We start from the raw sequence: 72,089 nt of genomic DNA on the forward strand, positions 1-72,089 counted from the left end.
TTTTCCAGGCAAGAATACTGAATAGGGTTGCCATTTTCTACTTCAGTACATCTTCCTAACCTAGGGATTGAACCTGCATTTCTTACATCTCCTGCATTGACAGGTGGAATCTTTACCACCATTCCACCTGGGAAGCCCTAGGAAAATAGATAAATAATGGTAATTATATAAAAGGCAATGTTATTCAGTCATTTACACAGTTCTTAAAAAGTCAGAGATGTGAAGAAATGTTCATAATCTAATACTTGGCAAAATAAAGCATGTATATGGAATAAAAAGTGTTATAATAAATCACATATTATTAATACACAGTATATATAACATATATTATGTATTATATACATTATATATTTGTTATATTATTAACATATATGAGGACTTCTCACGTGGTTCAATGGTAAAGAATTTGCCTGCAAATGCAGAGACCACAGGAGATGCAGAGACCACCCCTGGGTGGGGAAGATCCACTGGAGGAGGAAATGGAAACCCATTCCAGTATTCTTGCTGGGACAATCCAATGGACAGAGAAGACTGGCAGGCTACAGACCGTGGGATTGCAAAGAGTTGAAAATTACATATGTGAATCATATTATAAATATGTACTATATTAATTACAAATTATACATATATGTGTGTATATACACACATACATGCATACATATGGGGCTTCCCTGGTGGCCCTAGTGGTAAAGAACCTGCCTGGCAATGCAAGAGACATAAGAGACAAAGGTTCAATCCCTGGGTCAGGTAGATTCCCCTGGAGGAGGGTATGACAACCTACTCCAGTATTCTTGCCTGGAGAATCCCATAACAGAGGAGTCTGGCAGTCTATGGTCCATAGGGTCAGAAAGAGACACGACTAAAGCAACTTAGCAACACACACAGAGAGATATGTATATATGCTTGTGTGTTCACTCTTCAGGAAAATGTACCAGAACAACATTCTTGATTGTTACTTTTAATGAATATTAATCAGTACAGTGAAAGAACACATGCTATATATGGAAGAAATTTAAACTTAAAATAATGACATCCTGATGTGCACACTGTGTATCCTTGTAGCATACTTTCATCAGATTTTTTAAAGTCAATACTCAGTTACATTTCCTCTGGGTTCAGTGTGAGATTAGCTATATTTGCCACCGTGTGAGAAATGTCAGAAGAGTGAAAGAAAATTGAAAGAAAGACAAGCACTAGAGTATTAGTTTATTATACTGTGCTACTAAATGACAGTTATTATCAGTTCAGTTAAGTCACTCCGTTGTGTCCGAATCTTTGCAATTCCATGGACTGCAGCCAGGCTTCCCTGTTCGTCACCATCTCCTGAAGCTTGCTTAACTCATATACATCGAGTCAGTGATGCCATCCAACCATCTCATCCTCTGTTGTCCCCTTCTCCTCCTGCCTTCAGTCTTTCCAAGCATCAGTGTCTTTTCCAATGAGTCAGCTCTATGCATCAGGTGGCTAAAGTAATAGAGCTTCAGCTTCAGCATCAGTCCTTCCAATGAATATCAGGATTGATATCCTTTAGGATAGACTGGTTTGATCTCCTTGAAATACAAGGGACTCCCAAGATTCTTCTCCAACACCACAGTTCAAAAACATGTATTCTTGTGGCACTCAGCTTTCTTTATGGTCCAACTCTCACATCCATACATGACTACTGGAAAAACCATAGCTTTGACTTGACAGACCTTTGTCAGCAAAGTAATATCTCTGCTTTTTAATATGCTGTCTAGGTTAGTCATAGCTGTTCTTCCAAGAAGCATGTGTCTTTTAATTTCATGGCTTCAAGTCACATCTGCAGTGATTTTGGAGCCCAAGAAAACAGAGTCTGTCACTGTTTTCATTGTTTTCCCATCTATTTGCCACGAAGTGATGGGACTGGATGCCATGATCTTTGTTTTTTGAATGTTGAGTTTTAAACCAGTCTTTTCACTCTCCTCTTTCACTTTCATCAAGAGGCTCTTTAGTTCTTCTTCACTTTCGACCATAAGGGTGATATCATCTGCATATCTGAGGTTATTGATATTTCTCCCAGCAATCTTGATTCCAGCTTGTGCTTCATCCAACCCAGCAGTTAGCATGATGTACTCTGCGTACAGTTAAATAGGCAGGGTGACAGTTTACAGCCTTGATGTACTTCTTTCCCTATTTGAAGTCAGTCCACTGTTCCATGTCCAGTTCTAACTGTTGCTTCTTGACCTGCATACAGATTTCTCAGGAGGTAAGTAAGGTGGACTGGTATTCCCAGCTCTTTAAGAATTTTTCAGTTTGTTGTAATCCACACAGTCAAAGGCTTTGGCATAGTCAATAAAGCAAAAGTAGATGTTTTTCTGGAACTCTCAGTTTTTCTATGATCCAAGAGATGCTGGCAATTTGATCTCTGCTTCCTCTGCCTTTTCTAAATCCAGCTTGAACATCTGGAAGTTCACAGTTCAATTACTGTTGAAGTCTAGCTTGGAGAATTTTGAGCATTACTACTGTGTGAGATGAGTACAATTGTGCGGTAGTTTGAGCATTCTTTGGCATTGCCTTTCTTTGAGATTGGAATGAAAACTGACCTTTTCCAGTTCTGTGGCCACTGCTGAGTTTTCCAAATTTGCTGGTGTGTTGAATGCATCACCTTAACAGCAGCATCTTTTTGGATTTGAAATAGTTCAACTGGAATTCCATTACCTCACTAGCCTTATTCATAGTGATGCTTCTTAAAGCCCACTTGACTTTGCATTCCAGGATGGCTGGCTCTAGGTGAGTGATCCCACCATTGTGGTTATATGGGTCATGAAGATCTTATTTGTTTAGTTCTGTGTGTTATTGCCACCTGTTCTTAATATCTTTTGCTTCTGTTAGGTTCATACCATTTCTATCCTTTATTGTGCCCATCTTTGCATTTTCTAGAAGAGATCTCTAGTCTTTCCCATTCTATTGTTTTCCTCTCTTTCTCTGATCACTGAGGAAGGCTTTCCTATCTCTCCTAGCTATTCTTTGGAATTCTGCATTCAGATGGGTATATCTTTATTTTCTCCTTTGTCTTTCACTTCTCTTTTCTCAGCTATTTGTGAGGCCTCCTCAGACAACCAATTTGCCTTTTTGCATTTCTTTTTCTTAGGGATGGTTTTGATCACTACCTCCTGTATAATGTCATGACCCTCCATCCATAGTTCTTCAGACGCTCTATCAGATCTAATCCCTGGTATCTATTTCTCACTTCCACTGTATAATCATAAGGGATTTGATTTAGGTCATACCTGAATGGTCTAGTGGTTTTCCCTACTTTCTTCAATTTAAGTCTGAATTTTGCAATAAGGATTTGGAGAAGACTCTTGAGAGTCCCTTGGACAGCAAGAGGATCCAACCAGTCCATCCTAAAGAAAAGCCGTCCTGAATAATCATTGGAAGGACTGAGGCTGAAGTTGAAACTCCAATACTTCGGCTACCTGATGTGAAGAACTGACTCATTTGAAAAGACCCTGATGTGGGGAAAGATTGAAGGTCAGAGGAAAAGGGGACGACAGAGGATGAGATGGTTGGATGGCATCACCAACTAAATGGACATGAGTTTGAATAAACTCCAGGAGTTGGTGATGGACAGGGAGGCCTGGCATGCTGCAGTCCATGGGATCACAAAGTGTTGGACATAACTGAGCAACTGAACTGACTGACTTTGCAATAAGTACTTCATGATCTGAGCCACAGTCAGCTCCCAGTCTTGTTTTTGCTGACTATATAGAGCTTCTCCATCTTCAGCTGCAAAGAATATAATCAGTCTGATTTTGGTATTGACCATCTGGTGATGCCCATATATACAGTCTTCTTTTGTCTTGTTGTTTGCTATGACCAGTGTGTTCTCTTGGCAACTCTGTTAGCCTTTGCCCTGCTTCATTTTGTACTCTAAGGCCAAATTTTCCTGTCACTCCAGGTATTTTCACTTCCTACTTTTGCATTCCAGTCCCCTATGGTGAAAAGGACATCTTTTTTTGGTGTTAGTTCTAGAAGGTCTTTTACTTCATCATAGAACTGTTCAGCTCAGCTTCTTCGGCATTAGTGGTTGGGGCATAGACTTGAATTACTGTGATATTGAATGGTTTCCTTTGAAATGAACAGAGATTATTCTGTCATTTTTGAGATTGCATCCAAGTACCGCATTTCAGAATTTTTTGTTGACTATGAGGGCTACTCCATTTCTTCTAAGGGATTCTTGCCTACAGTGGTAGATATAATGGTCGTCTGAGTTAAATCTATCCATTCCAGTCCATTTTAGTTCACTGATTCCTAAAATGTTGATGTTCACTCTTACCATCTCCTGTTTGACCACTTCCAATTTACCTTGATTCATGGACTTAACAGTCCAGGTTCCCATGCATTATTGTTCTTTACAGCATCAGGCTTTACTTCCATCACCAGTCACATCCACAACTGGGTGTTGTTTTCGCTTTGGCTCTGTCTCTTCTTTCTTTCTGTAGTTATTTCTCCGCTCTTCTCCAGTAGCATATTGGGCACCTGCCAACCTGAGGAGTTCATCTTTCAGTGTTCTATCTTTTTGCCTTTTCATACTGTTCATGGGGTTCTCAAGGCAAGAATTCTAAAGTGGTTTTCCATTCGCTTCTCCAGTGGACAATATTTTGTCAGAACTCTCCACCATGACCCATCCATCTTGAGTGGCTCTACACTGTACGTCTCATAGTTTCACTAAGTTAGACAAGGCTGTGATCCATGTGTTCAGTTTGGTTAGTTTTCTGTGATTGTGGTTTTCCTTCTGTCTTCCCTCCAATGGATAAGGATGAGAGGCTTATGGAAGCTTCCTTATGGGAGAGACTGACTGTGGGGGAAACTGGGTCTTGTTCTGGTGGGTGGGGCCATAGTCAGTAAATCTTTAAACTAATTTTCTGTTGATGGGTGGGGCTGTGTTCCCTCCCTGTTGTTTGGCCTGAGGCCAAACTATGGTAGGGTTAATGAAGGTAAGGGGGACCTCCCTCAAAAGGACTTGTGCACACACTTGTATTCAGTGCTCCTGACCCCGCAGCAGGCTGCTGTCAAGCCACACCTCCACTGGAGACTCCTGGATACTCACAGGCAAATCTGGCTCCATCTCATGTGGGGACACTACTCCTTTCACCTGGCTTCTGGTGCACACAAGGTTTTATTTGTGCCCTCCATAAGTCTGTTTCACCAGTCCTGTGGAAGTTCTGTAATCAAATTCCACTGGCCCCCAAAGTCAAATTCCCTAGGTGGGGGTGAGGGGGGAGGGTTCTTAGTCCCTTTGCCAGATCCCCAGGTTGGGAAATCTGTTGTGGGTCCTAGAACTTTCTTAACAGTGCGAGAATTTCTTTGGTATAATTGTTCTTCAGTTTGTGGGTCGTCTGCTTGGCGGCTCTATGGTGGGGCTAATGGCAACCTCCTCCAAGAGAGCTTATGCCACATGCTGCATGACCCACATCTGCTGCAGCCAGAGCCTCTGTCCTCACAGCAGGCCACTGCTGACCCATGCCTCTGCAGGAGACACTCAAACATTCAAAGGCAGATCTGGCTCAGTCTCTGCAGGGTCTCTGGGTCTTGGTGCTCACAAGGTTTTGTCTGAGCTCTCCGAGTCTCATATTGCCATTTATCCCCAACATTGCCAGACTTATGAGGATTAGGAAGATTGTTTCTTTGTCAGTAAAATGAGAATGGAAAATTTTACTTTGTAAATTAAGTCAAAAAATTAAATGGGAGTTGCATGTAAAATTAGGACATATGCATATAAATATGTAAAGAGAATAAGATAAAGAATGAGAGAAAGTATATGTATGCTGCTTGGAACAAACTCTGTATCAAAATCCAACTATTATTCTCAGAAGCCAGACAGTTTAATACTTTCGAGGCTGTGTGGTGTGGGCTTTAATCCCAGCTCTGTGATTTGACAGCTGTGTTGTCTACAGCAAAATGATTTATACTTTTTAAGCCTTACTTTTAAAAACTATATAATTGGATTTATGTAAATTTTACAATATGTCAATCTAGGGCTGTGTTCTTAGGTGGTAAATGAATCCACTATTCTTGCCTGGAAAATTCCATGGACAGAGGAGCCTGGAGGGCTACAGTCCCTGGAGTCTCAAAGAATCAGATGCCACTGAGCATGCATGCATGTTGTCTACAGAAAATGTTTTCTACTTTTTAAGCCTGACTCTTTAAAAACTGTATCATTGAATTTATTTAAAATTTATAATAGGCTAACCTAGGGATGTGTACTGAGGTGATAAATGTATAAAGATACAAAGAGAAAAAAGATTTATCATAAAATCATGTTAGTGTTAACCTTTAAGGAAAGAGAAGGAGGTGTGAATGACAAGAGATGATGGGCCCTCGAAGAGCAGAAACCTACTTAATGAACTGGTTTGTGCTTATATAGCTGTTCTATTTTATAATTCAAAGATTTTTTCTCTTTGACTTGGTTTTTAAATGTTTGATTATGATGTGTCTCCCATGGACTCCTTTAAATTTAATCAGTGTGAAATTCACTGATCTTCTTGAATCTGTAAGTATACTTTTTCACCAAATTTTGAAAGTTTTCAGGCATTATTTTTTAAAATACACTTTTGAACCATGTTCTTTACCATCTTTTACTAGAATTCTGGTAACATAAATGTTAGATATTTTAGTGTTTTCCTACAAGTCCCTGAGACTCTATGTATCTCTTTGCATTGAAGTGTAGCTGATTTACAATATTAGTTTCAGATGTACAAAATAGATTTTCATACTGTATTTTCATAGATTATACTCCATTTAAAGTTAGTACAAATTAACAGCTATAATTCCCTGTGTTGTATAGTATATTCTTGTAGCTTATCTGTATTATATGTAGTAGTTTGTATCTCTTCATCCCATACCCCTATTTTCCTCCCTGCCTCTGGTATGTACTAGTTTGCTTTCTGTATCTGTGAATCTGTTTCTGTTTTGTCATATACATTTGTTTGTCTTATTTTTTTAGATTCTACATAAAAATTGTAACATGCAATATTTTTCTTTTTCTACCTGACTTATTTCATTAAGTATAATATCTTCTAGTCCATCTACATTGTTGCAGATGGCAGAATTTCATTCATTTTTATGTCAGAGTAGTATTCCACTGTGTGCATACACATAGATACAACATCTTCTTTATCCATTCACCTGTGGATGAACACTTAACTTCCATATTGTGGGTACTAAAAAAATGCTTCTGTGAGCAGAGAGATGCATGCATCTGAAACGTTGTTGCTGAACCATGAAAAACACCGGGATTCTTGGCCTCTGGAGGAGAGGAATTCAATCTGGGGCCAGTAATGATGCTTGATTGCTCAGAGCTTTTGTGTAATAAAGTTTTACAAAAGTATAAAAGAGATAGAGAAAGCTTCTGACATAGACATCAGAAGTCGGTAGAAAGAGTGCCCCCCTGCTAGTCTTTAGTGGGATGTTATATAACTACTACTGCTGATTCACTTCAGTGGTGTCTGACTCTGTGCAACCCCATAGATGGCAGCCCACGAGGCTCCCCCATCCCTGGGATTCTCCAGGCAAGAACGCTGGAGTGGGTTGCCATTTCCTTCTCCAATATAGCTACTAGTGGTCTGCTAATTAGAGAAAGGAAATGTCTCAAAACTTAGAGAATGGCACCAGGCCCCTCACCCACAACATGCATTTTGAGATAACATTGGCACCAAGTGAATCATCTCAGGCCATAAAATGATTGACCTGAATCTTGAAGAATGGCAGAGTTAGAAGCAAATATATAGCTTCATTAACATAGATTAGAAGAACAATGTATGAGTAAGATATACTGGTTTGTCAAATCTGTTCTAAGGCTTTAGCTGGAACCAACGTGAAGACAGAGTCAGGGATAAATACATAGTACATTAACATAGCTTAAGACAAACATCCAAGTACTGCATTTCGGACTCTTTTGTTGACCACGATGGCTACTCCATTTCTTCTGAGGGATTCCTGCCCGCAGTAGTAGATATAATGGTCATCTGAGTTAAATTCACCCATTCCAGTCCATTTTAGTTCTCTGATTCCTAGAATGTCAACATTCACTCTTGCCATCTCCTGTTTGACCACTTCCAATTTGCCTTGCTTCATGGACCTGACATTCCAGGTTCCTATACAATCTTGCTCTTTACAGCATTGGACCTTGCTTCTATCACCAGTTACATCCACAGCTGGGTATTCTTTTTGCTTTGGCTCCATCCCTTCATTCTTTCTGGAGTTATTTCTCCACTGATCTCCTGTAGTATTTTGGGCACCTACCAACCTGGGGAGTTCCTCTTTCAGTATCCTATCATTTTGCCTTTTCATACTGTTCATGGGGTTCTCAAGGCAAGAATACTGAAGTGGTTTGCCATTCCCTTCTCCAGTGGACCACATTCTGTCAGACCTCTCCACCATGACCCGTCTGTCTTGGGTGGCCCCACATGGCATGGCTTAGTTTCATTGAGCTAGACAAGGCTGTGGTCCATGTGATCAGATTGGCTAGTTTTCTGTGATTATGGTTTCAGTGTGTCTGCCCTCTGATGCCCTCTCGCAACACCTACCGTCTCACTTGGGTTTCTCTTACCTTGGACGTGGTGTATCTCTTCACAGCTGCTCCAGCAAAGCGCAGCTGCTGTTCCTTACCTTGGAAGAGTCTCCCCCTCCTGACCTTGAACATGGAGTAGCTCCTCTCCGCTCTCCTGCACCCGCACAGCCGCCACTCCTTGGATGTGGGGTTGCTCTTCTGGGCCACAGACCCTGACCTCAGACATGGGGTAGCTCCTCTCGGCCACCAAGAGGATCACAGTGATCCAAGCCTATGCTCCAACCAGTAATGCTGAAGAATCTAAAGTTGAACAATTCTATGAAGACCTGCAAGACCTTTTAGAACTAACACACCAAAAGATGTCCTTTTCATTATAGGGGACTGCAATGCAAAAGTAGGAAGTCAAGAAACACATGGAGTAACAGGCAAATTTGGCTTTGGAATATGGAATGAAGCAGGCCAAAGGCTAATAGAGTTTTGCCAAGAGAACACACTGGTCATAGCAAACACCCTCTTAAAACAACACAAGAGAAGACTCTACACATGGACATCACCAGATGGTCAACACCAAAATCAGATTGATTATATTCTTTGCAGCCAAAGATGGAGAAGCTCTATACAGTCAGCAAAAACAAGACCAGGAGCTGACTGTGGCTCAGATCATGAATTCCTTATTGCCAAATTCAGACTTAAATTGAAGAAAGTAGGGAAAACCACTAGACCACTCAAGTATGACCTAAATCAAATCCCCTATGATTATACAGTGGAAGTGAGAAATAGATTTAAGGGACTAGATCTGATAGACAGAGTACCTGATGATCTATGGACAGAGGTTTGTGACATTGTACAGGAGACAGGGATCAAGACCATCCCCATGGAAAAGAAATGCAAAAAAGCAAAATGGCTGTCTGAGGAGGCCTTACAAATAGCTGTGAAAAGAAGAGAAGTGAAAAGCAAAGGAGAAAAGGAAAGATATATCCATCTGAATGCAGAGTTCCAAAGAATAGCAAGGAGAGATAAGAAAGCCTTCCTCAGCATCAATGCAAAAAAATAGAGGAAAACAACAGAATGGGAAAGATGAGATCTCTTCAAGAAAATTGGAGATACCAAGGGAACATTTCATGCAAAGATGGGCTCAATAAAGGACAGAAATGGTATGGACCTAACAGAAACAGAAGATATTAAGAAGAGCTGGCAAGAATACACAGAAGAACTGTACAAAAAAGAGCTTCACGACCCAGATAATCATGATGGTGTGATCATTCACCTAGAGCCAGACATCCTAGAATGTGAAGTCAAGTGGGCCTTAGAAAGCATCACTACGAACAAAGCTAGTGGAGGTGATGGAATTCCAGTTGAGCTATTTCAAACCCTGAAAGATGATGCTGTGAAAGTGCTGCACTCAATATGCCAGCAAATTTGGAAAACTCAGCAGTGGCCACCGGACTGGAAAAGGTCAGTTTTTATTCCAATCCCAAAGAAAGGCAACGCCAAAGAATGCTCAAACTACCTCACAATTGCACTCATCTCACACGCTAATAAAGTAATGCTCAAAATTCTCCAAGCCAGGCTTCAGCAATACGTGATCCGTAAACTTCCAGATGTTCAAGCTGGTTTTAGAAAAGGCAGAGGAACCAGAGACCAAATTGCCAACATCCACTGGATCATTGAAAAAGAGTTCCAGAAAAACATCTATTTATTCTTTATTGACTATGCCAAAGCCTTTGACTATGTGGATCACAATAAACTGTGGAAAATTCTGAAAGAGATGAGAATCCCAGACCACCTGACCTGCCTCTTGAGAAACCTGTATGCAGGTCAGGAAGCAACAGTTAGAACTGGACATGGAACAACAGACTGGTTCCAAATAGGATAAGAAGTGTGTCAAGGCTGTATATTGTCACCCTACTTGTTTAACTTCTATGCAGAGTACATCATGAGAAACTCTGGGCTGGAAGAAGCACAAGCTGGAATCAAGATTACTAGGAGAAATATCAATAACCTCAGATAAGCAGATGACACCACCTTTATGGCAGAAAGTGAAGAGGAACTAAAAAGCCTCTTGATGAAAGTGAAAGAGGAGAGTGAAAAAGTTGGCTTAAAACTCAACATTCAGAAAATGAAGATCATGGCATCTGGTCCCATCACTTCAGGGGAAATAGATGGAGAAACTGGAAACAGTGTCAGACTTTATTTTTTGGGCTCCAAAATCACTGCAGATGGTGACTGCAGTCATGAAATTAAAAGACGCTTACTCCTTGGAAGGAAAGTTATGACCAACCTAGATAGCATATTGAAAAGCAGAGACATTACTTTGCCAACAAAGGTCCGTCTAGTCAAGGCTATGGTTTTTCCAGTAGTCATGTATGGATGTGAGAGTTGGACTGTGAAGAAAGCTGAGTGACGAAGACTTGATGCTTTTGAACTGTGGTGTTGGAGAAGACTCTTGAGAGTCCCTTGGACTACAAGAAATCCAACCAGTCCATTCTAAAGGAAGTTGGTCCTGGGTGTTCATTGGAAGGAATGATGCTAAAGCTGAAACTCCAATACTTTGGCCACCTCATGCGAAGAGTTGACTCATTGGAAAAGACCCTGGTGCTGGGAGGGATTGGCGGCAGGAGGAGAAGGGGATGACAGAGGATGAGATGGCTGGATGGCATCACCGACATGACGCACGTGAGTTTGGGTGAACTCCGGGAGTTGGTGATGGACAGGGAGGCCTGGCGTGCTGCAGTTCATGGGGTCGCAAAGAGTCGGACACAACTGAGCGACTGAACTGAACTGAACTGATCTGAAGACAAACATTTCCATAAGAAAAATGCATTGGTTAGCTCAAGGTTTGAGAACAGCTAGGTTCTGGTGGACCCAGGTGTCATTATGGCAACACAGTATTTTAAGAGAAACCTCTTTTTAAATTTGTATAGAGAAAGGGAAAAAATATAACACTAGTTGTTTCCTCCTGCTACTTAAGAGAGAGATAAAAAATATCTGACACTTGCAGCCTATTTCCTCCATTTGGAGACTCCTGGCCTTCCTGCCTGTTACCTCTCACATCTTTTCAAATTAGTTTTCTATTTTTTGAGTATATACTCAAGACTGGAATTGCTGGATTATATGGTAATTTTTTTTGTCTTTTGAGGAATCTCCATACTGTTTTACATACAAGCTGCAGCAATTTACATTCTCACCAGTAGTGTACAAGGGTTCTCTTTTCTCAGTATCCTCACTAACATTTTTTTTTCATAGATTTTTGGCTAATAGCCATTCTAACAGGTGTAAGGTGATACCCCCTTTTTGTTTTGACTTGCATTTCTTTAATAATTAGAAATGATGAGCATTTTTTCATTTGCTCGCTAGCTGTCTGTATGTCTTCTTGGTAAAAACGTTTATTCAGATCTTCTGCCCAGTTTTTAATTGGGTTATTTTTTTTTATATTGAGATGTATGAGCTGTTTATATATTTTGTATATCAACCCCTTGTCGATCATATATTTTGCAGATATTTTCTTTCATGAAAGATTGTCTTTTTGTTTTGTCAATGGTTTCTTTTGCTGTACAAAAAGATTTTATATTTAATTAGGTCTCGTTTGTTTATTTTTGCTTTTATTTCTTTTGCCTTAGGAGACATATCCCCAAAAATGTCGCTGCAATTTATGTTAGGACGTGTTCTGCATATGTTCTCTTCTAGGAGTTTTATGGATTCAGATCTTACATTTAGGTCTTTAATCCATTTAGGGTTTATTTTAGTATATGGTGAGTGTAGACACTTTAACATTTATTTTAGGGTAGGTTTAGTATTGATGAATTAGTATTCTTTCAGTTTTTTCTTGTCTGAGTTCTTTTCCTCTCCTTTGATTCTAAATTATAATCTTGCTGGGTAGGGTATCCTAGGTTGCAGGGTTTTCCCTTTCAGTGCTTTGAAGATGTCCTGGCACTCCCTACTTGTATGCAAGCTTTCTACAGAGAAATTGGCTGATATCTTTATGGGGCCTCCTTTGCATATGACTCTGTTTTTCTCTTGCTGCCTTTAGAATTCTCTTTTCTTTCACTTTTTCCATTTTAATTGTTATGTCTTGGTATGTCTGTTTTGTTTCCTCTTGCTTGGGACCCACTGTTCCTCCTATAACTGGACATCTATTTCTTTCTTCAGGTTTGGAAATTTTTCAGTTATAATTTCATCAGATACATTTTCAACATTTTTATCCCCTTCTCCCTCTCTCTTCTCATTTTGGAACCCCAATAATGTCAATGTTGCTATGCTTGATATTATTCCAAAAATATCTTAAACTTTTTTTTTTTAATTTGCTTTTCTGTTGCTGCTCTGTTTGGGTGCTTTCCATCGTTCTATCTTCCACACCACTTATGCATTCTTCCAGATCACTTAGTCTGCCGTTCATCCTTTCTAGTGTGTTTTTATTTCAGTTATTGCATATTTCATTTTCAACTGGCTCTTTATTTACCTTTCTGGGTCCTTATAAAATTCTCACTGTGTTCATTATTCCTTTCCGTTATTCATTTAGCTTTATTACTACTATTTTGAATTATCTATCTTGTAAATTGTTTATTTCTGTTTCATTACTTATTTTTTTAAGGTCTTCTCTTTCAGTTGAAACTAGTGCCTTTGCCTTCTCATTCTGTTTTAGCTTTTTTTATCTCTATAAATTTAGGTGAAACAGTTACCTCTTGTGGTCCTGAAGAATTGTTCTTATGTGGGACTATCACTGTAAAGAGTGTTTGTACCCAGTGCCTTTGATTGGAGAGCTGGATTGGATGTAGACACAAGTTATTTCTTTCCTCAGGGTGTTTTGGCAGCTCTCACCTTGGTAGGAGGCAGGGATAGAGCTGGAGGGTCTGTTGCTGTGGCTGAGTGTGACGTGGGGCTTCCTTTCTGTTCTATCCCTATCAGCTGTGGAGGAAGATCCAACCTGCTGGAGCAGAAACACTGAGCATTGAGTCTGGGCTGCTCTTTTCCCTTTCAGTGTGTACTTTCCCATCTCCTGGCACCTTTGCTGCTGAGGGAAGCAGTGCTAAAGCAAGAAGGGCCTTTGCAGGCTTTTGGCTCATGGCAGGACTTTGACTCATGCAGCTCATGGCTGCAGTGGGTTGGTCACAGAAAGAGGTCCAAGCTGCCTCCAATGTGCCCCTGTACAAATGTCAGCTATTGTTGCCCTTGCCCTGCTCAGACACAGCCTCAGGTTCAAGTCTTCTTTGGTCCACATGGATGATTGCCCACTCTCCCCAGCCTCTACCACCCTGGCTTTGTTGTGGAGCCACAATGCAGGGCAGGCTGGGCCACATGAGCTCTTTGGTATGTAACTGAGGTGCTGGCTGTGGTGGACAGGCTGTGGTCAGAGTTCTAGGCTGCTTTCTTATGCACTACCTGAGCATATGCCAACAACAGCTGCTCCTGCCGCACGTTGCAGAGGTCCAAGTCACCTCTGCATCCCATGGTGGGGCTCTCCCCATGCTCACGAAAACCACAGGGAAACAGCTGAGTTGTGTTGTTGAGTAAACGGAATTGGAACATCCCCTTGACTCAGGATGTGGTGCACAAAGAGGCCATGGAAGTTTGCAGCCGTTGGTGCAGTCTTCAGTCTGCTCTCTCCTCTCTGCCTTACTGGCAAGTCAGTGTATATGCTTTCCTCACAAGGAGAGTCTTGGCTCCCCACAGTCCTCCTGTTAGTCCCACTGGCCCTCTAGCCAGCCAAAGGGGCTTAAGTTTGCTTTTATTATTATTTTTTTTAATCTGTATAGGTCTGAGAACTGTGGTAATGATTAAATGTGATAATACATATATATGCTCATATGTATGACTAGAGATCACTTCAAGAAAATTAGAGCTATCAGGGGAACATTTCATGCAAAAATAGGCACAATAACGGACAGAAATGATAGGGACCTGAAAGAACTAGAAACGATTAAAAAGAGGTGGCAAGAATACACATAAGAACAGTACAAAAAAGGTCTCAATGACCCAGTTAATCACAATGATGTGCTCACTCACCTAGAGCCAGACATCCTGGAATGTGAAGTCAAGTGAGTCTTAGGAAGCATTAATATGAACAAAGCTAGTGGAGGTGATGGAATTCTAGCTGAGCTATTTAAAATTCTATAAGATGATACTGTGAAAGCATCAATATGTCAGCAGATTTGGAAAACTCAGGAGTGGAAAAGATCAGTTTTCATTCCAATCCCAAAGAAGGACAATGCCAAAGAATATTCAAACTACCATACAATGGTGTTCATTTCACATGCTAGCAAGGGGATTCTCAAAATCCTTCAAGATAGTCCAGCAGTACGTGAACTGAGAACTTTCAGATGTACAACCTGGGTTTCAAAGAGGCAGAGGAACCAGAAATCGAATTGGCAACATTCATTGGATCATAGTAAAAGCAAGGGAGTTCCTGAAAAACATCTACTTCTGCTTTTTTGACTACACTAAAGCCTTTGATGGTGTGGATCACAACAAACTGTGGAAAATTCTTAAAGAGATGGGAGTACCATATCACCTTACCTGTCTCCTGAGAAACCTGTATGCAGTCAAGAAGCAACAGTTAGAACTGAACATGTAACTACTGACTGGTTGAAGGTTGGGAAAGAGTACAGCAAGGCTATATATTGTCAGCCTGCTTATTTAAATTATCTTCAGAGTATATCACATGCAGTGCTGGACTGGATGAATCACAAGCTGAAATCATAATTGCCAGAAGAAATATCAGTAACCTCAGATATGCAGATGAAACCACTCAAATGGCAGAAAGTGAAGAGGAACTAAAGATGAGGGTGAAAGAAGAGAGTGAAAAGCTGGCTTGAAACTCAACATTAAAATAAAAATTAAGATCATGGCATCCAGTCCCATCAGTTCATGGCAAATAGATGGGGAAAAAGTGGAAGTAGTGACAGATTTGATTTTCTTGGGCTCCAAAATCACAGTGGATGGTGACTACAGCCATGAAATTAAAGACGCTTGCTCCTTAGAAGGAAAGCTATGACAAACCTAGACATCATATTAAAAAGCAGAGACATCGCTTTTCCAACAAAGGTCCATTTAGTCAAACTTATGGTTTTTCCAGTAGTCATGTATGGATGTTAGAGTTGAACCATAAAGAAGGCTGAGCTCCAAAGAATTGATGTTTTCAAGTTGTGGTGCTGGAGAAGACTCTTGAGAGTCCCTTGGACTGCAAGGAGATCAAACCAGTCCATCCTAAAGGAGACCAGTCCTGAATATTCTTTGGAAGGACTGATGCTGAAGCTCCAATACTTTGGCCACCTGATGTGAAGAGCCAACTCATTGGAAGAGACCCTAATACTGGGAAAGGCTGAAGGCAAAAGGAGAAGGGGGCGGTGGCGGATGACATAGATAGATAGCATCACCGATTCAGTGGACAAGAATTTGAGCAAACACTGGAAGATACTGGAGCACAGAGGAGCCTGGTGTGCTGCAGTTCCTGGGGTTGCAAAGAGAGACAAGATTTAGCAACTGAACAACAACAACGATGACTAGAGAGCAGGATTATAATGAGGACATGATCAAGTCATGGGATGTTTTGTGAAAAAAATGTTTCACCATATAAAAAATACAATTATTGTCTCAGAAATCAAAATTTATAAACCTGATGCCTTACTTATAGATGTTAGTGGCGTTATATTAAAATGTTAATATCATATTTTAAAAATAAGCATGTTTAAATTTAAGTAAATAATTTAACTTGGTTAGGTTAGTGAAGTCTGATGGAGTTTAGTAGTGGTAGTACAGGATCAAGTAAGGGAGAGCAGAGATAGGAAACATCTCAGAATTTATCTTTCTCTGAGTTATGGAATAAATAGCTTCTTTTATTTACACTTTTTATTCTGTGATTTTTTTTATTTTCAAGAATATTTTAATAACCATCTATTGCTATTATAACAAAAAAGACAGTTAAAATTATCTCATGTTTTGAAGTATATATCTGCTGCTGCTGCTGCTAAGTCTCTTCAGTCGTGTCCAACTCTGTGCGACCCCAGAGACAGCAGTCCACCAGGCTCCCCCGTCCCTGGGATTCTCCAGACAAGAACACTGGAGTGGGTTGCCATTTCCTTCTCCAATGCATGATAGTGAAAAGTAAAAATGAAGTCACTCAGTCATGTCCAACTCTTAGAGACCCCGTGGACTGTAGCCCACCAGGCTCCTCCGTCCATGGGATTTTCCAGGCAAGAGTACTGGAGTGGGGTGCCATTGCCTTCTCCGGAAGTATATATCTAGGTAAGGTAAATATTTATAAGCCTCAGATGGCAGGTGATGGGTCAACTGAGTATGCCTTTGTGATCACTAGCATGCCTGAGTTTGATCCCTTGCATCACCTCTTATTCTCAACTCATCACCTCCTAACACTCTTGACAGAGTAGTTTTTCTTAGAGTAAACCAGAGGCCTTAGTGAGGTGATGAGCAGTGTGATAGGTTGAATGCCCCCCAACATACATGGTTCTTAAGAGATTGTCTAAAAGATGTAAGTCCGTATCCTAAATCCTGGAACCTGTGAATGTGACGTTTTTTGGAAAGAAGGTCTTTGCATATGAGATTAAGTTAAAGATTTCAAGGCAAGATAATCCTAGATTTCCTAAAATTCCAGTGACAAGCATTCTTATAAAAGACAAAAGAGAAGAAATCACAGACAATAAAAGACCATGTGAAGATGAAGGCAGAGAGAATACCTAAAGCTAGAGGAGGCTGAAACTGACAAGGTTTCTCCCTTAGAGTCTGTGGAGAACAGCCCTGCCAATGGCTAGGTTTCTGACTTCTGGTCTCCAGACTGTGAGAAAATGAGTTTCTGTTGTTTTAAGCCACCTAGTTTGTAGTCATTTGTTACAATAGCCTGGGGGAAACTAACACAGGCTGCCAGGAAATTAACTCCTTGAAATAACTTCTCTAAAGCAATCCCCTATCTCCTTTGTCCTTTTCTTTATTTTAAAGTGGTTGTCTCCTTACAGCTCCTCCTCTCTGATCCGCAGTGCCCCCTTATTCCACATGCTTTCCTTTGTTTCTCAGTCTTGGAATGGTGGGCACTGTCAGGGGGGGCTTTGGGTACTTTGGCCAAGAATGCTGTTATGCTACATATCTGGATTCCTTCTGGGCACTGTGTAATATCCTATATATTCATTAAAATTTTCCTCATACTAGTAAATGAGGTTACTGAAATTAAAAATGTATATCAAATGTTATGGTAGATATGTATTTTCTCAGTTAAAAGATAATAAACATATATGTACTATCACGGGGAAAAAGGGACAGCCAAATCTTTTAACAAATAGAAGAAATCTTTGCACTGAAAGATCAGGGCCACTGCTTTAAAAATCAACCCGGGCACGTTTTACCCAATGTTGAACGAATCATTCTCTTCTGTTACCAGCACAGAAACAGCCTCACACTAATATTCAGATTTATCATTAATTATAGCATTGAAAAATGTGTGGATAAAGGAATGAACTTCAAAACTCTATGATTTCTCATGAGAGAGTGTCACATAAGTGTTTAGGTCCCAGGGATTACCAAAGTGAATGCATGCTGACAGTTCATGGATTTGAACATTTTTTTAATTGATCAATACAAGAGACTATAGTATTACTGCCTATCGGACCACTTTTTAGCTTAGGGAATTTGTAACTAGCTATTTAATCTCTTTCAGCCTCAGTTTCCTAGCCTGTGATATGGGCTAGTTTTATTGACTGTGAAGAGGACTCAGTGAGATTATGTATATTAAAGTTCCATCAGAGAGCTCTGTACACAATGGATATAAAAAATGTAACTCCCCTTGTCCCTTTATTTCCAGTATTAATTGCAATCTTGATTTGGTGACTGCACCACTGAAGTAACTTCAAGAGAACTGCTAATTCTTCCATGCCAAACGTTGAGAGTTATCTCTTGGCTTATTTCAGCTCTTGGACAGGAAATTTAATATCTGAAAGGGGCTTCTTTCTTTACTGGGTCTTACGAGCATATCCAGAAACAAATTAAAGTGTTTGTTGGCTCATTAACAGGTAAGATCTGACTTTAAGCATATCCTTAGCAATTCTAGTGATCGAAAATGGATCCCTTTTTTTGTTTACTAAATAAACATATGTATTTGAAATTACACAAGCAACTCAGTTTGAGATGAAATAATTGCCTAAACTTGAGGCCAGTGGGATGATGGGGGAGCACATTTTCTGATTTGAATCAATCAGTTTCCAGGGCCAATTATATATTTATGGCCTTCTTTTCAGTGAGACAAAACTGGTCTGTTTATTTGGTTTGCTTAAGTAATTAGTTGTAAAATTAAGTTGGGATTTTTTTTTTTAAGCCTCTGGTAGTTATTCTTTATGGGTCTGGGCCATGAACAAAAATATTTCTTTAAGTTTTTTATTGGAGAATTGCTTTCTTCAGGTGAACTCTGGCAAACACTGTTAAAATGTATGGAGCTGAAATGCTAGGAAGTATAGAAAAGGGAAGGAAATTACCTCAGTTTGGTAGAAGGCACAATGTTGCCTTCTTTAATAAAATGCATCCTCTGTCCCGACTAGCACAATGCAACCCAACTGAGCATTTCATTGTGTTCTGTCACTTAACCCTGCCAGCCAGAGAAGGCGGCTGACACAGTGTACCTGAGGTTACAAAGAGCCTATGTGTCCACACTGGTTTTCACATTCCTCAGAGGGTTCGAGGGGAGAGCTGCTTTGTTATTTTTCTCAAGTCCTGTCACAAACGGTCTTTGACAGGCGCCCAGAAGGTCTGAGCAAAAACTGCTGGAGCTGGTTGGCGCCAGAAGTGCCACATGCCCACGGGGGTGGGGGCAGGGCCGCAGAAAGTGATTCTGTATGAAGGCATCCAGTGAGGACAGTCCCCTGTCGCTGGCAGAGACACTCACTTTTCAGGGGACCAGCAAACGTCCGTGACTGGAAGAGTACGGAGGTTCCGACAGGGAGGAGGGCAACGCATGGGGCACAAGAACAGGTCTCAGAAGCCTCTTGACGCTTCAGCTTCCAGCCGAGGGCTACAGTGGCTTCCGCAATGTTCCAGCCAATCAAGTGGGAGGTTTTCGTTATGAGAGAACATTTTTCTAAGCGCACTTCCGTGCATTTCCTAGAAAATTCCAAAAGAACTTTTTAATTTACTGGGTGCAGTGATAAGTAATGTCACACCTATTTCAGCTATCATGCTTGGTATGCGCAGCAGGTTTTTCTTGTCTGTAAAACCAAGACAGACAAGACTCCTGTAATGATAACCATGCACCTGTGCATTTGTGCATTTTATGACTAGTGCAATTCATGTAATTTTTGATTAAGAGCTAACTTGTTAAATAAAATTCCTTAAACATAGTCCACAATTATTAAGCTGTGTTTTACATGCTTTCTTTTTAAATATAAAAGTAACCTTCATGTTTCTTGAACTCTGTTTCAGTCCTAGAAGATTGTTAAGAGAAACCAAATCTATACCAGCCTCTGATAAAGTGATTCAGGCAGCATATACTCACTGAGTCTCTTCATATGAGTCTCCATTCTTGCCAGTCTGTTCCCAGGGTCATTGGCATATGGCAAGAATTCCTGAAGGTCACATGCACCCATCCAGGCATGAGAACACAGGCAGTTCTTTTCCTTATCAGGGAACGTGTGTCACTTCTATGCATCTCTTCATAGAGATTACAGTCTTCAGAGAGTAAAATATTTACTTGTTTATTATTATTGAGAATTTCCTCAATTATTGTTGAGAAGTCATAAGACATATATACAAAGAAGGGGTTGTCATGAGAAAAACTCTAATGAGAGTCCCTGAAAATCTGACAAAAGAAAATATCTGACAGTGAAAGTGATTAATGGAGCTTGAAACAGAGGCCAGTTAAATACATTTCTTCTCATTTCTCAAGAGAATTAGTAATGAGGCCAGTGACTTTCTCCAGTTCCTCAAATAGTGAAATTTTACCCAGTCAATCATTGACTTCTCTCCTAGTCAAAACAGAATAGAATGCAGCTATTCAAATTCTTGTTACAAGTGCTCCATTAGGTCTTACAAGGCAATCCAGAAAAGGATAATATACTCCTGCCATGCATGTAACAGCAGAGTCATGAGAGCAGAACTAATGGATGAACAAACAGACCTCCTTTCACTCATTTGGAAAATCTGCTTTATGACACTTAGTGAAGTTTGATACAACATAAAGGATACAGAGATGATACCTCTGCATCCATCTGAATCTATATCAATGTATTATGGAAAAAAAAAACCAGTAGTCAGAATGGGCCTGAAAACATGGGTAGGATTTGAGAATTAGAGCTGATAAGAAGGAAGTCAGAGAAATGAGAACAGTGTAAACAAAAAAGCTATGGTGGATAAGGCAGGAATTTAGAAGTGAGCTTTGCCTTCAACTCCTGATTTTGTCAATCAGCATCTGTGCAAGACTGAGCAAGTCACCTGGCCACTTTGAACTTACTTTGTATAAGCTGCAAAGCAGATAATAACGCTATCTCAATAGGGTTACCTGAGGGTTAAATGAGATAACTTGCATGATGCTCTGATTTGGAGATGACATATACCATGCTCAGCTCCTCCTCATAGCACTCATGTCAGGCATAGCTTCTTCCCCCATCTCTGACCCCCTCTCCTACACTAAACTCCTGTCTTTATGACTCAGTCTAGAGCTTCCTACTGTCCCTCAGATCACTCTCAAGTCATCCTACCTTGGGACATTTGCATTCTCTTCTGCCTGGGATCCTCCTACCCAGATCTTTAGGTTTCTTGCTCCCTCACTTCAAGTAAGCTTCAATTTAAACTTGATCTCTTTAGAGGCAACTTGCCTGATGCTTTGTTGAAAACACCTCACTGATTACTGTCTGAAATTGCATCCTGTATTAATTTGTTTTCTCATTGTCCTCTCTCCATAGAATGTGGGTATTTGTTGATCTTGTTCATCACTGTATCCCCAAACCCTTAGAACAGTGTCTGATGTATCTTGGGTACTGGGTAAATATTTACTGAATGTTATTATTAGTAATGAATGAATAAAATGAATAAAAGCATTTTGAAAAAAGCAATATAAAATTTGCCAAGCACTTGCTAAGTCCTAGGTAGAGAAAGATTCTAAACCAGAATGAAAAAACAGTTTGCCCTAGATGGGTAAAGAAAACAAAAGTGGAAGAAATCATCATATGCTGTTTCTGTTTTGTTTTCTGATTGGAAGTTAATCTTCTAGAGTGTAACTACAGGAGGAGTACAGAAAAGCCATAAAACAGGCAGAGGAGCCTCTGAGAGCTTCAGCATGGAATGGATGGGAAGGCCCTGGAGGAGGCCCCACAAGCTGGTGATCAAGCTGTCCACAGCACTGCTGGAGGTCCTCATGACAGATCCCACTGAAGCCACACGTGCCACATCTCTGCTGACTGCCTGGTGATGGCACATCCGTGGGTGACAGGATGGGATGTGAGCCTTTCACGCCTTCTGTTTTCCTCATGCCTCCAGCTGGGCTCTTTGGGAGGGTGTGTGTGTGTGTGTGTGTGTGTGTGTTTCTTTTCCTTGGCTCACAAGTCACATCAGTCCGCTCTTGGTACTTGGCAACCCAGCACGCTTCCTCCCACTAACGACAAGCCCGTCTGCAAAACAGAACAACATCTTTGAGATGGGGTGTTTATCTGGGCAGCACATAGCCTCTGCAGCCCACAGGGGCCCCTCCTTCAAAGGCATTGCTGAATGGGACTCACCTGATGAAAGCCCGAACTGTGTATGCTTGACTTGATTTACGGGTAACAGCCAGCTCATTAGGCGCACTGGCCTGAGGAAGCCAGTCGGCTGTGGGGACAAATGTTTGTGCAGCTCTGTGGTGCCCACAGGGTTGTTTGCTTGGGGGCTGGAGCACAAAGGGGGCAGTGATAAGGGGCCCTGGAATCCATGCCTGGCTCAGGGAGTGCAAACTGCCCAGGAGATTGATATCTAGGGTGCAAAGGCTAAAAAAATTAGATTAATTTAGCTCAGCTGTACTCGCTGAAGGATTGGGTTGCAGCTGGTGCTGAAACATTAGTGATCAACCCTCAGAGATCAGGGGGCAAGTCTCAAGTTGGAAGGAAGGGGGTAAGATGGATTGCCTCTCAGTATGCCTACTCCCCAGGAAAAGGATACCCTACAAAGGCAGCCCAGCATTACAGATAGTCCTTTGGAACACCACTGAGAAAGTAAGTAGTGTGTTCTTCGGGCTGTGGTGTTGGAAATTAGGGCAAACTGCTTTAAAAATACTCTCAATTTGATCTCTTCCTTGGGCTTCCCTGGTGGTTCAACTGGTAAAGATCTGTTGGCAATGCCGGAGACTTGGATTCGATCCCTGGGTTGGGAAGATACCCTGAAGAAGGGAAAGGCTACCCACTCCAGTATTCTGGCCTGGAGAACTCCATGGACTATTCCATGGGATCACAAAGAGTTGGGCATGACTGAGTGACTTTCACTTTTCAGGAAATAAGACTGAACAGTAATTAATATTTTGAGGTAAACTGAAAAACAGGTAGACTCTCTAAGATTTAGTATATTGTTATAAAATTTAATTTACAATATCCCTGAGTTTATAATGATTATTTCTGTGGCCCTGATTCTTTGTCTTCCAAATTCTTCTCCTTAGAAATTACCTTTACCTTTAAGCTTGACTACAAAGAGTCTTCGCTCTTGCAGTTCTGTTCCTAAGTGGAAAGTCTAATAGACTTCAAATTTCACATTACATATAAGAAAGAAAACATTTTTCCTACCATAAACCCAATGCTCTGGGCTATGTTCCAAGGGAACAAATCTTGAACATACTCTTTAGTTAGTTATCAACTCTTCTCACCTCTTTTGGTAAGGCTGTTTTTAAAAGCTACCATTTATTGAATACCCATTACATTCCAGGCACTGTGCAAATAAATGCTTTAAATGAGAATGATTATCCCAATTATTGCATGTGGTTTAAAAGTAATAAATTATGCCATTTCCTTTCTCTAAAGGCTCCATGTTTAGATGACAAATTTTATGCTTGTGTCTTGGTCAAGCAGTCATGTCTGACTCTTTGTGACCCCACGGACTATATTGTAGCCCTTAAGGCTCCTCTGTCCATGGAATTCTTCAGGCAAAAATACTGGAGTGGGTTGCCATTTCCTTCTCCAGGGGATCTTCCTGGACCAGGGATCAAACACAGGTCTCCCACATTGCAGGCAGATTCTTTACCATCTGAGCCACCAGGGAAGCCCCTATGCTTGTCCTATATACAATTAATTCAGAGATTAGAACATGTCTGTGTCTTTAACTCAGTGCTCAGCCAGTGGTGATAGAAGGACCTCTGTTAAGACCCAGGTTATGATACTGACCATGGACAAAGGAAGGAGCAAAAGCTAGGCCCTCTCCTCACAATGTTTTCCTTTCAGATGATGAATGCCATTTTAGGAATAGGTTGAAGCTGATATAAAAGAGATCATGAGCTTTTAAAACAGAGAACTGTAAACAGTGTACCTCAAAAAAAGGCAGGGTCTTTTGGGGAATGCCCTGTGGTGTAGAGGAATAAAGACTAATCTGGAAACTAGAAGACCCAGATCCTAGCTCATTCGTGGATTAGTCCCATGAGCCAATGCAGTTCACTTCTTCCTTAATTGTTCCCCATTCGCAAAATGTAGACATCAAATGAGATGATATATAGAAAATTTCACTGAAAATTATGAAGCCTTAAACCCATGAAGAAGTTATTCCCCATAGTTCCACAGCTCAGAAAGATTGTGACATTTTCAAAATCCCACATCTAGTGGATAGAGAAGGATAAACCAGCACTCATGTCTCGCAAGCACCAACTCAGTGTCTCCTCTGTCACAGTCCCCGTCCCTGCATGACTGGTAACACTCCAGATCCTTAATGGAATTCAGAGTGAAATCAAGGAATAGCCACAAGCCACTATTTAAATAAAGCCACAAAATCAAACATTTACAGATGGCAAAATTAATATTCTTGGCTCAAGTTCAGTGGCAAGTATAAGAGTGCACAACCAGACTGCTTTGACATAGAAATTCATGAGATGACGGTCCAGGGATAAGAGCAGGTACATTACCTCTCAGAGTAGAGGAATCTCATTTAAGTGGCCCCAAATTCAACCAGCACAGAAATATAAGAAGGAAGAATTCTGCCCAGAGACCACGAGTAATAGCAAAAAATGAAGCCATTAATAACCTTCAAGCAAGCTGTACCAATAGAGTTGTAGAGAGAAACCAGACTTTAGGACAGGAATTGTAAATTCAAATGCCTGCAAGAAGGGGAAATTGCATAAGTGAACTAAATAGGCTGGGGGTAAGAGACATCAAAGAGTGTTTAAACTGTGGTGAATTAGAAAGAATATGCCATATCAATACTCGGATTTTGCTAACTGCAGCCATCTCAGAATGGATGACCACTGTAATTTGGTCTTACAATTTTTCAAGAAAAGACAGAAATTATTAGCATTTTTGTGTGAATCCCACAATTTTTTTAATGCTTACAGTAAATTAAAATTATCTTCAAACCAAACAAAACATGAATCTCATTTTGTAAACTTTGCATCATTTTGTGAACTTTGCTCTTAAAGTAGGAGAGGAAATAGAAGAGTGTTAGAATTAAAAGCAAGCAATAGAGCATGGATTATCAAAGTTTGGAGTTGGGTGGGACAGGAATGAGGATGGAAAGTTCTAGGAGGAGTAGCAAAGCCAAATCTAGGTTGATTTTCCCTAGCCATCCACGTCCAACTGTGACAATGAGGAAGCTACCTTAATTTCAACTATATGGCTCACTTTTGCACTTAAGAGATCTGGCCAGTGAGCACAGCTGGTCAGAAAAGCCAAGAGTTGACACTGGGTATGACAATACTATAAAAAATATTGTTTTCTGCTTCTCAGCATGGCCTTGCATGTTTCTATTTATGTAAATCTTTCACTGAATAAAAAGACTGGCCAGCATGTCCCTGACCAAACTTAAATATTGCTGTTATTACTTGGTTAAATCACTTAAGAAACAAAACCAATACTCAGGGCTCTAATTTTATGACTCATGTTTTATGCTTTCACGTTTGCAACTGAACCAAGTAGTATACTATAATCACATTTTCTTTTTTATAATTTTTCTTCCTGGAAGTAATTAGCTGCCTCTATTTTAGTAGTTTTGTTTTAATGGCCCTATTACTAATTGATTCCCAAACTTATGTTAGAGCTCTTAAAACTCCTCTTGTATGGCATAGTGACTCTGGGTCTGCTGGGCAACTGTGATCCTAGGGGTTCACTGGGGGAAATCAACCTGGCCTTGGCTGCAATAGTCCTGAAACTTTCCATCTTCATTCTTTCCCTACCCAACTCCAAACATTGGAGGCTGGGAGTTTCTTTTGCTTTTTCCAACGTTGGACCTCTAAGGTTACATGTCTATTTTTTTTTTTTTTTTGCCTTAACTCTTATAATAATGGAGTAGAACTTCTTCCTGAGAAAAGGTATAGCGTTGTCAGTATTTTCAATTTTTGTATTGGAAATGTATTAATTTTCTTAATTTGATTGAAGGTTTGTATATATATGGAAATCATTTCCCTTCAGACTTTGAAGGTATTACTTTCAGTTCAGTTCAGTTCATTTCAGTCGTGCTCTCATGTCCAACACTTTGTGACCCCATGGACTGCAGCATGTGAGGCCTCCTTGTCTATCACCAACTCCTGGAGTGTACTCATATTCATGTCCATCGAGATGGTGATGCCATCCAACCATCTCATCCTCTGTCATCCCCTTCTCCTCCTGCATTCAATCTTTCTCCGCATCAGGGTCTTTTCCAATGAGTCAGTTCTTCACATGAGGTAGCCAAAATATTGGAGTTTCAGCTTCAGCCTCAGTCCTTCCAATGAATATTCAGGACTGATTTCCTTTAGGATGGACTGGTTGGATCTCCCTGCAGTCCAAGGGACTCTCAAGAGTCTTCTCCAACACTACAGTTCAAAAGCATCAGTTCTTCAGGCTCAGCTTTCTTTACAGTCCAACTCTCACATCCATACATGACTACTGGAAAAACCATAGCTTTAACTAGACAGACCTTTGCTGCAAAGTAATGTCTCTGCCTTTTAATATGCTATTTAGGTTGGGCATAACTTTTCTTCCAAGGAGTGAGCATCTTTTAATTTCATGGCTGCAGTCACCATCTGCAGTGATTTTGGAGCCCTAAAAAATAAAGTCTGACACTGTTTCCACTGTTTCCCCATCTATTTCCCATGAAGTGATGGGACCAGATGCCATGATCTTAGTTTTCTGAAAGTTGAGTTTTAAGCCAACTTTTTCACTCTCCTCTTTCACTTTCATCAAGAGGTTCTTTAGTTCTTCTTTGCTTTCTGCCATGAGGGTGGTGTCATCTGCATATCTGAGGTTATTGATATTTCTTCTGGCAATCTTGATTCTAGCTTGTGCTTCATTCAGCCCAGCCTTTCTCATGATGTACTCTGCATAGAAGTTAAATAAGAAGGGTGACAGTTTACAGCCTTGACGTACTCCTTCCCTGATTTAGAACCAGTCTGTTGTTCCATGACCAGTTCTAACTGTTTCTTCCTGACCTGCATACAGATTTCTCAAGAGGCAGGTCAGGTCATCTGGCATTCCCATCTCTTTCAGATTTTTCCAGTTTGTCATGATCCACACAGTCAAAGGCTTTGGCATAGTCAATAAAACAGAAATAGATGCATTACTTTAGTTTCATTTAACTCCTGGTGCTGCTTTGAGAATTCTGTGCCATACTGATCCTGTCCTCTTTATTTGAGGTGCTTTATTTTCCTGGGAGAAAATACATATTTTTTTATTGTTGTTTAGTTGCTAAGTCATGTCCAACTCTTTTGAGGCCCCATGGACTGTAGCCCACCAGGCTCCTCTGTTCATGGGATTCTCCAGGCAAGAATATTGGAGTGGATTGTCATTTCCTCCTCTGAGGAATCTTCCTGACCCAGGGATCAAACCCACATCACCCGTATTGGCAGGTGGATTCTTTACCACTGAGCCATGTTCTAAAATTTCTAACTTTTAATTCATAAAGGCTGACCCACATCATAAATCTTGTTTCAATTTTGAAGATTGGCAAAAATAGCAAACCAAATTTGTCACTTATTTTACTATGGATTGCAAAAAAAATTTTTTGAGTTGGTTACAAAACTAAGAATCTCATGTTAGCATAACTGTTTGTCTCTTTATGAAACTCCTTTCAGTCAGTTTTAAAATTATTTTTAAATTATTTCTTTTATTTTGTGCTCTTTTCAAAAAATTCTAATTTATGGATTTCCTGTACTCTATCTTCTATTAGTATATCTTCCATTGAAGTATTCATTTCTACTATTAATTCTTCACTTCCAAAAGCTCTTTATTCTTTGAATTATATATATTATGTATTATATATATTGCACATACACACATACCCATTTTTAAAATATGTATATAAGGCATAATATACATTATATAGTGTCAGTTGTATTAAATACCTAAGAAAGATTATTAATATATATTAATTATATAATTAATATACTAGTATAAAATAGCATATAAATGTGTAATATATAATTTAGAAAGGTAAAGGATAGATACATAGATTGATTATACTAAATAGAAATGTATATACCTACAGCTCAGTGTTTACTCTGGACTGTTCTTCTCCATCAAAGAATATCATATTTTGGTCCACTTACACCATTTCATGTACTGTCACCAAGGAGCCATTTTTGGTGGGTTCAGTCCTTTTCAACAGGGAAATGATATGCTTATTCATTGAAGTTGCTTTTCCTTACATTTGGAATATGAAGAATTCTAGAGGGTTTTTTTCCAGTCACTAGCACTGTTTCTATGAATAAGGGCAGAGCTTCACTCTACTCTAATGTTCTATACCTCATGAGAATTTTGTTCCTGTCCTTAGCTACCATTGTTTTTGTTATGAAAGTAGATTACATGAAAACTGCAAATTTTGGACACCTTGTTTTGCTTTGATTGTTTTGACTTGGTTTTAGGGTATTAAGGTTAGAAATTTCCATCAGAAAACTTAAATCTACTACCTTAACCTATAGCCTCATGGTGCAAGTGCAACTGATCATATTCTAATTACCATTTTTGCAAGATTTAAAAATATATTAAAATAATTGCTATGAGTAAAGAATATTGATGATTTTATTTTAGTTTTTCCTTTCATTTTATCAGTTTAACCATAGGAAAAGCTTATGCATTAGACTTTGTGGAGATCAAGTTGGGTTTAATCCCTGGGTCAGGAAGATACCCTGGGGAAGGAAATGGCAACCCACTGCAGTATTCTTGCCAGGAGAATTCCAGGGACAGAGGAGCCCGACAGGCTACTGTCCACTGGGTCACAAAGAGTCAGACATGACTGAGCGACTCTCACTCACTCAATTGTGAAGACCTAAGATCAATATTAATAATTAGTGTGAGGTAATGTAGCAAACACTTTTAAGGGATTGAATCTATTCATATCTATTATATATAAAGTGTACACAAAAATAAAGTGAAATCTTCAATCTGTCTTGTTTCTTATAAAAAGAAAAAAACCCATAAACTATAAAGATTCTTTAGGAAAGAAAATCTTTAAAGGCTAGACAAATGCTTTATTCCTAAACTAGACTATATCATTCCTGTTTAGTGGTTCATAAATATGGGCTGCCCTGATAGCTCAGCTGGTAAAGAATCTGTCTGCAATGCAGGAGATCCAGTTCGATTCCTGGGTCAGGAAGATCTGCTGGAAAAGGGATAGGCTACCAACTCCAGTATTCTTGGGCTTCCCTTGTGGCTCAGCTGGCAAAGAATCGATTTGCAATGCGGGAGACCTGGGTTCAATCCCTGGGTTGGAAAGATCCCCTGGAGAAGGGAACAGCTACCCACTCCAGTATTCTGGCCTAGAGAATTCCATGGACTATATAGACTATATCATAAACTAGACTATATCATTCCTGTCTGCTGCTGCTGCTAAGTCACTTCAGTCGTGTCCGACTCTCTGTGACCCCATAGACGGCAGCCCACCAGGCTCCCCCGTCCCTGGGATTCTCCAGGCAAGAACACTGGAGTGGGTTGCCATTTCCTTCTCCAATGCATGAAAGTGAAAAGTGCAAGTGAAGTCACTCAGTCATGTCTGACTCTCTGCGACCCCATGGACTGCAGCCTACCAGGCTACTCCATCCATGGGATTTTCCAGGCAAGAGTACTGGAGTGGGGTGCCATTGCCTTCTCCTCATTCCTGTCTAGTGGTTTATAAATAAACTGAAATGGAACTATGTTTTGGATTAAACTGACCAATAATTAAATATTATTTCTTCGTGTTTTTTTTACGAGGAGTTTAATCAGAAATCATGACTTCACATAAAGAAGAATAAGAAAATTTTAAATTGCTTGTAGCAGGCAGTCTAAATGAAATCTTTAAAAAATGCTGCACCTTTAGAAGTAACCAGAAGTTCTCTCTGAATAACTCTATTGACTTCTGCTATTTACATTGGCTTTTAAATGTTGGCTTCCATTCTTTCAAAATAATGAAGACAAATATAAAATATTATAGTCAAAAGGTAATTTTATTAATTATGGTATTAGCTTATCAAGACTGAATCAAGAAATCTTTTGCCCTAAAATGGTATTTTTAAAATTACAAAACAAATAAAAGCTTTTCATTTTCAGAAGTTTTCATAGAACATAAGAGTTCCAGGGTTGAAATCATGTATAGCTAAATTACCAACTCAATACTTAAATTTCTTAGTGCAAACTAATTGGAGATAATTTTCCAAATTCTTGGTAAAATTAATATCTTCCAGAAAGCATATACCTACAGGCAGTCACAGAAAATATATTTATAAATATATATTGCCTTGAGTAAGTATCCTTCTAGAATGATTGTGCTTTTGTGCATTTTATGATTCATAGTGGCTTGATTTAAATATTTGAATGTCAAGGCTGCTCTATCTCTGACTTCCAGACTCCAGCCTGCATTACATCTCTATCAGGAGTCTGCTGTTTCTCACTGATGGGGGTAAACAAATGAACAAAAATAAAAGATCATTTTGTAAACATTCAAGTGAACTTCAAATCATTTCTCACTGGCTTTCCAGAGGAAATCATATTGAATTAATTTAGATTTATAGCTGATACTTTTAAATATATCTCTGGAAGTAGGTGAGAAATACTTTCTAACACCAACACGTAGAGACAAAAAAATTGGGTTTTTGAAAGAAGAGAAAAAAGGCAACTGAGCAAGTACTGCTCTGTTCCTAAGAGAAAGGACTACTCTGACAGTCTCAAAATTAAGCTTCTTGAAAGGAGTGAGGACCACAAGGAAATTTACTATATATATGGTGCATTTTAATATGCATTGATGCCCTGTGGCTTTCCCCTACTGTGGGCTACTTTCTTTGTGCAGAGTTTATTGTACTCCCCTTCACAACAAGGAGAACAATTCAGAAAGCTTTTCAGAATCAGTGTTAAGTGTGATCTTTATTTCATGCTGAAGCAGCCATAATTTCTTTAAGGCTATGTTTTCCAAGTTAAAGCTTATGTAAAAGGGACACAAGTATTTGATTCAAATTATTATATGTGAAGTCCCTTTGCTGATAATATTCAGAAATGCATTTAATAAATAAAGTGAAATCAAATGTTTTTTTTACAGTATTACTATCAGGAAAAAAATAGCTTGAATATGACTTGAATGAATAGTTTTATAATCTGTAAATGTTACCAAATTTATTTTGCTTCATTTTAATTGAAATATAGTTCACTTACAATATTAATTTCAGGTATATTCTAGAATTTAACATTTGCATACATTATGAAATGATCATCACACTAAGTCTAATAACTTACAAAGTTATTGCAGTATTATTGACCATATTTCTTATGTTTTATATTATATCACTGAGGCTTATTCATTATATAACTGGAGGTTTTTACATAATCACCGTTACCTATTTCCCCTACCCTTTTATCTCCCTCCCTTTTGGCAACCACTCATTTGTTCTCTGTATCTGTGAGTCTGTTTTCATTTTGTTTTGTTTGTTTGGTTTACATATATAAGTGAAATCATACAGTCTTTGTCTTTCTCTAACTTAATGCATTTAACATAATGCTTTCTAGATCTGTCTATGTTGTCACAAATGGCAAAATTTTCTTTTTAATGGTAGGATAATATTCCATTCTGTTGTGTGTATGTGTGTGTGTTTATACATACACATACCACATCTTCTTTATCCATTCCTCTATTGATGGACACTTAGATTGTTTCCATATCTTCAGTCGCTCAGTTGTATCCAACTCTTTACAGACTCTTTCCATATCCTGGCTATTGTAAATAATGCTACCAAGGACATTGGAGTGCACATATCTTTTTGAATTAGTGTTTTTCTTTGAGTAAATTCCCAGAAGTAAAATTGCTGAATCATATGGCAGTTCTATTATCAAAATTTGAGGAATCTCCACACTATTTTTCACAGTGGCTGTACCAATTTACAATCCCACCAACAGCGTACAAGTGTTCCCTCTTCTCTGCATCCTTGCCAGCACTTACAATTTTGTTGTCTGTTTGATGATAGTCATTTTGACAAGTGTAGGTGGTACCTCATGGTGATTTTTGATTTGCTTTACCTTGATGATTAATGATGTTGAGTGTCTTTCATTAGTCTGTTGATCATCTGTGTGTCTTCTTGGGAAAAATAACTATTCAGGCCCCCAGTTTTTAACTGGGTTCTTTATTATTTTAAGTTGAGTTATATGAGTTCTTTGTATATTTTGGATATTAACCACTTAGTGGATATATCTTTTAAAGATATCTTCTCCCATTCAGTAGGGGCTCTTTTTGTTTTGTTGATAGTTTCCTTTGCTGTGCAAGAAGCTATTTAGTTTAATGTAGTCCCATTTGTTTATTTTGCTTTTTTCTCCCTTGCTTTAGGAGACACATTGGTAAGACTGATGTCAGACAACGAACTGCCTATTTCCTTCTAGAATTTTTATGAATTCAGGATTTACATTTAAGAATTTAATCCATTTTGAATTTATTATTGTATATGGTGTGAGAAAGTAGTCCAGTCTGATTATTTTGTATATTACTGTCCAGTTTTCCCAACAATACTTTTTCACTATATAATCTTGCCTCTTTTGTCATAGATTAATTGAACACATGGGTTTATTTATGGGATTTCTATTTGCTTACATTGACCTATGTGTCTGCTTTTGTGCCAGTATCATACTGTTTTGATTATTGTAGCTTTATATTAATAGCATAGTTTGAAATCAGGGAGTTCAATACCTCCAGCTTTGTTTTCTTTCTCAAGATTATTTTGGCTCTTTAAGGTCTTTGTGTTTTCATATAAAATTTAGAATTATTTGCTCTAGTTCTGTGAGAAATGTCACTGGCCCTTTCATAGGTATTGCATTGAATCTGTAGATTGCCTTGGGTAGTATGATCATTTTAATTGTATTAATTCTTCCAATCCATGAACACAGTATATCTTTTCATTTGTTTTGTTGTCTTGAATTTCTTTCATCAGTGCTTAAAGTTTGCCAACTATAGATCTTTTACCTCCTTGGTTAGGTTTATCCCTCAGTATTTTATTCATTTTCATGCAATTGGAACTGAGATTGTTTTCTTAACTTCTCTTTCTGATAGTATATTGCTATAAATGCAACAGATTTTTGTACATCAATTTTATATCCTGCAACTTTACTAAAACTGATGAGCTATAGTTGTTTTATGGTGGCATCTTTTGGATTTTCTGCATATAGCATCATGCCATCTACAAACAATGGTAGTTTTACTTCTTTCAGCTATTATTTCTAAAAATAAGTTTTGTTTTTTCTTTCTTCATTTCCTAGGACCCCTATAATGTGAATGTTAGCACATTTGATATTGATCCAGGGATCTCTTAAACTATTCTCCTATTTTAAATTATTTTTTTCTGTTCAGCTTAGGTGATTTCTACTACTCTGTTTTCCAGGTCACTGATCCATTGCTCTGTATTATCTAATCTACTGTTGCTTCTTTCTAGTGTATTGTTTTTATTTCTAACTGTTAAAATTCTCACTGTGTTTATTCTCCCACAAATATCACAAAGGTGTTTGTAAAGCATCTTTATGATCATTAAGCATCTTTATCAAGTAGATTGCTTATCTCTTCTTTGTTTAATTCTTTTTCTGGAATTTTGTCTTATTCTTTCATTTGGAACATATTTCTCTGTCTCTTCATTTTGCCTAACTCAGTTTTATTTCTATGTTTTGGATAGGTTCTATGTATTGGTTATGTTTCCTAAGCTTGAGAAAGTGGTCTTATGTAGGAGATGTCTTTTGTGGCCCAACAGCATACTCCCCTTTGTTCACCAGAGCTATATGCTTTATGGGTGCCTCATATCTTGGATGCATGGGCCTTTCTGGAGTGGTGGGCCAACTACTGTAGGCACCCTGGTAGGCAGGGCTGGACCCTCTCCCATTTGGCTGCCAAGCCCTGCCTTGTGCAATGGCTGCTGTCCTGCTTGTAGGTGAGGCCAGATCTGGCATGGCTGACTGTGCAGCCTGGCAGGTCTCAGAACTGGTGTTGGCCCACTGGTGAGTGAGGCTGGGTCCCAGGATAGCTGGCTGCCTGGCCCAGGGGATCCAAGGACTGGTACTGACCCACCGCTGAGTGGGTCCACCTTTGGCACTAAAAGGCTAGAGAGACAATTCCAAAATGGTGCTTGCCAGCATCGATGTCCTTTGGTAGAACAACTTCTAAAACTGCCTGCCAGCAGTGTCTATGTCCCTACAGGGCATCCCAGTTGCCTCCTGCCTCCATGGAAGGTTCTCCAAAGTCAGCCAATGGGTCTGATGTAGGCTCCTTTCAAAGTACTGACTCTGCACTGGGATTTGTAGCATGTGAGATTTTGCTTCTGTCCTCTAAGGGTGGAGTTTCCATTTCCTATAGTCCTCCAGCTCTCCTGTACACAAACCACACTGGCCTTCAAAGTCTGAAATTCTAGAAGCTCTGTGCAGGACTCCTATGCTGGGGAGTCTCATGTGGAGCTCAGACCCCTAACTCTTTGATGAGAACCTCTACAACTGTGATTATCCTCTCAGTTTTGGGTCGCCTACTGAGGGGTATAGACCCTGACTTACTGTGTCTCTGCCCCACTTGTCCATCTCATTGTGGTCCTTCTTTTTATCTTTGGTTGTGGAAAATCTTTTCTGCTAGTCTTCAGATCATTCTCATAGAGAGTTGCTCTGTAAATAGTTGTAATTTTGCTGTGTCTGTGGAGTTTAGGGTCTCTCTACTCTACCACTTTGGCCACACCTCAGGAACATTAAATGTGTATTGCTATACACTTCTTTTTCTCTGTTTCTTTGTTTAATTCCCTGTACATATTTAAGTTGTTTTACTAAGTTACAGGTTGATCTTTCCTTATCAACTGACCATTACTATTATTGTCTCTTCATAGATATAGTATTTCACTGGGAAATGGGAGCAAGTATAACAGTCATGTGACTAGTTCATTTTTGAAGACGGTATTAAAACCTAGAGTTAAATTTGATTTGGTTAATAATACTTCTCTCTTTGATGAATAGCTATTTTTATCATTCTTAATTTTCTTATCTATTAGTTAGGTCTTTTCAGTGATAACTTATGTACCCTTGTGACTTATAATGATTTGCCTTCACCTAGGTAATATATCTGGAGAAGGCAATGGCACCCCACTCCAGTACTCTTGCCTGGAAAATCCCATGAATGGAGGAGCCTGGTAGGCTGCAGTCCATGGGATCACTCAGAGTTGGACACGACTGAGTGACTTCACTTTCACTTTTCACTTTCATGCATTGGAGAAGGAAATGGCAACCCACTCCAGTGTTCTTGCCTGGAGAATCCCAGGGACGGGGGAGCCTGGTAGGCTGCCGTCTCAGGGTTCGCACAGAGTCAGACATGACTGAAGCGACTTAGCAGCAGCAGCAGGTAATATATCAGAGAAGACAATGGCACCCCACTCCAGTACTCTTGCCTGGAAACTCCCATGGACAGAGGAGCCTGGTAGGCTGCAGTCCATGGAGTCGCTAAGGGTTGGACACAACTGAAGTGACTTAGCAGCAGTAGCAGCAGGTAATATATAAGATTAATAAAATTGTTGATATTTTTCTGATCTACTGATACAAGTCCTGCAAATTCAATTTCTCTTATATCAAACTGTCAAAGAAACATCTGTACACCTCTGATTTGTGCTTTTTGTCACAGGATACCAAAAGCCCACTGGACCAAAATAATATTAAAGATAGCCAAGGACAACATCTCTGAATGGGAGGCAAGATTCCTCAGAAAGGTACACCGTGATGATTCTCTTTCATTCCTGCACCTCATCATGAGGTATGGATGGACTGTTTACATGGTTGAAGAGAATTATGAATGGCAGTGGGAAGAGGCATTAACTTCTGGTGACATGAATATCAACTCATAGGCATCATGACTTCACTATTACCTCTGTGTTTCTGGCACAGCCCTGTGAATAGTCAATGAGCCATGGTGACTCAAATCATTCCTATCTAATAGAAAGCTTGGTGATGTTTTAGAAGCAACCTTAGTGTCCAGTTGACCCACTCAGTGAAGTACTGGATCAGGCTGGGTTCAAATGAGAGTGCCATATCCTAGGAGTCAATATTAGGCTTGGGGACAGAGCATTGTTGTGCCAGAAATTCATGCTTGAAGATTAGGAAATGATTCAGGAGTTAGGGAACCCAGCAGGATCCAGGTACATAGCCAAGAAGATAGAATCTGGTAGCAGAGAAGGGTGCAAATTTCCCAAAGAATGATACTTCTTTTTCACTGCCTTGATAATTTCCATTCCCACATTCATGAGATGAAAGTTGCTAAGATGCTTGAACAAGGATTGTGAAATTACAATGAGAGGATATTTCCTTTGGTTTTTAATTTTATTAAATGTTGTTAGCAATGTGCTCTCTTGAACAAGATTTAAAGCATGCATGATCTGTCCTGATGAACTGAGCATGGTAAAAGGGTCATGGAGTAACTCTGGCCTAAGTGAATGCGTATTAAGCTGCAGGTTCTTTGTATTGTACACCTAGAGCCAAATGAGTGACACTGTGATACAGTGATTATAGCCTCAGAGGTTGATTCCACAGTTTATTTTTTTGATGGTATAGTAGTAACTTGGGTCCTCCTATAATAATTTGAATTTTGGTCTTCTCACCCAACAATCTTGCTGTAGAACAGATCACTACTGAATCCCAAGCTGATACTCTTACCCTGCCATCCTCTGAGCTATTTACTTAGCAACTAGAATGAATCTGCTCTGATCCAGCCATAGCAAACACCCTAGTATCAGCATGCCCCTGCCTGGTGCCTCCGTGGTTCATCGCTCATCTTCCAGCACCTTCTTCAGAAGGCGTCTTTATGTTATCCTTCCTACACACAGGTTTTGCTACCACCAGGTTATACTCAAGGTTTCAATGTTGACTTCTAAGGCTTCTCCCATCAAATTGTATTTATTTAGTGTTCACTTTTTCTGTGGTCTTCTTCAAAAACAAGTAATGAAGAGTGAAGCTCCATGTAGGAACTGAACATGACTTTGGACTCATCTGCACAACTTTCTAAGCTGCTAAGGTAGAAGGCTCTGAGTCCAATACAAACACCTTGTCCTTATGTACTCCAGCCCATTGCTGGAGGTGATGATTGTTGTGCTGTGTTTAAAATAAAGGAAGGAAACCTTAAGCCAAATAAATTGAAAATAAATATTATTTTTCTCTAACACTCACCAGTGTGAAAAATCTCCTTTCAAAGAACAAACTTTGTTATTAGTTCTTAATATGCCAAAAAGTCAGCAATGATAGCCCCTACTTTATACCTCCTCTAAAAGAAATAAGTGGATGCCTTTTCTCATATTGTAAGCTCAGCATTATTTAGATTTCTTTTAAACTTCCAGCATTCTAGGGTTCAAAGATATGTTTCCTGCTCAAAAATAGATTCGGTTTTGTAAATCTTTTTGACAGCTTTGTTTGTCTAAATAAAAGTTTTAGAAATCTTAATTTGATAAGTCAATCCTTTATGGTGTTTCCCTAGAAATATATCTCAAGGCCTAAAAGGCATTTTAAAATGACTGAAATGATGACTATGGCCATTAGGTCCAGAAACACATAGTATCAAAACACCATGTGCTGCTGTCTCTGGCTTTCCTGAGTGAGCTCAGAAGATGTAGAGGAAGAAAATATCTGAATGAAAGGACATAAGTCACCCAGAGTTGATGTAGTTCTGTATTCTTTTTGAAGTATTTGGGAGAAGAGAATGGACAAACCAAAAGTAGGCTGGCAATGGAATACTTCCCATGGAAGAGATATACTTTCTCTCTTTTTATTTAGTGAAGCTTTCTTCCTTATTATCATTTTTTCTTAGCAGTTAAAGTTGGATACTAGAAGATTCCCTGGAGAAGGAAATGCAACCCACTCCAGTATTCTTGCCTGGAGAATCCCATGAACAGATGAGCCTGGCGGGCTACCATCCATGGGGCTACAAAAGAGTTGGACACAACTGAGCAACTAAACAATAGCAGCAACAACTAGCTTTCTATTGTAATTACTTTGACTATCATGTGAGGGAAGTAACCTTAGCTAGCCACCTCCCCAGATGTATCTTATAGATTTCATAAACATTTCTTTAAAAAGTACTATAGGAAGATTATTCCCTAACACAAACCTGTCCAGCTTGCATGCTTAGGACTATCTGAGGCATTCATCATGGTGTTCTCCATATCGGTGTCTGTTAGCACCTTGGGAGACAGAGGTCAAAGTGTTTCCTTAGAGAGGTTTGTCACCTCAAATCATCGGAAATCTATGAATTTCCTCTTTTCCAGACATACTACTAAATTTCTCCATATATCCTAATCGTTCCAGTTCTTTTTCCTTCCAGGTGACTTTAGAAAGTCAGGAATTTGTTAACTTTGAAAGTTCTTTGAGAGTGGAGATTATGAGACAGGTTCAGTTCAGTTCAGTCATTCAGTCGTGTCTGACTCTTTGTGACCCCATGAATCGCAGCACACCAGGCCTCCCTGTCCATCACCAACTCCTGGAGTTCACTCAGACTCACGTCCATCGAGTCGGTGATGCCATCCAGCCATCTCATACTCTATTGTCCCCTTCTCCTCCTGCCCCCAATCCCTCCCAGCACCAGGGTCTTTTCCAATAAGTCAACTCTTCGCATCAGGTGGCCAAAGTATTGGAGTTTCAGCTTCAGCATCAGTCCTTCCAATGAACACCCAGGACAGATCTCCTTTAGGATGGACTAGTTGGATCTTCTTGCAGTCCAAGGGACAGGTACTTCTGCTTTATCTGAGAAAAGGGTAGTTTCTATGTTTTTGTTTAGTATACCCCATTCCTGACAGTAAAAGTTACACCTTGTATTTGTACATTAAAAAAGGAAGAAACCTCTCACCACCCCAAAATGACTACAGGTCATCAAGGTCATCAGGACTGTGTGAGTGTGTGTGTGTGTGTGTGCATGCATGCACGTGCATGTACATATGTATTCAAAGACATCCTGAAAATGATTTTTCAAAATTTATTTATTTATTTATTTTTATTTTTGGCTGTGCTGAGTCTCCACTGATGCTTTCAGTCTCTCTAGCTGTGATGAGCCAGGGCTTCTCTCTAGTTGCAGTGTGCGGACTTCTCATTGCTGTGGCTTCTCTTGTTGCATAGCACAGGCTCTAGAGCACACAGGCTTCTGTAGTTGTGGCACTTGGTCTCAGTAGTGTGGCTCTCAGGCTGTAGAGCACAGGCTTAGTAGTTGTGGACGTAGGCTTAGTTGCTTGCCCTGCAGCATGGAATCTTCCCAGACCAAGGATCAAACCTGTGTCCACATTGGCAGGCAGACTCTTTAACTACTGGCACACCAGGGAAGTCTTAAAAATATAACTTTTGAATCCACATTTTGTGCCAATATGTGATCATTGTATACATCATTAAAAACAGTCTCTATGAGTGCTATTCAGTATCCCCATAATATTCCATTGTATATTTCTCCTACTAGATTGAGCTGAATGAAATTGATGGCCTTTAATCTTTTAAACCTACAAAAATGGTAGTTTTACATGGTTCAACCTAGTAAAATTTGTTTCCCAATCATTGGACATCATGTCTAGCTTCTAAAATGTTAAATAATTGACCTATGACTATTTTGAACATGTTTGTATCATACTTACTCATATATTTAATGTTTTCCTCAGGATAATTTCTAAGAAAATAATTGATTCAGAAAGTATGAAAACCATGGAAGCTCTTAATACCTATTTTAAAATTCCATGCAAAGAGATTATAGCAATTTATGTTCTTCTTGATTATATACAAGAATGCATATACCTTATCCTCACAAAAATTGAGAATTATAACACTTTTAATTGTGTATAAATTCGAACCCAAAACAATAAAGTAAATGGCAACGGGGTCATACTTATCAGTAATTACCTTAAACGTAAATGGGTTGAATGCCCCAACCAAAAGACAAAGACTGGCTGAATGGATACAAAAACAAGACCCCTGCATATGTTGTCTACAAGAGACCCACCTCAAAACAGGGGACACATACAGACTGAAAGTGAAGGGCTGGAAAAAGATTTTCCATGCGAATAGGGACCAAAAGAAAGCAGGAGTAGCAATACTCATATCAGATAAAATAGACTTTAAAACAAAGACTGTGAAAAGAGACAAAGATGGTCACTACATAATGATCAAAGGATCAATCCAAGAAGAAGATATAACAATTATAAATATATATGCACCCAACACGGGAGCACCGCAGTATGTAAGACAAATGCTAACAAGTATGAAAGAAGAAATTAACAATAACACAATAATAGTGGGAGACTTTAATACCCCACTCACACCTATGGATAGATCAACTAAACAGAAAATTAACAAGGAAACACAAACTTTAAACGATACAATAGACCAGTTAGACCTAATTGATATCTATAGGACATTTCATCCCAAAACAATGAATTTCACCTTCTTCTCAAGCGCACATGGAACCTTCTCCAGGATAGATCACATCCTGGGCCATAAAGCTAGCCTTGGTAAATTCAAAAAAATAGAAATCATTCCAAGCATCTTTTCTGACCACAATGCAGTAAGATTAGATCTCAATTACAGGAGAAAAACTATTAAAAAATCCAACATATGGAGGCTGAACAACACGCTGCTGAATAACCAACAAATCACAGAAGAAATCAAAAAAGAAATCAAAATTTGCATAGAAACGAATGAAAATGAAAACACAACAACCCAAAACCTGTGGGACACGGTAAAAGCAGTCCTAAGGGGAAAGTTCATAGCAATACAGGCACACCTCAAGAAACAAGAAAAAAGTCAAATAAATAACCTAACTCTACACCTAAAGCAACTAGAAAAGGAAGAAATGAAGAACCCCAGGGTTAGTAGAAGGAAAGAAATCTTAAAAATTAGAGCAGAAATAAATGCAAAAGAAACAAAAGAGACCATAGCAAAAATCAACAAAACCAAAAGCTGGTTCTTTGAAAGGATAAATAAAATTGACAAACCATTAGCCAGACTCATCAAGAAACAAAGGGAGAAAAATCAAATCAATAAAATTAGAAATGAAAATGGAGAGATCACAACAGACAACACAGAAATACAAAGGATCATAAGAGACTACTATCAACAATTATATGCCAATAAAATGGACAACGTGGAAGAAATGGACAAATTCTTAGAAAAGTACAACTTTCCAAAACTCGATCAGGAAGAAATAGAAAATCTTAACAGACCCATCACAAGCACGGAAATTGAAACTGTAATCAAAAATCTTCCAGCAAACAAAAGCCCAGGTCCAGACGGCTTCACAGCTGAATTCTACCAAAAATTTAGAGAAGAGCTAACACCTATCCTGCTCAAACTCTTCCAGAAAATTGCAGAGGATGGTAAACTTCCAAACTCATTCTATGAGGCCACCATCACCCTAATACCAAAACCTGACAAAGATCCCACAAAAAAAGAAAACTACAGGCCAATATCACTGATGAACATAGATGCAAAAATCCTTAACAAAATTCTAGCAATCAGAATCCAACAACACATTAAAAAGATCATACACCATGACCAAGTGGGCTTTATCCCAGGGATGCAAGGATTCTTCAATATCCGCAAATCAATCAATGTAATACACCACATTAACAAATTGAAAAATAAAAACCATATGATTATCTCAATAGATGCAGAGAAAGCCTTTGACAAAATTCAACATCCATTTATGATCAAAACTCTCCAGAAAGCAGGAATAGAAGGAACCTACCTCAACATAATCAAAGCTATATATGACAAACCCACAGCAAACATTATCCTCAATGGTGAAAAATTGAAAGCATTTCCTCTAAAGTCAGGAACAAGACAAGGGTGCCCACTTTCACCATTACTATCCAACATAGTTTTGGAAGTTTTGGCCACAGCAATCAGAGCAGAAAAAGAAATAAAAGGAATCCAAATTGGAAAAGAAGAAGTAAAGCTCTCACTGTTTGCAGATGACATGATCCTCTACATAGAAAACCCTAAAGACTCCACCAGAAAATTACTAGAACTAATCAATGACTATAGTAAAGTTGCAGGATATAAAATCAACACACAGAAATCCCTTGCATTCCTATACACTAATAATGAGAAAACAGAAAGAGAAATTAAGGAAACAATTCCATTCACCATTGCAACGGAAAGAATAAAATACTTAGGAATATATCTACCTAAAGAATCTAAAGACCTATATATAGAAAACTATAAAACACTGGTGAAAGAAATCAAAGAGGACACTAACAGATGGAGAAATATACCATGTTCATGGATTGGAAGAATCAATGTAGTGAAAATGAGTATACTACCCAAAGCAATCTATAGATTCAATGCAATCCCTATCAAGCTACCAACAGCATTCTTCACAGAGCTAGAACAAATAATTTCACAATTTGTATGGAAAAACAAAAAACCTCGAATAGCCAAAGCGATCTTGAGAAAGAAGAATGGAACTGGAGGAATCAACCTACCTGACTTCAGGCTCTACTACAAAGCCACAGTTATCAAGACAGTATGGTACTGGCACAAAGACAGAAATATAGATCAATGGAACAAAATAGAAAGCCCAGAGATAAATCCACGCACATATGGACACCTTATCTTCGACAAAGGAGGCAAGAATATACAATGGATTAAAGACAATCTCTTTAACAAGTGGTGCTGGGAACTCTGGTCAACCACTTGTAAAAGAATGAAACTAGAACACTTTCTAACACCATACACAAAAATAAACTCAAAATGGATTAAAGATCTAAACGTAAGACCAGAAACTATAAAACTCCTAGAGGAGAACATAGGCAAAACACTCTCTGACATACATCACAGCAAGATCCTCTATGACCCACCTCCCAGAATATTGGAAATAAAAGCAAAAATAAACAAATGGGACCTAATTAACCTTAAAAGCTTCTGCACATCAAAGGAAACTATTAGCAAGGTGAAAAGACAGCCTTCAGAATGGGAGAAGATAATAGCAAATGAAGCAACTGACAAACAACTAATCTCGAGAATATACAAGCAACTCCTACAGCTCAACTCCAGAAAAATAAATGACCCAATCAAAAAATGGGCCAAAGAACTAAATAGACATTTCTCCAAAGAAGACATAAAGATGGCTAACAAACACATGAAAAGATGCTCAACATCACTCATTATCAGAGAAATGCAAATCAAAACCACTATGAGGTACCATTTCACACCAGTCAGAATGGCTGCAATCCAAAAGTCTACAAGTAATAAATGCTGGAGAGGGTGTGGAGAAAAGGGAACCCTCTTACACTGTTGGTGGGAATGCAAACTAGTGCAGCCACTATGGAGAACAGTGTGGAGATTCCTTAAAAAACTGGAAATAGACATGCCTTATGATCCAGCAATCCCACTGCTGGGCATACACACTGAGAAAACCAGAAGGGAAAGAGACACGAGTACCCCAGTGTTCATCGCAGCACTGTTTATAATAGCCAGGACATGGAAGCAACCTAGATGTCCATCAGCAGATGAATGGATAAGAAAGCTGTGGTACATATACACAATGGAGTATTATTCAGCCATTAAAAAGAATACATTTGAATCAGTTCTAATGAGGTGGATGAAACTGGAGCCTATTATACAGAGTGAAGTAAGCCAGAAAGAAAAACACCAATACAGTATACTAACGCATATATATGGAATTTAGAAAGATGGTAACAATAACCCTGTGTACGAGACAGCAAAAGAGACACTGATGTATAGAACAGTCTTATGGACTCTGTGGGAGAGGGAGAGGGTGGGAAGATTTGGGAGAATGGCATTGAAACATGTAAATATCATGTATGAAATGAGTTGCCAGTCCAGGTTCGATGCACGATACTGGATGATTGGGGCTGGTGCACTGGGACGACCCAGAGGGATGGAATGGGGAGGGAGGAGGGAGGAGGGTTCAGGATGGGGAACACATGTATACCTGTGGCGGATTCATTTTGATATTTGGCAAATCTAATACAGTTATGTAAAGTTTAAAAATAAAATTAAAAAAAAAAAAAAACACTTTTATCTTTGCTAATCCTATAAGTATAATATTATATTCCATATTATTTAACCAGTATGACTGTAATTGGTGTAATTCATATTTGTTACAATTTTACTTCTAGATGAAAAAATTAAATTTATAAATGTGTGAAATTAGTTAAGAGGCAGAGCCTAAAATATAAAATGCTATGCTAAGTCACTTCAGTCGTGTCCGACTCTGTGTGACCCCATAGATGGCAGCCCACCAGGCTTCCCCGTTCCTGGGATTCTCCAGGCAAGAATACTGGAGTGGGTTGCCATTTCCTTCTCCAATGCATGAAAGTGAAAAGAGAAAGTGAAGTCGCTCAGTCGTGTCCAACTCCTAGAGACCCCATGGACTGTAGCCTACCAGGCTCCTCCGTCCATGGGATTTTCCAGGCAAGAGTACTGGAGTGGGGTGCCATTGCCTTCTCTGAAAATATAAAATAGAATTGGATTTAATGTTGTGATATTGAATTACTTCATTACCCCAGATCAAGGATAACAGTGTCTTTGGTAAAATATAGAAAACGATAGAGGTGACAATTTCATTTATACTATCTTTGATTTAATACGAGGAGGACGTGCAATTTCTCATTGTAATTTATTTTTATACAAAAATATATGTGTGGATTTTCCATATTTCCTCTGCAAATGACACTTTTATTTTAGTGTTGTTTTGTTACCAGGCCTCATTTAAAATGTGTTCTTTTCCTGTCCTTCAAAGTTGTTTTAATTAATAGTCAAATAATATTTGAGCATAGTGCATTTGTGGAATGAGTTGGTTGAAAAGACAAATGAACTTGATAAATGTTCTAGTCCAATTGATTAAGAAAAAAAATTATAGAAGACCCAGATTACTAGCATCAGGTATTAAAATAAGAGGAGTCACCATGGATTTTAAAGATATTGAAAGGATAATAGACTATTATGCAGTAGTTTATGCCAATACATTTGACAACTTTGATGAAATGGATAAAAATCTTAGAAAGCACAAACTATAAAATGTTTTTATTGAATTATAGTTGGTTTATAATGTTCTGTTAATTACTGTTGTATAGCAAACTGGTTCAATTATATATACGTTCTTTTTAAAATATTATTTTCCATTATGATTTATCATAGGATATTGAATATAATTCTCTGTGCTATATAGTGGGACCTTGTTGTATATCCATTCTATACACAAAAAGTTACAAATGCTAGTCCCAGCTTCCTACTCCATCCCTCCCCAACACCCTCACCATTGGCAACCACCAGTCTGTTCCCTATGTCCATGATTCTATTTCTGTTTCATAGATAGGTTCCTTTGTGTTATATTTTATATTCTACAAATAAGAGTTATCATATGGTACTGGTCTTTCTGACTTACTTCACTTAGTATGATAATCTCTAGTTGCATCTGTGATGCTGTGAATGGCATTATTTCATTTCTTATGGCTGAGTAATAGTACATTGTATATATATTACATCTTCTTTACCATTCATCTGTTGATGGACATGTTTTGGTGTTTCCATGCCTTGGCTATTACAAATAGTGCTGCTATGTACATACGTGTGCATGTATCTTTTCTAAGTTTTGGTTTTTTTCTTAATATATGTATCATATAGTAACTCTATTTTTAATTTCTTAAGGAACCTCTATATTGTTTTGATAGCACTCCAGTACTCTTGCCTGGAAAATCCCATGGATGGAGGAGCCTGGTAGGCTGCAGTCCATGGGGTCGCAAAGAGTCAGACATGACTGAGTGATTTCACTTTCATGCATTGGAGAAGGAAATGGCAACCCACTCCAGTGTTCTTGCCTGGAGAATCCCAGGGACAGGGGAGCCTGGTGGGCTGCTGTCTATGGGGTTGCACAGAATTATTTAGTAACATTAAAAATGTTTATAATTTCTTGCTAATAACATGAAAGTCATTCAGTCATGTCCGACTCTTTGCAACCCCATGGACTATAGAGTCATGGAATTCTCCAGGCCAGAATACTGGAGTGGGTAGCCTTTCCCTTCTCCAGGAGATCTTCCCAACCCACAGATTGAAGCCAGGTCTCCCATATTGCAGGTGGATTCTTTTCTGGCTGAGCCACAAGGAAAGCCCAAGAATACTAGAGTGGGTAGCCTATCCCTTCTCCAGGGTATCTTCCCAACCCAAGAATTGAACTGGGGTCTCCTGAATTACAGGCAGATTCTTTACCAACTGAGCTATGAGGGAAGCTCCAATAACATAGTAAATGTAAACAATGTGCATCCGTGTTTGTATTGTATGTACATATAGATTAACATGTAGGAAACCAAGAATGAAAATGCCTCAGCATCAATTATCTCTGTATGGTATAAGCATAGATGACATCATTTTCTTCTTTACACTTTTCTTCATTTTTCTGTTTTGTTTCCTGTACCGTACATGAAAATAGCTTTTAAAATAAAGGGGGAAAATATTTAAAAGGTATTTTAAAATAAATATAAGAACATATATAACAGTGATTATATTGAAATGATATACAATATTAAGTTCAGTTCAGTCGCTCAGTCATATCCGACTCTTTGCAACCCCATGAATCGCAGCACGCCAGGCCTACCTGTGCACCACCAACTCCCGGAGTTCACCCAGACTCACGTCCATCAAGTCAGTGATGCCATCCAGCCATCTCATCCTCTGTCATCCTCTTTTCCTCCTGCCCCCAATCCCTCCCAGCATCAGAATCTTTTCCAATGAGTCAACTCTTCGCATGAGGTGGCCAAAGTATTGGAGTTTCAGCTTTAGCATCATTCCTTCCAAAGAAATCCCAGGGCTGATCTCCTTCAGAATGGACTGGTTGGATCTCCCTGCAGTCCAAGGGACTCTCAAGAGTCTTCTCCAACACCACAGTTCAAAAGCATCAATTCTTCGGCACTCAGTATTCTTCACAGTCCCACTCTCATATCCATACATGACCAGAGGAAAAACCATAGCCTTGACTAGATTAACCCTTGTTGGCAAAGTAATGTCTCTGCTTTTGAATATGCTATCAAGGTTGGTCATAACTTTCCTTCCAAGGAGTAAGCGTCTTTTAATTTCATGGCTGCAGTCACCATCTGCAGTGATTTTGGAGCCCCCAAAAATAAAGTCTGACACTGTTTCCACTGTTTCCCCATCTATTTCCCATGAAGTGATGGGACCGGATGCCATGATCTTCGTTTTCTGAATGTTGAGCTTTAAGCCAACTTTTACACTCTCCTCTTTCACTTTCATCAAAGGCCTTTTAGTTCCTCTTCACTTTCTGCCATAAGGGTGGTGTCATCTGCATATCTGAGGTTATTGATATTTCTCCCGGCAATCTTGATTCCAGCTTGTGTTTCTTCCAGCCCAGCGTTTCTCATGATGTACTCTGTATATAAGTTAAATAAGCAGGGTGACAATATACAGCCTTGACGTACTCCTTTTCCTATTTGGAACCAGTCTGTTGTTCCATGTCCAGTTCTAACTGTTGCTTCCTGACCTGCCTACAAATTTCTCAAGAGGCAGGTCAGGTGGTTTGGGATTCCCATCTCTTTCAGAATTTTCCACAGTTTATTGTGATCCACACAGTCAAAGGCTTTGGCATAGTCAATAAAGCAGAAATAGATGTTTTTCTGGAACTCTCTTGCTTTTTCCATGATCCAGCAGATGTTGGCAATTTGATCTCTGATTCCTCTGCCTTTTCTAAAACCAGCTTGAACATCAGGAAGTTCACGGTTCACGTATTGCTGAAGCCTGGCTTGGAGAATTTTGAGCTTACTTTACTAGCGTATGAGATGAATGCAATTGTGCAGTAGCTTGAGCATTCTTTGGCATTGCCTTTCTTTGGGATTGGAATGAAAACTGACTTTTTCCAGTCCTGTGGCCACTGCTGAGTTTTCCATATTTGCTGGCATATTGAGTGCAGCACTTTCACAGCATCATCTTTCAGGATTTGAAATAGCTCAACTGGAATTCCATCACCTCCACTAGCTTTGTTTGTAGTGATGCTTTCTAAGGCCCACTTCACTTCACATTCCAGGATGTCTGGCTCTAGGTCAGTGATCACACCATCGTGATTATCTGGGTCGTGAAGATCTTTTTTGTACAGTTCTAATATTAAGTTAATGATGTATAAATAGAAATTAAGGGAAATAGACTAAAATGTTTCTAAAGTTTTGAAGCTGAAAGTCTAAAAATATGGTGATACCCTTGACAAATAAAGGTGTGGGAGGAGGACAGCACGAGGGAAAATTGAAGAGTTCTACCTTAGACTTGCTGAGTTTCTATGACAGTGTACTGTTCATGTATACAAAAGTTATTTGGAAATGTGGGACTGGAATTGAAAGTGAGAGATAATAGACACAGAAAGTCACATGAAGTAAAATATGAAAATTCTGAGAATAGATGATTCCACAAGGAGCTATATCAACAGAGCAAATCTGAGGCTTAGTCTTTAAGAAATGATTGCATTGGAGGGATAGAAAGAGCATCTAGAAAAGAATACAGGGCTGAGAAAGGAAACTGAGCTACACAGACCGAGTTATCCATCTTGAGGATGATGAAGACAGGGAAGTTTTCATTGAGCATGTGGATATTCTGCCATGGTCAAGAATGTGACTTCATTTCTGCTCTCACTCTTCTGAGTAGGAGGAAGTGCCAGCGTTCCCCTGTCACCTTTCACCCTAGAGATCCCCACTTGACTTTGCTACAGCCAGTTCTCCACCCTATATGTATGTATCCTCCAAATGCAGAATGCCAAAGGAGCATTTGGAGATGGGGTCCAGGAGAATTTGAGAATTAGGTGGCACCAGGACAATGAAGTTCTCTCTTTAGAGAGGGGAAAAAGCAGCATTCCCATCTTCTAGCACCCTAACAGAAGGAGAAAGATTTCTCAACTCAATTCAGTTCAGTTCAGTCACTCAGTCGTGTCTGACTCTTTGTGACCCCATGAATCACGGCACGCCAGGCCTCCCTGTCCATCACCAACTCCCGGAGTTCACCCAGACTCACATCCATCGAGTCAGTGATGCCATTCAGCCATCTCATCCTCTGTCATCCCCTCCTCCTCCTGCCTCCAATCTCTCCCAGCATCAGGGTCTTTTCCAATGAGTCAACTCTTTGCATCAGGTGGCCAAAGTATTGGAGTTTCAACCTCAGCATCAGTCCTTCCAATGAACACCCAGGAGTGGTCTCCTTTAGGATGGACTGGTTGGATCTTATTGCAGTCCAAGGGACTCACAAGAGTCTTCTCCAACACCACAGTTCAAAAGCATCAATTTTACGGCACTCAGCTTTCTTCACAGTCCAACTCTCACATCCATACATGACCACTGAAAAAACCATAGCCTTGACTAGACAAACCTTTGTTGGCAAAGTAATATCTCTGCTTTTGAATATGCTATCTAGGTTGGTCATAACTTTCCTTCCAAGGAGTAAGTGTCTTTTAATTTCATGGCTGCAATCACCATCTGCAGTGATTTTGGAGCCCAAAAAATAAAGTCTGAGACTGTTTCCACTGTTACCCATCTATTTCCCATATAGTGTTGGGACCAGATACCATGATCTTAGTTTTCTGAATGTTGAGCTTTAAGCCAACTTTTTCACTCTCCTCTTTCACTTTCATCAAAGGCCTTTTAGTTCCTCTTCACTTTCTGCCATAAGGGTGGTGTCATCTGCATATCTGAGGTTATTGATATTTCTCCCAGAAATCTTGATTCCAGCTTGTGCTTCTTCCAGCCCAGCGTTTCTCATGATGTACTCTGCATATAAGTTAAATAAGCAGGGTGACAATATACAGCCTTGACATACTCCTTTTCCTATTTGGAACCAGTCTGTTGTTCCATGTCCAGTTCTAACTGTTGCTTCCTAACTTGCATATAGGTTTCTCAAGAGGCAGGTCAAGTGGTCTGATATTCCCATTTCTTTCAGAATTTTCCATAGTTTATTGTGATCCACACAGTCAAAGGCTTTGGCATAGTCAATAAAGCAGAAATAGATGTTTTTCTGGAACTCTCTTCCTTTTTCCATGATCCAGCGGATGCTGGCAATTTGATCTCTGGTTCCTCTGCCTTTTCTAAATCCAGCTTGAACATCTGGAAGTTCACAGTTCACGTATTGCTGAAGCCTGGCTTGGAGAATTTTGAGCATTACTTTATTAGCGTGTGAGATTAGTGCAATTGTGCAGTAATTTGAGCATTCTTTGGCATTGCCTTTCTTTGGGATTGGAATGAAAACTGACTTTTTCCAGTCCTGTGGCCACTGCTGAGTTTTCCAAATTTGCTGGCATACTGAGTACAGCACTTTCACAGCATCATCTTTCAGGATTTGGAATAGCTCAACTGGAATTCCATCACCTCCACTAGCTTTGTTCGTAATGATGCTTTCTAAGGCTCACTTGACTTCACATTCCAGGATGTCTGGCTGTAGGTGAGTGATCAGACCATCGTGATTATCTGGGTCATGAAGATCTTTTTTGTACAGTTCTTCTGTGTATTCTTGCCACCTCTTAATATCTTCTGCTTCTGTTAGGTCCATACCATTTCTGTCCTTTATCGAGCCCATCTTTGCATGAAATGTTCCCTTGGTATCTCTAATTTTCTTGAAGAGATCTCTAGTCTTTCCCATTCTGTTGTTTTCCTCTATTTCCTTGCACTGATCGCTGAGGAAGGCTTTCTTATCTCTTCTTGCCATTCTATGGAACTCTGCATTCAAATGGGAATCTTTCCTTTCCTCCTTTGCTTTTTGCTTCTCTTCTTTTCACAGCTCTTTTAAGGCCTCCTTAGACAGCCATTTTGCTTTTTTGCATTTCTTTTTCACGGAGATGGTCTTGATCCCTGTCTCCTGTACAATGTCCCAAACCTCCATCCATAGTCCATCAGGTACTCTGTCTATCAGATCTAGTCTACTAGTGTCTAATTCTGGAGAGAAAAAGACTAAAATGAAAAAAAAAAGAATCTAAATAAATGTAGAGCAAGAATAAGTTTCCCATTACTTAGAAAAACATGAAAGAAAGACCATCTGTTCCTTGAAGACCTGAGTCAGAGTCAGCATCTGAATTCTGCTGCAGGACTATAGTGGGAGAGATGAGAACTTCCCCTTAAGTGGAACACACATCAACAGGAACTCCAGGTATGGCTGATCTCTATCAGCTTGCCAAGGCCAAGTCCATGCTACTCCAAGGGCTGGACCTGAGAAACCAGTGATTTCTGTAAGCCTGAGGCCAGCTGAGGAGCTCTGCTTTCAACACAGATGTCTGCATGTTTTCATTTTGTTATTGTCTTTGTTATTTCCTTCCCCCATTAAAGATGAAAGGAACAAACAAGGGTTTTTCTTTTTTTTTAGGAAGTTAGGCAAAGATCAGGCTCTATGAAAGAGGAAGATATGGAGTCAAAGGTTCAGAAAAGTTAAAAAAAATACTAATGAGCTAAAGAAAGAAGAATATAGATCCAGAACAGAAAACAAATCTCAACATTTCTCAAATTTAGTGAAGAAAATTTGCTTTGCAGTAAAACATATGCCTTTCCCAAAGATGACAGCAAACCATGTCTGCTTGGGTATATTGTGATTGGCTTTCCTGGGGAAAGAGCAGAAGAGTCAGGGGTCAACCCCAGGGATACCACTTAGGGAAGTTGGAGGCAAACCAAAAAGCCTCAGTGGAAATAATTGGAGCAGCAGCCTTTTTAGGAAAGGAGGGCTTATGCATTTTTCCCTTAAATGTAAAATGAAAAACAAAATATTAAAAATGAAAAATAAATTTATTTTTTAAACTATAGTTGCTCTTGGAAATGAGTAACAAGGACAGTTTGTTCATTGCCGTGGGCCTAATAAATTTAAGGCACCAAATGTGTAATTGGGAGTTTGTTATCATTTGGAAAGATCTTTCTCTTTAAAAGCACAGGCATCCACTAGCAGAAGGTTGGTGTCAAGCAAACAGCCAAGCCAAATAGCAGTTGCTTACTGTTTGGCATGCAGGTGGTAGGGCCATCAAACCATTTTTCAGAGAAATCCCGTCCCCTGCAGAATGCCTGAAAGGGGGAAAGGGAGCAGGAGTTTGCAAGGAAGGATGGCAGGGCCTTCATGGAGCCACGGAAAGAATGTTAGTACGTGTACTGGAACTGCGGATGGATGGAGAAGTTTTACAACTTTTACATATAAGCTAAAAAGGCAAATATTTCTTTAGCAGACATTGATAATGGAGGGCAGAGAAGCCTGGCATGCTACAGTCCATGGGGTTTGCTACTTCTGGCAAAGAGACAGATATTACTGAGCAACTGAATTACAACAACAATAGACATTGATACAGGAGATGACTTACAACCATAATAATGAGTGACATTTATTAAGTACTTGGTATATACCAGATAAAGTGATAAGTACTTTAAATGCCATATTGAATTCTCAAAACAACTCAGTATTATTGATGGAAATTAGGATTCTGAGTGAAATGGAGCAACTTGTCCACCTCACATAACCAGAGGCAGAACTCACAATTAAACCTACATCAGTCCGACTTCAGTACCACACTTTTTAAAAATCAATGCCTCTTCCCCACCACATTCTCAACTGAAATGAAGGGGTCTTGTTTGTCTCAATCTTGTTTATATATTTTGAGATACAGTAAAAGTTGCTTCCTAGCCCTTTTCGTTTTAGAATTCACCTAGAATAAGAGAATTCAGTCAAAATTGCTGAGACAGGCTCCCCTGGCTGAGCGAGAGACAGTCTGAAAGTTTCTGCTTCTTTTGAGTTGTGCTCGTGTTGTTTTTTCTCACCATCAACAGTTAAGGCAAAAATGATGCAGTATATTTCAGGATGTGTGGTTTCAGTGGACACTCCTAGAGCAAGCAAGAGAAGGGACTGTAAATAAAGCAAACACACAGACGGTAAGAAGCACTGGTCCTTTCCCCACTACTCAGTGAATCCCCGCTCCTCAGGTGCTCGCCTCACTTCCTCCAGGTACATCCCAGTTTTCAGCTGCAGTGGCTGCAGAGATGGGCTGAAAACATGTCCCACAAGAGTGTTTTCTCCTTCTTTCTCTGCTTCTTCATTTCTAAGAGAAGACTCATTGACTCTGTGTGTGTGTGTGTGTGTGTGTCTATCTATCTGTGTATATGTGTGTGTGTGTTACCCCCTGCTGCGTGCTGCTGCTTTTCCTGTGTGTGGGCCCTTCCTAGAATGGGTTAAGACTGAGAACTGAAAATTCAGGACTAAAGCTACTTCCCAATACCAGTTTCACAACAACAGTTATGACAGTGATTGATGTCTCTTGTCTGTCTCTTGAAACATTTGGGAACATTCAGTTCCTTGCCCACAATCCCACAGTTAGGGAGAGACACATGTCTCACACAGGGCTAGCTAATTCTAATGCCTGAGCTCTTAAACATGACTCATATTGGTCTCAAAATGTTGATGGCAAAGGAGGAAATCGACACAGTATCACAAGCAGAGAGAATCCCTGTATCCATGAAATATGGAAAGAGGGACTGCCTCCCTTGCTCCATGTCCTGTATGACCTGTAGCCACTCCTGTCTCTTCCACCTGATGCTCCTCATTGGGGTTGTAGTGACTCCCCACTCCCTTTGACCTTTCACACGGGAGCAAATGCTTCCCACTCTCCATGGTCCCCTTTGGCTTCCTTGCACTCTGTCCACACCTTTGAGTATTGTCTCTTCATTAAATTCTCCCATGTTTATCTGTTTATTGCCAGTCCCCTACCTGATTCACTTTTACAACATTGCATTCAAAATAGAACACTATATTACATCTATATTCTGACAGTCAAGAAATGTCATATGGGGAATCTGGAGAAGGGAATGGCAATCCACTCCAGTATTCTCGCTTGGAGAATCTCATGAGCAGAGGAGGCTGGCAGTCTACAGTCTGTGGGGTCTCAAAGAATCAGACATGACTGAGCAGCTAACTCTACTATAATAAAGTCTTCCCTCCATTCATTTAATCCTCCCTTCCACACTCTGCCTTTCCCTCTCAGATTCCTTATATTCCAGACTTCACACTCACACCTTTCTGCTCAGCTCTGTGGCTTTGAATCCATTTGATGATGTTCCTCCATTCCCTGCCCACTCCCACCATGATATACCACCTCTACCCCTCACCCCTAGAACTGCCCATAGAACCATCTACATGAACTAATTTTGTTCACGTCTCTGTCAACTTTAGAGTGTTACCTTAGTGAGGATTATATTATTTCAGTATTGATTTCATTTCCCCCTACTACCAAATGATAATGATTCTATCCTTTAAATTCCAAATGAAATTTTACTTCATTTACAAAGCCTTTATTACAGAAACAGTTTCTATAAAACATTAGATTCTTTCACAAAAACTTCAACACAATCAGATAATCTTCTCCAGCAATTCATGCATGTTCCAAATATGTACACTTGAATGAGTTCTAAATGAAAATTCAAATATGTCCATTTACCTATATAATGCCATACACCATTATGTGAGTTCAAATATGTCCATTTGAATTATGGACATAAATATGCCCTATGCCATTATCTCGGAGAAGGCAATGGCACCCCACTCCAGTACTCTTGCCTGGAAAATCCCATGGATGGAGGAGCCTGGTAGGCTGTAGTCCATGGGGTCGCTAAGAGTTGGACACGACTCAGAGACTTTTTTTTCAATTTTCACTTTCATGCATTGGAGAAGGAAATGGCAACCCACTGCAGTGTTCTTGCCTGGAGAATCCCAGGGGTGGGGGAACATGGTGGGCTTCCGTCTATAGGGTCGCACAGAGTCGGACACGACTGAAGCGACTTAGCAGTAGCAGCAGCAGCATGCCATTATCTGTTCTTAGGATAGCAGTGTGTTTTTCATGTGGCACATTGTCACTGGCAATGGGTGCTTAGTCTCTGTTTAAGAGAAAAATATGTAGTTCAAATTTCATTTCTCTCTCTCATCTCTCTCCCTCTCTCTCTTTCTCTCTCTTCCTCTCCTTCTCCCTCTCTCCCTCCCTCCCCGCCATTCTCTTATTAAAAGTGAGTCCCTAAAAACTTGCCCTCGCTAGGTTCAGTTTTCAATACATAGGTCATTCAAATGCTTATTCTATGTGTGAATTCAGCATGGAATGTGTAGTAACAAGAAAGAGAAATATACAGACTCTCCGTGCTTAGCATGGCAATGTATTGTGTGGCTTGGGTAGGTATGTCTGGGAGTATCATATGGCAGTTACTCAACCCAGACACAGAAGAGCTTTGTATGGCATCCCTCACTGTCTAGCCCCCAGTAACAGACCTTCAACTGAGTTGGCTCACATCAACTGCGAGAAGTTTCAGTCTAGTTCCTGAAATATTTTTTCAAGTGCAAAATATTCATTTAAAAAAAAATCAATTACTCCTTTATCCTCATCTCCAGTCCTACATCATTTTTTTGCCTCATGGGATGCAAGTTTACACCATGAATTTAATGATTCAGCTGCCCTGGTTCTCACAACACATGAGAGTGGATGCAGTACTTGCTTATAAATATATTTTCATGTCATAATTAGCTACTGTTAATTGTTTATAAATGCCTCAGCAACCTATGAGGGAGGCAGTATTATTATGCCCCATTTCATAAGTGTTAATAACAAGGCTTAGTATGTTGAAAAAATTTGCCTAAGTTCACAGAGTTAATATATGGGGATTTTGAATTTAAACTCAGGGCTATCTAATTCCAGATAACCCAAGTTATTTACCACCATGATATACTAGCATGCTAGCATAGACCAGTGTTGGCTTTTTTAATGAAATGCAAAGCCAAGATAGTTCATTCCAAAAGTGCTCTTAAAACTCGTATTATTCTAAGAAAGTCCCAAGAAAGCCATACCACATAGCAATGGGGTGGATTCATGAGCCAAGGACAGTACTTGTATCACTTCATGACAAAGATAAGCAGAAAATTCTTAGAATACTTTGTAGACCTTTAGCCAGGAATAGCAAACCTGCCCTGTCTGCTTCATATCTGAACAAGTGAGAGAGTGGCACTGCCTTTGGATCGTGTACTCCAGAAGATTTTCAGTAATATGGATTTTCCACGATGGAGTCAATTTCAAACAATATCAGATGTTTAGCCAAACATCTCACTTGTCAAGCTTTGTTGAAGAGTTCTGTCAAGGTAAACTGGTCTGGGTGATGGACAAAGTCATCAAAGCCAGTGGGACCAGTCACTTGGAAATGACATTGGCTGGGAGGCTGCACATGAGTAAAGGCCATGACACATGTGACTCTTTGGATCACTTACCAGCCCTTGTGAGTTTTCTCTTCAAAGAACACAACCACAGCCATGAGGAAGAGGACCCAAACACCACAGCCACAGCAGAATGTAAGCTGCCCTCAAACCTGGCTTCCTAACACCAGCAAACAGGAACCAGATCCCATCTATCTCATGTCACTCCAAAAAAAAAGGTTTTTTTGCAACTTTTCAGTTTCTTTCCTTTGCTTAGAGATGTGGGAGCACTAGATTCAGAGGCTATGTGGTTAATCTGCCCAGCACTTCCCATTTTGCACAAATGTGGTGATGGATTCCTCTAAAATATCGGTTGGAACCATTTCACCATGTGTTTTATCATGACAACTTGGGAGAATGGCAAAAATAGCTATCAGATGGTCCTAAATCTTTACCCTAGCTATTTATAAGTCAGCTATTTTAACTTTCACTACATAAAAAATTAAACCATGAGAAATACTTGGAAGGGCCCAGTCACTATTACTCTCTTCCTGATAATGTATATAATCATATGCATCCATTGTACATGAATGATGGTGCTCTGGATGAAGACATCCAGATTGTGTGATGGAGCAAGGGAGCCATCCCCACTCCACTCCCTGGTGCTGTCTTGCTCCTTCGGGAGCCCTGGCCACAGTTCTGTGGTCAGGTTTTTACTCTAATATTGGAGTACCAGGCATGTTAGAGAGGAAGGTGATGTGGTTCCAGGCCGATGGTGCTGATAATACTTTGCGACCAGTGTGAGCCTATAATATGCTTGGAGAATACCTTGTGTGACTACCTTAGTTGTGACAGATGCTGGCTGTTGAACATTTTATCATCCCCAGTGGAATATTTAATAAATATATTCTCCCCAGTGTTTAAGTTTTGGAAAGGAACCAGGCTCTGCAGAGAAAGAACCTTGAAAGGATGTTTTTGTAAGACACCTCTCGTTGTTGATTGCTATGGGCAAGGATAGCTCTTAGCACAACTTTCAAGAAGCAAGAACAGAGTCATCCCAGGATTTGTTTCCTTCCCCTGAGAAGAAGAAGGTGGTCAGTGAGCCTTCCAAGAAACAAAGGAATCAGCTGGGAAAGAATCCTAGTGCTTGAAGGACTCCACCAGCATCCCCTGAGACTAATACATTATCTGCCAAAGATCTTGACACATGTTGGTCCTTCAACAAACAGAAGTTCCCTTTATTTGTTGTACATTGAAAAAATAATGGAGGAGGTTAACATGATGATTTATACATGAAGTGCTTAGTAAGTATTCATTGATCAACATACATCATGTGAGCACCTAGAGAGAAATAAATCCTAGATGAATATTGAAGGACCAAGGAAATAAAAGTAATCATCTAAAAGTGAAAGTCACTCAGTCATGTCTGACTCTTTGTGACTACCTGGACTATACAGTCCATGGCGTTCTCCAGGCCAGAAAACTGGAGTAGGTAGCTGTTCACTTCTCTAGGGGATCTTCCCAATTCAGGGATCAAACCCAGGTCTTCTGCATTGCAGGCAGACCAGCTGAGCCGCCAAGGAAGCCATCAGGGAAGCCCTGAGCCACCAAGGAACTAAATGTTGTCTAAATAAATTAAATAAATCTAAAAAGTCATTCTATCTCCTTCTACTCTCATATCATCAGGTGTACTTGTACAGCATGTATCACAATCTTAAATTATCTTTTTACTGTTCTATCCCAGAATCGAGAACAATGCCTGTCTAGCATATAGTATGCATTTAATAAATATGTGCTGAATAAATACATACATATGTTTCAGTTCAGTTCAGTTGCTCAGTCATGTCCGACTCTTTGCGACCCCATGAATTGCAGCATGCCAGGCCTCCCTGCCCATCACCAACTCCCGGAGTTCACCCAAACATGTCCATCGAGTTGGTGATGCTATCCAGTCATCTCATCATCTGTCGTCCCCTTCTCCTCCTGCCCCCAATCCTTCCCAGCATTAGGGTATTTTCCAATGAGTCAACTCTTCGCATGAGGTGGCCAAAGTATTGGAGTTTCAGCTTCAACATCAGTCCTTCCAATGAACACTCAGGACTGATCTCCTTTAGGATGAACTGGTGGGATCATATAGTATGACTGAATATACATTAAATCAATAAATGAAAGTAAACTATTAAAGGTCCTTTGATACAATAGGTAAGTTCAGAATATTAGTTGAAACAGCCTCTTTCAGGACCCAGCTAAGCTACACTCTGACTATGTAACCTTAAATAGGTCACTTGATGTCTCTGATTAATTTCATCTTATAAACTAACTGTAATACCTTTCTCACCAGATTGCTATAAAAATTAAACCATTTAGTACACATGAAAGTAATCTATAAATCATAGACACCATTAAAATGATGAATAAACTATAGATACCATGCAAATATTGAGACCTTTAGTAGTAATACTGCATGCACCAAGTCATGTCCTGTGTGCACTAAGTCGTGTCTGACTCTTTGTGGCCCCATGGACCTACCAGGCTCCTCTGTCCATGGGATTTCCCAAGCAAGATTACTGGAGAGAGTTGCCATTTTCTTCTCCAGGGTATCTTCCCGACCAAGGGATTGAACATACATCTCCTGCTTGGCAGGTGAATTCTTTTACCACTGAGGCATTGGGGAAGTCCTTTTAAGACTTTTAGAGTGAAATAATAAGATTATTGATGAAAGCCTGTTGATAAAAGTGAAAGTGAAGAGTGAAAAAGTTGGCTTAAAGCTCAACATTCAGAAAACAAAGATCATGACATCCAGTCCCATCACTTCATGGGAAATAGATGGGGAAACAGAGTCAGACTTTATGTTTTTGGGCTCCAAAATCACTGCAGATGGTGACTGCAGCCATGAAATTAAAAGACGCTTACTCCTTGGAAGAAAAGTTATGACCAACCTAGATAGCATATTCAAAAGCAGAGACATTACTTTGCCAACAAAGGTCCGTCTAGTCAAGGCTATGGTTTTTCCTGTGATCATGTATGGATGTGAGAGTTGGACTGTGAAGAAGGCTGAGCACTGAAGAATTGATGCTTTTGAACTATAGTGTTGGAGAAGACTCTTGAGAGTCCCTTGGACTGAAGGAGATCCAACCAGTCCATTCTGAAGGAGATCAGCCCTGGGAATACTTTGGAAGGAATGATGCTAAAGCTGAAACTCCAGTACTTTGGCCACCTCATGTGAAGAGTTGACTCATTGGAAAAGACTCTGATGCTGGGAGGGATTGGGGGCAGGAGGAGAAGGGGATGGCAGAGGATGAGATGGCTCGATGGCATCACTGACTCGACTGGACATGAGTCTCAGTGAACTCCGGGACTTGGTGATGGACAGGGAGGCCTGGCGTGCTGCGATTCATGGGGTCGCAAAGAGTCAGACACGACTGAGCAACTGAACTGAACTGAACTGAATAAGATTATTATGTATTTGAGAGCCAGGTTTACCATGGCTTATAGCCTGGGAAGGAGACCCTCATTCTGACTTCTACTATTCCAAGTGGTCCTTTCAGTGTACTCCTTCCTGCTCTCAGATTGTATATGTGTTCTTCCTGCACCTACATTAGTGATGTGCACAAATAACAGTCTTAATATTTCTTTACCTCTTACTCATCCTTAAGACCCACCTCAGGTGTTGCCACCTCCCAGAAGCCTTTGCTGATGTTCCCCTGTGTGAACATCCTGTGTACACTGTACCTTAAGAGTTTCTCATCAGTAATCAGATAACAAGCTATGCATAGGTCTTTGCTTAGTCATCTGGGACTGAGCCATAAACTCCTTGAGAATTAAGTCTTTCTTCTAATTATCACCTGTACCTAGAACAGTGTCTGATGCAAAAAATTCAGTAACTATACAATGAATTAATAATGCATGAATGAGTCTTAGGCCAGTGTTTCCATTGGTTGACATTGCAGAAAATCTCCTTACTCAGGTCAGTTAATAGTTAACCTTCTAAAGACTGACTCACAGAACTTCAGGAATGTGTGTTCTTGAAGGGTTAGAAAAATGTCAAGCTGGGTATAACTGTTTATCTATTAAATGATATTTCCCTCCCTTAATTTTCCTTATATGTCTCTTATAGCAGTAAACAGGGTCTGTCTTCTTACTGTGACGTGAACACAACCTAGAACCACGAACTCCACACATTCCTCTTATTGAGGCAACTGTACATGTTTTCCAAATGCAAAAAAAAATAGATGCAAGATGTAGAAGTCATCAGCAGTTTTTTCTAAGGTCCCAAAAATCCCTGGAGAAATTAACATTTGCAAAATCACTTTGAACTCTGGTGTTCAACAGCTCTTTCAAAGTTCATACAATGAAAAGTTCCAGTCCCATAAAAGTAGAAGTACCTTTCTGGGCTCATTTCATATCAGAACGCAATAAGGTTCATAAATGTCTCTGTGAAGTTTTAGTGTAACAAAGTTCAGCCATAAAACATTTAATATGCGACAGGCTTCTCAACCCATTGAAGCACTGACTGTGTTTAACAGGGCTCCCTTCAGAGCATACTTCATCAGCAACAAGAAGAAACATAAAACAGAGCAAGACAAATCTATAAATATCTGCAAAACAACCATCAAAGGCTTTTTTACTCTTTTACAGATTAGGCTGAGGCAAGCTGACTTTCACCATCACTCCTCCCAGAGTACTTTCATAGAAAGCATGTTACTTCTGAGCCCAAGAAGCATGTAAAATCCAGTTTCTATTTGGATTTGTCATTCAGCAAGTGGTAGATACTCTTCAAGAGCTTCAGCAGTAGCCTTCCCTACAAAATAACTTTTTTTTCCTTTGGGAACCAAAGAAACAGGTTTTTTTCTACCTCGCCCCACCTGTCTGTGTACCTCGCCTTCAGCTCAGATCCAGTCCACCACTGGGCCACTGCACCCTGGCTGGAGCAATTACATTAACAAAGGTCAGTGTGTAATTCCAGTTCGTAAGTTGGGCCTTCAGGCTCAAGGGTATCTCTTTCCTAGAAATGACCACGTTGGTCACTGAGGGGATTCCCTGTTTATTCATGCTTCTCCCAGACTAACAGAACTGTATCCACAAGGTTTAAAGGAAAACTCCAGAATTACACCCAAATTGCACTTTCTCTCTTCATTCAGCTTTCTCCTGAAATATCTTCACCATGTACAGCCATTTCCTGACCACCCTGATTAAAATAGCCCCCCAGTTTCTCTATATCCTCTTCCTGTATTTTATCTTTTTTATAAAGATATCACCCCTTGTCATAGCTGTGTGTCTCTCCTCACTGGGATGTAAGCCTCCTGAGGGCAGGGACTTTGTTTAACCTACAGGTTGTTGTGTTCTCAGGAGTTAAAATTATTAATATTTCTAACACCTAACTGATGCTTAAGACATACCCAAGACTTTAGAGTAAATGATAGATGGTTGGATGAAAAAGACAGGAAGCTGTGGACAAATGGTCCAAGGGAAGGCTCAGGGAACCCATATTGTAGTCAGCCTATTTTGAAACACAACATACAGTCACAAGCCTCTCTGTGACTGTTCACGTTGGTCCCTCTGCCCATGGTGTCCTACTCTCTGAAGAGGGCCTTGTCCTTAAACACCCAGTGCCAGTTTCACCTTCTCTCTAGAGCTGCTTCAGCCCTCACAAGGCAGAATCAATCCTCTTTTCCTCTGTTTCAAGTGCAAACTAGATTCCCTCCTTCCCCATTTGCCCCCTCTGTGTTTTCCAAAGGTGTGGCCAGGCAGTCACACACAGATGTTGATTGTCTGAGGTTCAGTTCACCTCAGTCGCTCAGTCATGTCTGACTCTTGTGACCCTGTGGACTGCAGTGTGCCAGGCTTCCCTGTCCATCACCAACTCCCAGAGCTTATTCAAACTCATGTCCATTGAGTTGGTGATGCCATTCAACCATCTCATCCTCTGTCGTCCCCTTCTCCTCCCACCTTCAGTCATTCCCAGCATCAGGATCTTTTCAAATGAATCAGTTATTCACATCAGGTGGCCAAAGTATTGGAGTTTCAGCTTCAGCATCAGTCCTTTCGATGAATATTTAGGACTAATTTCCTTTAGGATGAACTGCTTGGATCTCCTTGCTGTCCAAGGGATTCTGATTGTCTGAGGAACCTAGGATATTTCTGGGGGCAAAGTAGTTAAACATTCATAATTTCATTAGAATTATATTCTAATAAATGTGTTTTAAATATTTGCTTTGAAAAATGAATTTTCTTCAGCGATATCTGTCACTCTTCCCATCCATGAGCCTCAGTATTTTACTCCCTACACTGTATTTCCCAAGAAGGGAGTTGTTTATTGAATGGACAGCGAGAAAAATGAGTCTTCCTTTTCAGGGGCTTCTGCAAGTAAGTGCCATCACTGAGGTTAGACTAAGAAATCCAGATCTTAGTTGACCAAAAAATTAAATAAGTGTTAATAAATAAAGGGAAGGAGGGAAATCAAAGAATTCCTTAGGAACAGAGGGAGGTCAGCAGCATAAAACTCTTCCACAATTTCAGGGCCCCAAGAGGACTCTGAAGTAGATGGCCTTGATCTACTGCTCATTCTAGAACTGTCCCTCCACTGTGGAAACAAGCATCATGGCTGGTCCCACAACAGACATGGAAATAGGCCTGAGAATTTGCTACATCATGTGGGTATGAGACGGAAAAACTCACTTGTCAGTACTGGCAACTAGTAGTTAATTCATGTTGTCACTTAGTTTGATATGGAGCTTTTTTCATAAAGAAGAAAACATCAAAGGAAGAGGGGTTTTTTTTGTGTGTGTGTTTTGGTTTTTTGGTCTGCAATATTTGAAAGCCAATGGAACTCAACATTATCCAAGAGGTTAGGAAATCAAATCTCTCTTGCATGACATCTATATATCATGGCTCGTTCTTTTCATCACTGACACCCCCTTCCCTGTCATTAAACTGTCAATACTTATTAAATCTCAAATCAGAACAGATTGTGCATCAAGCAGAAGTGGACTCACAAGACAAAAAGTGAAGTCTGAAATCAGAACTGTCCCATAAAATATAGGAAGATGGGCACCCAAAACCGGCTCTGCTGGGGAATATGAGGAACAGGATTAATGCTTTACCCCAAATCTATCTCCACATCCATTAAAGAGGTGATGCACTAGTTCCTAAATATTCAAGCAGACATAAACTAAATAAAATAACAAGATTTTAGGACTAGAAGGGATATTAACTCAGCCATCCTTCCAACTAGAGCTTTCATCTTCCTTCTGAGTGAATACCTAGCTTCTTCTTAAACATCTGCAGTATGAATGAACCCTTTGTCCATTTATCTTCAAACATCTTCTGACATGCCCTGAGGACATTTCATAGCTGATGTTCAGAATCTGCAATGACATATACTGTTGAAAAAAAATGACGGCAAGAAGGAAATTTTAAAAGTCTGATTTCCAAATGTTTCTTGAACAGAGAAGCAGGCAGTGAGACTGAATGGTACACAGCACTGACAAGGCGAGGGCTGTACAAGAAGCTGGAATCGGGATGGCCATACAGTGCCCCCTGCTCTGTCTCATAATCAGAAGTAGAATTCATAGGGGTTAATGCAATCTGTGTAATGTTCTCAGAGGAGGAAAGGAATAACTTTCCCCGTTGTTTTTCAAGCTATTTACCTTCATGTCCACTGGAACCTTTTAAATAACATTGCTTGAAAATCCAGTCTGTAAGCTTCCCTTGGCTCCAGGAATCATTAAAGAATTTATAAGCTGTTTTCTCTCTTATCCCAGGAGTTACTGCCAGGGGAAGCAAAATCCAGACATTTGCAACTCAACACCAGTGAGTGCCTGGCTAATCTGATCAGTGAGGAGGCAGCAGTCACAGTCACCTCTGACACAGGGACTCTGATTGGCGTTGATATTCCGCTCTAGCCATTGCTACTTCAGGGCACTCACCCAACCCTTTTCCATCATGGTGGGGCTCTGGGCTTTAGAGACTTCCAGGCCCAGGTACCAATCCAGGCAAAGCTGACTTCTCGTGTCTGCCAGGACCTCTCTGGAAAGCCCCAGAGTACAGACTGTCTTGGGAGGCTTCTGATATTTCCTGCCAGTGACGTCCAAGTGATGATGGCAATGGCGTGCAATGTCCACCTGAGGCCCTCAGGGTAGTATATAACCTTGTTGATGCAGTTCAAACAAACGTCCCAGTTTAATCATCTACTGCTAGTGGTGGCATTTGGGATCTCATAAATCCTGGGCGGGGAGAGGGGGGAAGCTTTTTCTGCATGAACTCCTCAGAGAGTTTCCAACAACAGAACTTCAGCCAGGTCAATGCAAAGCCAAAGAACTCTCTTTAGTCACCTGCTTGTGATGGCAAACCTGAGGAATCCCAAGTTTCAGGCAATGTTCAGTTGGTACAATTACAGCAGAGCAGGCAGTCATTTGTGCTTGAGGGTCACCCTGCTCCCCACCCTCCTGGCCCTCAGAGAGGGGAGGGTTTCTCAATGAGGGCTGAAAGGGCACAGGCCACAGTGGCTACAGGCCTACAGTCTTTTAGGTTCTTGTATTCCTTTTATATTTTAATTTTCTTTTTTCTTTTCTTCACCTAAAGTTTGTCTAAGAAATCATGTGTAAAGTAAGGACTTCTTGGAAGCTTAGAAATTAAAATAAGGCAGTATTCTCTACTCCTCTCCCTGACAAAAAATAAAAGCATGTACATTAAAGTATGTATACACATGTACACACACACACACAATTGATTGGCTTGCATCAGCTCTCTGATTTTCACCAGCCCTTTGCCTGATTTGTAGTCTTCATGAGGAGGCAAAAGATTGGATTCCTCAGCTGTAAGAACAACAATCCAGCCACAAGATTGTTAAACCAATTTATTTTATTTAGTAGGAAGGAAGAAGTGGTTAAAATGGCTCATTTAGCTATTTCACTAATACACAGTCAAGAGCTTACAGGGGGCTGGGCATGTTTCAAAGAAAAGTATCTAAATACTCCTCAAGGACTAACACCCCATCTTTGTACAAGAAAGCTGTAATGCACTGTAGCTGTCATGATATAAATGTCCCATACCATAAAGACCATCAGGTCCCCAAACCTTGGTCATTTACTATTACGGGCTATTCTCTACCTGCTTCATGTATATTCATCTTGTCAAAGAAATTGCACAGCTGGGCTGAAAGGAGCATTCTTCTGCTTTTCTATTTCTGGCAGAGAAATATAACAGTGATATAAATTAGTATCATCCTCCATCAGCCGTATTAGGGACTCATAAAGGAAAACCCCATTTGTGAAGGGCACATGGCTCTCTGAGATGGATTAAATGCATTCCTAGCTAGAAGAGTGTGTTAACATGCAGAATCAGAACCAAAAGCTAAAAGAGAAATGAAAGTAGGTACTAAAGATGTAGTAGTTTAAATAGTTTATTGACACTCTTTTGTTACTATGATTATCCTAAAAAAGGGTCTTCATCCTCTGCCATGTTCATCAAAACTCATTTACTTTTCCTCCTGGACATACAATAAGCTGTATTTTCCAGCCTCCCTTGTAGTTACGTGTGGCCATGTGATAGAATTTTAACCAGTGGAATGTTGGCAGAAGTGATGTGTACCACTTACAGACCCAGCTGATAAAACCCTCCCAGTTACAGTCCTCTAGTTCTTTCCCGAGTCATCAGAAAAATAGAGAAGATTCTATGGATGTCAAAGAGATTGGCATTCAGAGACAGGAGGAACCTAGGTTCTTGAATTACAACTGGAATATTCTCTGCTACTGCTACTGCTACTGCTAAGTCGCTTCAGTCGTGTCTGACTTTGTGCGACCCCATAGAGGCAGCCCACCAGGCTCCCCCATCCCTGGGATTCTCCAGGCAAGAACACTGGAGTGGGTTGCCATTTCCTTCTCCAATGCATGAAAGTGAAGAGTGAAAATGAAGTCGCTCAGTCGTGTCCTACTCTTAGCGACCCCATGGACTGCAGCCTTCCAGGCTCCTCCGTCCATGGGATTTTCCAGGCAAGAGTACTGGAGCGGGGTGCCAAATACCAAAACCTTTCATGAATGAGAAATAATCTCCTGTTATTTTAAGTTTATTGTTTTAAAATTGGGGTTGTGTGATATATCAGTTAGCCTACCCTGACTAATGGATCCAATGAAAGCAGATTTCTCTGGTCAATGACATGAGCATATATACATTTTGGATGCAGCTCAGTTTGTATTGTTTTCTGTTTTCCAATGTTTCATCTGGCTTTTATCCAATTCTTTTCATTTATGTCTTCCCTGGTGGCTCAGACAGTAAAGTATCTGCCTATAATTTGGGGGACCTGGGATCGATCCCTGGGTTGGGACGATCCCCTGGAGAAGAAAATGGCAACCCACTCCAGTACTCTTGCCTAGAAAATCCAATGGACAGAGAAGCCTGGTAGGCTACAGTCCATGGGGTCACAAAGAGTTGGACACAACTGAGCGACTTCACTTTCACTTTCATTTTCACTCTACATAAAACCCTCTTCCTTTCTTCTAGGCATTACTACAGCTTTCTTAAAACTAAATATGGTTATGAATAACATTCTTTAAATATCTATGTTCTGTAAGCCTCATCATAAAACTATTAGTAGGGAGGAAGTGGTTGGGAGTAGAGGTGGGAGGAGACTGGAGGTGTAAAAAGCCATACAGAAGAGTCATTCCTAAACTCTCCTAATCTTCAGAATAGAAGTCAGTGATGAACTGCTCTCCTTACTAAAAGAAACTATAGACCAGAAGCCAAGATTCAGCACATCACTACTGAAAAATGACTTGGCCTGTCCTTCTACTTGGACAGAGGAAGGAACAGACACATGTCTTCTACTTGGAGAACAACTGGAATTCCACATCTTATTTCAGGAGACAAATAATCATTTGATTTAAAAGAGAAAGATGAAAACAGTGATAATTTTGGGCTTGTGAAGACTGTGGTTGTTACCCAGAGCCCACCATTTACTCAGTTTTTCTAGGACAGAGAGTGCATATCACTTGTGGGGATAGAAGATGGGAGGAAACAAAAATAGACTAAGACCTGGGGCTTTTATAATTATGAAGAAGTGCCAGTAAAGTTGACTCTCAATCCAGTTTGCTGCAAACTTTATGTCCTTAACACCATCATAAATGATGAACAGGTGAACAGAATGTCTATAAACATTAAATCCTCCTCAGAAAACAATATTTTTGTCAGTCGCAGTGAACTCAGATTTTTGTACAGATTCTCACTGGAAGCCAAATCAGCCTGATATGTTGGCATCTCTCAAACATCATGAGTCAATAAAACAGTTTGTCTTGAAGACTTGGCCAGAGCTGCAACTGAAGTTCATCAGGGTTTTGGGGAGATTGTTTGTCTACGAAAATCAAATTCTGAATGCTCCCATTGTGAAACAATGAAAAATAACGCAAGGAAAAACCTTGCTTTCCCTTTAATTCCTATGGGAAAAAAGTGACCTGTCCTATTATTTTGCTATTTCTTTTCCAGTGTTTGCAAATTTATTCCATTGTGAGTGGGGGAGGAAAGGGTAACATGAATTAGACTCTCATTTGGTGAGATGGCTGTTCTCTACACACACATCTTCTTCATTTGGTTATGACACAGAGTCTGTTTATATCTAAGTTCAGCTCTGGGAAAGGTTGATGTGAATTTATCTCCAAGTATCCCTATATCTCTTTACGGTTGTTAGAAAAGGTTTCAATTTGATAATAAATAAATTGGGACACCAATGATTGAAAGAGAATCCAAGCAATCCAAAGTCCTGAGGGGTCTTTCCTACAGAATTAGATACACAGACATTTCCCTTCAGTTGTGTTATCAGCAGTCAAATTGGACATGAGTGGCATCTTCTCTGAGACACACATTTTCTTTTATTGATAAACCCAAGGATTGCATTGCAGGAGGCTAAGAATCAGATGATGACTTAAGAAAAATGGTTCTGCTGAATTATAAACTGAGGCATTTAAAAGTTTTAAAAGTCATCTGAGCAAAAGTCACTTAGAATCTAGTGGCACCCAACTGGAAGCAGTTAAGAGTTCTCTACCAACAAGAGTTGGGGAGAGACTTGTATAGAAAAAGTAAAGCAAAATAAGAAAATTATTGATTGCCTGTTATTTAAAGACTAGTTGGCTGTTTGTGATTGGTTGTCCTAACTTAGTGTTTTGATTTCTCAACCTTGAGGCATTTATAGGTCTAGATTTTAGTTTGCTTATGCTGGTAGCCAAAGCATTAGAGCCATATCAAAGCTGATGGTCTCCTTGTTTAATTAATTTTTTGATATACCCAGAAAAAAATTAGTTTAATGATGGGTTGTTCCTGGGAGGAAGGGTATCAGTAGGTTTTATTTCCTTCTTTTTCCTAATCAGTATTTTGTTATTAAGCAATGACAATATATTATTTGAACAATAATATTGGTATTATAAAGAGAGCAACATTTGATCTCTTTCCCTTTATTTTGTACTTTTCTGATGGACGTGAGTCTGAGTGAACTCCAGGTGTTGGTGATGGACAGGGAGGCCTGGCGTGCTGCGATTCATGGGGTCACAAAGAGTCGGACACGGCTGAGCGACTGAACTGAATTGAACTGAAGAGGAAACTTGGGATATTAGTGCTTATTAACTGATAACTACAGCCTCTTAGGTCAGGAAAAGGCAGGGTGCTTAAGAAGGGTGAGAACTAGATGGCTTTAATAGTGTAGTTAAGGTCAGTGTACCTTGGCGGGCTCAAGCTGCAGATCAGAGTCTTTGTGCTGACAGCAGGATATAGTTTGGAATTCTCTGTCTTTGCTACATTAAAGAAAACTTGGATGTTTTTGTAAATGCATGCAGGTACATCCAGTTGTCCAAAATGAAATCACATCCAAAATGGAAGACATCCTAGAAAATGTCATTTTAGGCCCTATAGGTTCCAAAGTCACACACACACACACACACACACACACATTTTTGAAGGAAAATTATATATATATAGCCATGAAGTTAAAAGACGCTTACTCCTTGGAAGGAAAGTTATGACCAACCTAGATAGCATATTCAAAAGCAGAGACATTACTTTGCCAACAAAGGTTCGTCTAGTCAAGGTTATGGTTTTTCCTGTGGTCACGTATGGATGTGAGTGTTGGACTCTGAAGAAGGCTGAGCACTAAAGAATTGATGCTTTTGAACTGTGGTGTTGGAGAGGACTCTCGAGAGTCCCTTGGACTGCAAGGAGATCCAACCAGTCCATTCTGAGGAGATCAGCCCTGGGATTTCTTTGGAAGGAATGATGCTAAAGCTGAAACTCCAGTACTTGGGCCACCTCATGCGAAGAGTTGACTCACTGGAAAAGACTCTGATGCTGGGAGGGATTGGGGGCAAGAGGAGAAGGGATGAGAGAGGATGAGATGGCTGGATGGCATCACTGACTCGATGGACATGAGTCTGAATGAACTCTAGGAGTTGGTGATGGACAGGGAGACCTGGCTTGCTGCGGTTCATGGGGTCGCAAACAGTCGGACACGACTGAGTGACTGATCTGATCTGATCTGATATATATGCAAACACTCTCTTCCAACAATACAAGAGAAGACTCTACACATGGACATCACCAGATGATCAACACCGAAATCAGATTGATTATATTCTTTGCAGCCAAAGATGGAGAAGCTCTATACAGTCAACAAAAACAAGACCAGGAGCTGACTGTGGCTCAGATGATGAACTCCTTATTACCAAATTCAGACTTAATTTGAAGAAAGTAGGGGAAACCACTAGACCATTCAGGTATGACCTAAATCAAATCCCTTATGATTATACAGTGGAAATGAGAAATAGATTTAAGGGCCTAGATCCAATAGATAGAGTGCCTGATGAACTATGGACTGAGGTTTGTGACATTGTACAGGAGACAGGGATCAAGACCATCCCCATGGAAAAGAAATGCAAAAAAGCAACATGGCTGTCTGGGGAGGCCTTACAAATAACTGTGAAAAGAAGAGAAGTGAAAAGCAAAGGAGAAAAGGAAAGATATAAGCATCTGAATGCAGAGTTCCAAAGAATAGCAAGAAGAGATAAAAAAGCCTTCCTCAGCGATCAATGCAAAGAAATAGAGGAAAACAACAGAATGGGAAAGGCTAGAGATCTCTTCAAGAAAATTAGAGATACCAAGGGAACATTTCATGCAAAGATGGGCTCAATAAAGGACAGAAAAGGTATGGACATAACAGAAGCAGAAGATATTAAGAAGAGGTGGCAAGAATACACAGAAGAACTGTACAAAATAGAGCTTCAAAACCCAGATAATCACGATGGTGTGATCTCTCACCTAGAGCCAGACATCCTGGAATGTGAAGTCAAGTGGGCCTTAGAAAGTACTACTATGAACAAAGCTAGTGGAGGTGATGGAATTCCAGTTGAGCTATTCCAAATCCTGAAAGATGATGCTGTGAAAGTGCTGCACTCAGTATGCCAGCAAATTTGGAAAATTCAGCAGTGGCCACAGGACTGGAAAAGGTCAGTTTTCATTCCAATCCCAAAGAAAGGCAATGCCAAAGAATGCTCAAACTACTGCACAACTGCACTCATCTCACATGCTAGTAAAGTAATGCTCAAAATTCTCCAAGCCAGGCTTCAGCAATATGTGAACTGTGAACTTCCTGATGTTCAAGCTGGTTTTAGAAAAGGCAGAGGAACCAGAGATCAAATTGCCAGCATCCGCTGGATCATGGAAAAAGCAAGAGAGTTCCAGAAAAACATCTATTTCTGCTTTATTGACTATGCCAAAGCCTTTGACTGTGTGGATCACAATAAACTGTGGAAAATTCTGAAAGAGATGAGAATACCAGACCACCTGACCTGCCTCTTGAGAAATCTGTATGCAGGTCAGGAAGCAACAGTTAGAACTGGACATGGAACAACAGACTGGTTCCAAATAGGAAAAGGAGTACGTCAAGGCTGTATATTGTCACCCTGCTTATTTAACTTATATGCAGAGTACATCATGAGAAATGCTGTACTGGAAGAAACAAGCTGGAATCAAGATTGCTAGGAGAAATATCAATAACCTCAGATATGCAGATGATACCACCCTTATGGCAGAAAGTGAAGAGGAACTAAAAGCCTCTTGATGAAAATGAAAGTGGAGAATGAAAAAGTTGGCTTAAAGCTCAACATTCAGAAAACGAAGATCATGGCATCCGGTCCCATCACTTCATGGGAAATAGATGGGGAAACATTGGCAACAGTGTCAGACTTTATTTTTCTGGGCTCCAAAATCACTACAGATGGTGACTGCAGCCATGAAATTAAAAGACGCTTACTCCTTGGAAGGAAAGTTATGACCAACCTAGATAGCATATTCAAAAGCAGAGACATTACTTTGCCAACAAAGGTTCGTCTAGTCAAGGCTATGGTTTTTCCTGTGGTCACGTATGGATGTGAGAGTTGGACTGTGAAGAAGGCTGAGTGCCAAAGAATTGATGCTTTTGAACTGTGGTGTTGGAGAAGACTCTTGAGAGTCCCTTGGACTGCAAGGAGATCCAACCAGTCCATTCTGAGGAGATCAGCCCTGGGATTTCTTTGGAAGGAATGATGCTAAAGCTGAAACTCCAGTACTTTGGCCACCTCATGCGAAGAGTTGACTCATTGGAAAAGACTCTGATGCTGGGAGGGATTGGGCGCAGGAGGAGAAGGGGACGACAGAGGATGAGATGGCTGGATGGCATCACTGACTCGATGGACATGAGTCTGAGTGAACTCCGGGAGTTGGTAATGGACAGGGAGGCCTGGCGTGCTGCGATTCATGGGGTCGCAAAGAGTCGGACATGACTGAGTGACTGAACTGAACTGAACTGATATATACATATA

At 40.0% G+C, this 72,089-nt stretch overlaps 2 long non-coding RNA genes across 3 annotated transcripts; one reads left to right on the plus strand and one right to left on the minus strand.

Moving 5' to 3' along the window:
* Nucleotides 1-21,480: 21,480 nt before the first annotated feature.
* On the minus strand, nucleotides 21,481-22,381 carry LOC123328111. Its single transcript, XR_006542886.2, has 2 exons — nucleotides 22,240-22,381; nucleotides 21,481-22,131 (listed from the first exon to the last, which is right to left on the minus strand). It is a non-coding gene; the product is annotated as an uncharacterized LOC123328111 (long non-coding RNA).
* A 193-nt stretch (nucleotides 22,382-22,574) lies between these two features.
* On the plus strand, nucleotides 22,575-52,968 carry LOC123328112. 2 transcript variants are annotated; one of them, XR_006542888.2, is made up of 3 exons: nucleotides 22,575-22,707; nucleotides 35,738-35,822; nucleotides 52,738-52,968. It is a non-coding gene; the product is annotated as an uncharacterized LOC123328112 (long non-coding RNA). The 2 variants fall into 2 exon arrangements; XR_006542887.2 differs by lacking the exon at nucleotides 52,738-52,968 and having other exon boundaries at nucleotides 35,738-36,677.
* Nucleotides 52,969-72,089: the final 19,121 nt, after the last annotated feature.

This window comes from Bubalus bubalis, chromosome 11 (genome assembly GCF_019923935.1).
Source record: "Bubalus bubalis isolate 160015118507 breed Murrah chromosome 11, NDDB_SH_1, whole genome shotgun sequence".
Taxonomy (NCBI): domain Eukaryota; kingdom Metazoa; phylum Chordata; class Mammalia; order Artiodactyla; family Bovidae; genus Bubalus; species Bubalus bubalis.